General features: G+C 40.4%; 7 protein-coding genes across 9 annotated transcripts; 3 read left to right on the top strand and 4 right to left on the bottom strand.

Moving 5' to 3' along the window:
• Positions 1-16944: 16944 nt before the first annotated feature.
• On the top strand, positions 16945-21279 carry RB195_015762 (uncharacterized protein; the record flags this gene model as incomplete). The annotated part of the gene is made up of 13 exons (XM_064206628.1): positions 16945-16962; positions 17942-17996; positions 18157-18305; positions 18704-18819; positions 18873-19002; positions 19054-19142; positions 19206-19324; positions 19863-19965; positions 20038-20110; positions 20185-20325; positions 20609-20695; positions 20757-20854; positions 21168-21279. 13 exons carry the CDS (start codon positions 16945-16947, stop codon positions 21277-21279), a joined length of 1290 nt encoding a protein of 429 aa, XP_064062509.1.
• A 4513-nt stretch (positions 21280-25792) lies between these two features.
• On the top strand, positions 25793-30477 carry RB195_015761 (uncharacterized protein; the record flags this gene model as incomplete). Its single annotated transcript, XM_064206627.1, has 12 exons — positions 25793-25856; positions 26750-26898; positions 27727-27851; positions 27914-28040; positions 28099-28184; positions 28241-28344; positions 29107-29197; positions 29255-29327; positions 29405-29545; positions 29835-29921; positions 29984-30072; positions 30366-30477. 12 exons carry the CDS (start codon positions 25793-25795, stop codon positions 30475-30477), a joined length of 1248 nt encoding a protein of 415 aa, XP_064062508.1.
• A 9412-nt stretch (positions 30478-39889) lies between these two features.
• On the bottom strand, positions 39890-44023 carry RB195_015760 (uncharacterized protein; the record flags this gene model as incomplete). The annotated part of the gene is made up of 13 exons (XM_064206626.1): positions 39890-40001; positions 40316-40413; positions 40475-40561; positions 40849-40989; positions 41067-41139; positions 41207-41309; positions 41563-41669; positions 41732-41820; positions 41872-42001; positions 42054-42178; positions 42598-42746; positions 42904-42958; positions 44006-44023. The coding sequence occupies 13 exons, from the start codon at positions 44021-44023 to the stop codon at positions 39890-39892; spliced, it is 1287 nt and encodes a 428-aa protein (XP_064062507.1).
• Positions 44024-54634: 10611 nt separating this feature from the next.
• On the bottom strand, positions 54635-61337 carry RB195_015759 (uncharacterized protein; the record flags this gene model as incomplete). 2 transcript variants are annotated; one of them, XM_064206625.1, is made up of 6 exons in its annotated part: positions 54635-54755; positions 54936-55018; positions 55451-55591; positions 55670-55742; positions 59416-59488; positions 61142-61337. In XM_064206625.1, 6 exons carry the CDS (start codon positions 61335-61337, stop codon positions 54635-54637), a joined length of 687 nt encoding a protein of 228 aa, XP_064062505.1. The 2 variants fall into 2 exon arrangements, with proteins under 2 accessions (XP_064062505.1, XP_064062506.1); XM_064206624.1 differs by lacking the exons at positions 59416-59488; positions 61142-61337 and adding exons at positions 55081-55168; positions 55266-55312 and having other exon boundaries at positions 54921-55018; positions 55385-55591; positions 55670-55762.
• Positions 61338-61444: 107 nt separating this feature from the next.
• On the bottom strand, positions 61445-61714 carry RB195_015758 (uncharacterized protein; the record flags this gene model as incomplete). Its single annotated transcript, XM_064206623.1, has 1 exon — positions 61445-61714. The coding sequence occupies one exon, from the start codon at positions 61712-61714 to the stop codon at positions 61445-61447; it is 270 nt and encodes an 89-aa protein (XP_064062504.1).
• A 659-nt stretch (positions 61715-62373) lies between these two features.
• Positions 62374-63045, bottom strand: RB195_015757 (uncharacterized protein; the record flags this gene model as incomplete). Its single annotated transcript, XM_064206622.1, has 1 exon — positions 62374-63045. One exon carries the CDS (start codon positions 63043-63045, stop codon positions 62374-62376), a length of 672 nt encoding a protein of 223 aa, XP_064062503.1.
• A 2233-nt stretch (positions 63046-65278) lies between these two features.
• On the top strand, positions 65279-69456 carry RB195_015756 (uncharacterized protein; the record flags this gene model as incomplete). 2 transcript variants are annotated; one of them, XM_064206620.1, is made up of 13 exons in its annotated part: positions 65279-65296; positions 66117-66171; positions 66329-66477; positions 66873-66997; positions 67050-67179; positions 67233-67278; positions 67358-67486; positions 68019-68118; positions 68186-68258; positions 68335-68475; positions 68769-68855; positions 68917-69014; positions 69336-69456. In XM_064206620.1, 13 exons carry the CDS (start codon positions 65279-65281, stop codon positions 69454-69456), a joined length of 1272 nt encoding a protein of 423 aa, XP_064062501.1. The 2 variants fall into 2 exon arrangements, with proteins under 2 accessions (XP_064062501.1, XP_064062502.1); XM_064206621.1 differs by lacking the exon at positions 65279-65296 and having other exon boundaries at positions 66081-66171.
• Between the last annotated feature and the right edge of the window lie 2254 nt (positions 69457-71710).

Here is a 71710-nt window from a genome sequence, read left to right as displayed (position 1 = left end):
GACCATGCCGCGCTAGCAAGGGTCCCACCTCACTCGCAACGGGCAGCTCAACTGCGCTATTTCGACCGCAGCCGTCCTCGCAAGTGGACCAAGCTTCAGGTCATTTTGATTCGACTTTAGTCGATCGACGAGATGGTCACCTTCAACACTTCTTCACAGTCAGATCGCGGCATTACGCCGTGAAACCATATATGCTTCGTGAGCTCTTTGTCAATTTGCTGAAACTGACTTATCTTTTTTTTGGATGCGGTGATGTGCAGAACTTATGTAATAAAAACCTTGGACAGTTTATCTGTTGCAGAATCTATAGCCTCAGTGCTTTTTTGCAACCTGGTCCTTGATGTTGACTGAAATAAAAGGATCTCCGTATTTGTAACTAGCTTAGAGCACCCCAACTGATAAGTATTGAAGAGTTTAGTCAGGTCAAAACATTGCTGCAGTTGCGTAACCAATTGCTTTCAAAGCGGAACGGTGTAACTGGTGGTTCCGAGGCAACTTTCTCATCTCCGCGGTCCGATTGCAGCAAGCGTGGGTCCCGCCTCAGTCGCAGCCTCTATAGTCGGGTCAAAACGGCATGAAGCACTGTGTAGTTGTACGAGCGGTCGATCTAGAGCAACGCGGTTTTTCACCGCTCGCAGACACTCTTCGAGCGGTATTCTTGTTTCGAACTTCTCTTTTGTCGCATTTTTGTTGTGCTTGCTTATTTGCTTTGGATCCTCAAGGAAGACTAATCGTCTAGGCAGAGGCAAAACTATCCATATTTCAATTTTATTCTCTATCTTATTTATTTTGACTTTTTTGTTACAGAGGTCTACATTGTACCTATGATGTTTTTTTAAGTTATTGTATTGCTTTTGTTGATGTATTTATTTTCAAATTAACTCCTTTTTGTTTGTAAGTGAGAAAAGTCTAAGAAACAAAAAAAAAAAGAACTTTAACATAGAAATAAATGCAATTTTGAAGCGAACTTCAAAAGCAAAACATGAACAAAAGCAATACAATAACTTAGGAACAATACGGATATTATATAGATCTCTATAACAAAAGCAAGTACAGCACACATATACGTATATATCAAAAATACGAAAAAAGAAACATAAAAGACGAAAAAATCAGAAAGAAAAACAAAAAAAGAAAACGAACGGCAAATTGTGACCAGTATCGATTCGGCTGACTTCACCTGGCCCAATTTGGCAAATTGCCGAGCCGGGCCGTGTACGAGCGGTCAAAAACCGTGTTGCTTCAGCGCGACCGCTAGTGGAACTAGACCGCGCACTTCACATCGTTCTGACCCGACTATAGTTCCGCCGCGCCACTTCGAACGTAGCCGCGCACGCCATTTCACAGGTCTTCATATCATTTTGAGCCAACTAGGATTTGTATAGGTAAGGCTGTCATAGGAGGTGCACGGAAATTTTCTCCGTGGTGTTGTGACCTGGGCAAAGCAGAGACGCGTGAAGAACTGACCAAGAACAAGAAGTTGAGCAAATTCTCCGCAGTCAATAGCTTGTATGTCGGCGCGGGCTGTACATGACATACTTTCGTTGGTGATTACTACCAACCGTGACTGCGTTTGCTTAATTTTCGACTTATTGATTTCTGAATGACATGGATCACCATTCCACAGTCAACACTTACCAAAAATGGAGCTGGTATCACCAATGACAATGGAACATTTAGTATCAAAGGGTAACCTGCTCGCAGGGCTTATGGAAGTTATGATAAATCAGGAGCAGTTGGTTATTGATCGAACTCCACTGCGTCATAGCGCTTGGTCGATAATTACCATCAATTGGTGACCGCACGCAATCGCTTGACGCCTTCGGTTCTACAAATTTTCCGTTCAGGCGTATGGATTTAGTAGTTTTGATCGACTGACAATATTGCAACCTAAAAAACTTCTGAAGCGGCAATCAGGAGATTTTTTTGCCAAAAAGAAGCAGAGTACATATGGGGGAGATTGGGAAACGATAAAGGTGTTGAACATCAGGAATTATCCAACAGTTTTTTTAAGAATGTATCCAGAAGAATAGCGCAAATAGCGAAAATTTAATTCTCCTGAACGCACAGATGCACTTTTCTTGTGTCTCCGATCTGTGGATCCGGAATTCCGCCGAACTGTTGATTTTCTCCTGAAAATTGCTCGGTTATAAAGTAAAGTAACATTATAAAAGTAGATGGAATCACTTTGTAGCTTTCACTTTACTCATAAATACTGCTGACAGCAACTATTCTTTTTTTAAAGGTTTTTTTGTTTGTCCTGAAACAAAAACATTCAGATGTTCACAAAAGCTGTCATAGATATTTCGGTGTCTAATACAATGCATTGTTAAGGTTCCTACCTTCTTGTGGGCCTGTTATATTGGTTCCTGGACACCTCGTGGCTAGGAATGGAGTCCAGAGAAGACCTGAATCTGTGTAAACCGACTGAACTGGTTTCAAGTGAGTAGAATGACCATAAATGAAGGCGCAACCACTTATATATCCATCTCCATTTAGTATCGCAGTGATAGCATTTGTTTTTATCCACTGTCCCGCTTTCGTGCAGACAACGTCAGTGCACAATCCGTAGCGACCATTCGTTTTTGTTCGCTACTTAATAGGAAGAGTTCAGATCATTTATCTGGAAACCTTTTGAAGTGAATATTCAGTGGAATTATTCCCACAGAACTCGTCTAAAATAGCTTTCAGACTTTGGCGTCGCAATCGGGCGCAGTAAACTCGCCAGCGACAACTAAAAGAGACCCTTTCAATGGCAATTGAGCTACTGAATAATGAACAGGTTTTGTTGGCCCGTAAAAAGGCTTGTAAGTGACTTTGAGGGAAATTCGCATGGAGTGATGGTGAATATGAGCTAGAATTCCACTCCTTAGCGTTGGCGCCCATTTATTACTCAAATGATGCATTGAAGCACGACTAGAAGACTCTAAGAACAGCTAAATAACGTCAAGATTTGAGCATGGGTAAAAACGACGTAACATGAAAACGAAAAACAACTTCAAAACGGAACGTTAGTGCTTCTTCTTAAAATCTTCAAACGCTTGCAGATTACGAGCGTATGGCAGAGCAGGTAGAAGGTTGTGTCTCTACAAGGCAAAATCCAGCAAAAATTGAAGAACTGAACTGTAGAAAGAAAATTCTCGAGGAATTATTTCGCGCACTCTGTAATGAATTGGCACTCGATTCTTCTGGGATTGTGTAAGCATTGCTCTTAAGGTAAATATTCTAAATAAATAAAAAAAAAACTTTTGCGAATATGTGGTCGTGACCTTTCAGGACACAAAGAAGACAGAGCTTCAATTGGGACTTGTTTGCAATTTAAACGGAGAATTTCATTGTGGAAGTCACAAAAGAGATATACATACCTTTGATGAAGTGGTTCTGATCCACTTCACCGAACCAATTCTTCCAGAACGAATTATACTTGACTTCACTGTCAAAATCTGAGCAACTGTGAGGACGCTCCAACAGAACTTCTGCCTTTGATAGATCACGAATCTAACAGATTCACCCGCGGAAGACGTCCCGCTACGGTTGCGGATAGGATGCGGTATATCCAAGCAGAAAAAATGAAAGAAGCGTTGCAGAATCATGAAAGTGAAGTTATCTACACCGAACAAAACATGAATTTTTCAGTATAATTACAGTTACTAATACTTAGTTGAAAAATATAATTTGAAAAAACTCAAAAATGTATAAACACATATAAAAAATATACATAAAGTATATTTATATAATAATATAATCAAGGTGATTCATCATCCATCATTCATATTATTATCCAATATATAATAACATAACTATAACCCAAAATCCGTTGCCGACGGATTAATCCGTCGCAAACCGTCGGAATTATTGGAAATGGTCAAAATTAAATTTTGCAGTCACCATTCGAAAGTAAATGAGCTGCTGATTTCAAATATACTAGAATTTACTTTTGACAAATGTGGGCCTGAAAACGAGCAAAGTTCCTCAAGCCCCGTTAATTACTTTCACACCTCCGCAATCCTTCCATTGGCATATCCCGCAGATACATCTCCATGAAGGGAAGGCGTGTTCATAGGATTTCCGCTTATTTCTCGAAATTGGACAAAATGTTTATTACACCTGTAATCAGAAGGTTATTTAGAGCATTTTGGTACACACTCATATGTTGGTTCGAAATTTCCAATAATTTTCTTCAGAAATTCACGAAAGTGCTCCATCGAAGATCAATAAAACGTCATGCTTTCAAAAGCTGTGAAAAATCTCCTCGGAAATTTTTCAGCAAACAACTTGTACTTGACAATAGTCCATACTGTAAGTTCCCTAGCTTTGAAAATGTCTAGTTTTTCCAGTGTCAAACTTACAACATTACTCTATTTCGTTAATTGGCCCTATTTTTGAACAGCTGTCAACAGCTTAGAATGAACGCTTAAGTCTCGCGATTCGGTACTTGCCTAGAACTCTCCTTCCTTTACGAGAAGTGAATTAGGCGCTAACATTGGATGACAGCTGGTCATGGTTTTCGAGTGACAAATTGAGAAAATTTCGTTTGTTTTCGCAGAACAGAAATTTTTGCAGCCTCTGTGAATTCTTTCAGTACCTCAAATAGCTAGTTCTTTTCACAAAGAGACGCTCTTTCGAATGATGTTGAATTCACTTTTATTTACAAGCTTCAAAATTTCAACACTGACTCCGCCCTCTTATAGAGCAGGCGATATTCTATAGCTGGAATGGTTATCGCGGCCCAGGCATGACGCCAGGGATCTCACACCTTCGATAGGTGACTCCTCTGGCGATTCGGCGTCACAGAGAGACAATGATGTTCGAACATAAATGAACAGTGACAACAATCTTACACAGTTCTTATTCACAAAAACAGCAGTGATAATTTGAAACGGCTAGGAAGGAAAATGACTGACGAAACTAAACCAAGAAATAAAAAGAAGAGGAGAGGAAAAGGAAGAAGTGAATATTATTCTAATTAAACTGCAAGACACGAAAAATTCAAAAATTTAAGATGTTCCTTTTTTTCTTTTTTTTTTTCATCCATAAGACGTCTTAATTTGTTACATGTCTGTCTTTTTCAGGAGGTTTGTTTCGTTTGCTTGTATTTCTTTCCGAAAGCCTTGTGAAATTAAGTCTGTATGTTCTGATGACTGAGAACTGTGTAAGATTGTTGTCACTGTTCATTTATGTTCGAACATCATTGTCTCTCTGTGACGCCGAATCGCCAGAGGAGTCACCTATCGAAGGTGTGAGATCCCTGGCGTCATGCCTGGGCCGCGATAACCATTCCAGCTATAGAATATCGCCTGCTCTATAAGAGGGCGGAGTCAGTGTTGAAATTTTGAAGCTTGTAAATAAAAGTGAATTCAACATCATTCGAAAGAGCGTCTCTTTGTGAAAAGAACTAGCTTTTTGAGGTACTGAAAGAATTCACAGAGGCTGCAAAAATTTCTGTTTTGTGAAAACAAACGAAATTTTCTCCAATTTGGTCACTCGAAAAACCATGACCAGCTGTCATCCAATGTTAGCGCCTAATTCACTTCTCGTAAAGGAAGGAGAGTTCTAGGCAAGTACCGAATCGCGAGACTTAAGCGTTCATTCTAAGCTGTTGACAGCTGTTCAAAAATAGGGCCAATTAACGAAATAGAGTAATGTTGTAAGTTTGACACTGGAAAAACTAGACATTTTCAAAGCTAGGAACTTACAGTATGGACTATTGTCAAGTACAAGTTGTTTGCTGAAAAATTTCCGAGGAGATTTTTCACAGCTTTGAAAGCATGACGTTTTATTAATCTTCGATGGAGCACTTTCGTGAATTTCTGAAGAGAATGGAAATTTCGAACCAACATATGATGTGGGGTACCAAAATGCTCTAAATAACCTTCTGATTACAGGTGTAATAAACATTTTGTCCAATTTCGAGAAATAAGCGGAAATCCTATGAACACGCCTTCCCTTCATGGAGATGTATCTGCGGGATATGCCAATGGAAGGATTGCGGAGGTGTGAAAGTAATTAACGGGGCTTGAGGAAACTTTGCTCGTTTTCAGGCCACACATTTGTCAAAAGTAAATTCTCGAAGTATATTTGAAATCAGCAGCTCATTTACTTTCGAATGGTACTTGCAAAATTTAATTTTGACCATTTTCAAGAATTCCGACGGTTTGCGACGGATTAATCCGTCGGCGACGGATTTTGGGACACAAGTTAGTAGCGGTATTGTATAATAATATAATATAACATAATGTATGTATAGAAATATAGAAATTTAGGATAGAAAATTATAAAGCATATAAGGTATAACAATAAAAGGTGCATAGTTAGTTGGAGAGGGCCAGTACGAGTTCTTCATTTTTTTTAAAAATTTTCGAGCCGAACAAAATTACTTTCGGGTTTATTTCACACGTTGAGAACAAATATGAAGTGCACTCAACATATGAATAAAATCGGGGTACAATTCTAAAAAATTGAAATCAGCCAAAACTACTTTTCTTGGCTAACCGTAGCCTTCCTGAATGAGAAAGCCGCTGGAATTCGGATGGCACAACAGTAACGTATCGCAATACTGGGATTTGAATGCAGCTTTTGTCGAAAAAAGTCAGACAACTCTCGGGAATGTTTGAAATTGAGTAGGGGGTCACACAAAAAGCATTCTCGAAAATGACATCAGGAAATAGCTTCCAGAACCTTCCGCAAAATTGATTTCGAATAGTTTCAGAAATAGGTGTACGTGAGAGAAGCGATGAGCAAGCATCGTATTCAAGATCTTTTCAAGAAATGCATTTTTTGCTGGGTATCTTAACTTCAGAGCGCTTAGCTGCGACGAGAAAGGCAAAATTGGACGGCTTGCCGCACCGGGCTCCTGTTCGAAGACCGCTCGTTTCGTAGGGTACGGAAATCCCAGACATATATACAAGCAAGTGTGTCTTAGTGGTAGTGATGGAAGATGGAAATTCGAATGGAACTTTCGCACTTTCCAAAAACCTGGAATCAATAAGAAAACCGATTATCTGAAGTGCACATTTTTCGTTTTTCGGGCCCTCGCTGACATTAAAGAGTTTTTTATTTGCCTGTTTCCTTACGACCTTGCAACGGTGAAGAAACTGGCTCGAACTCTCGAAGAGAAGAAGAAATCTATCGCACATCAGTAACAAGATGTGCTTGTCGAGTTCTAACCAGACACCACTGCGGAGCTGGCTGAACGGAATACTATCGCGCAGATCGACGAACATCGTGCGTCGCAACTTTGCCCGTGTCGTTAGCAAAGATTGGGTCGTGGGTAGAATACATGACGGAACGAAGCCGACGGTTGCCGAAATCATCGGCAAGCTTGATGGCGCACTTCTGAAAGAGATTTTTAAAAAGTATGTCGTTTCTGGAGGAACCTTTCAAACCGATATATGGTTATAACAAGCTCAGCCCTCTTTAGTGCCACAAAAACGTACTTCTGGTGGTTAAACCTTAATTTTGACCGCAGTGTTAATGAATAAATAAAATTCTAGTTCTTCCATGATTTATTTGTTGCGAAAATTGCGTTCAGATTTCAGTTTTACCATATTGTCCTGTTATAACGTTTTTATGGTGAGTGTCAGTAAAATTTTAAAATTTACTACAAGCACAGGGGATAGTAGTTATATCTAAATTGTATATTTTAGTGGATATAGGTTTGGGAGATTCGTATATTGATCTAATTGAGAGGATTTCTTTTTTGCTACTATTTCGAATAATGTTAGTGATGGATTTATTATTAGGCATTTTGGATAAATTGTGGTTGTCCAGTTTAGTAGTGTAATATGTAATCTTAATTGAGCTATGATTATTATTAAAGGCATCACCCCACTAATCTGAGGTGGTACGAATTTCAGGCGGAGTATTCGTATACGAGAGAGTAGATTATGGAGAGGGGTGTGATTCCGTCCATTTGTTCCTAATTGCCGTAAAAAACGGCCCGGAAGATGCGGAGCGGCACAGGGCTGGCGCGCTCCAATCGAGCTTTTTGCAGAAAATAGTACGCTCGAAGCCGTATCTTCCAGGCCGTTTTGTACGGTAATTAGGAAGAAATGAACGGATTTACCCTCCTCTCCATAATCTACGACCCCGTATACGAATACTCCACCGGAAATCCGTACCACACCAGATTCGTGGGGTGATGCCTTTCAATGCGTGGTTGTGGTTAAGTATCTGTAGGGTTTCGTAAATTGGTAAAAACATGAAGTGGAGAGTAGAAGTGTTTTTTGTAAGTTGAATATTCTGAAGGAATGGGTTCATTCGTAGATAGGTAGATGAGTTTTTGATTAAATGAATTGTTCTTGGATTTGAGATATTTGTAGATGTAATCGAAGTGAGGATTGGATGTAAATAATTCTGTTATTTCTTTTTTTAATTTCTTCGAAATCCTTAACCTTTTTTTTGCATTTGTTTTTGTGATTATTACCTCTACTGTTTCGATATTTCATAATTTTAAGGTTGTAGTAAGGATGATTTTTATTATAAGTTGAAGGATTATTCATATGAGAAATGTTCCCGTCTCCTTTGATGTTGTCATTAAAACTGAAAGGGTATGGAGTAAGAAGAAAAATTTATTATCTTTCAATATATTAGTGTTTTTGTTTTTGTGGTGATTTTTTGATTAAGATTCAACGGAGTGAACATACATATCAGCGCCTCTACGTTCAACAACTTGGGTCTATAACATTTGCTCCGAAAAAAAAAAACTTGGGTCTATAACATTTGCTCACGTCAAATACACAAGTAAGGCCTTCCATTCATAAAACCGTGAATGTGTGGCTACTTTCTTGTCTTACATATTTATATTTTTTATTTACATTTTTTAAAGGTACCAGTAATGGTGAAAATTATTTCATTGATTAAATAGAAACTGTTAGACAGCTAAAGTCATATTTTCAACTTGATCCAGGCATCGGAAAGGGATTAGTGTGTAAAAGAAAAAAAATTGACCCCTTTCTCTCTTTTCCTGCTTTTTATTTTAATCAGTTTCCGGACTATAACAGAGACTTCTTTTTGAGCGGTGTAGATGTAGAAGCACTGATTAATCACTCTAATATTATTTACTGCACTATTATTTACTAACTACATTTTCGTTCCTAGATTTGTTTATATATGAGTTAAAACTGAGGTTTCAAGAGTTTTGATAAGCTTCAAGTTGAGAACAGAAAAAAAAGATGATTCAGGGAAGTCGAATTACCTCACAATATCTTCCCTATTCGATCTCTTACTTACTTTCCAAGGACCTTCTACTCCTCCAAGCACTCATAGAAGCGACATAACAACTACGATAACCCATGCTAATTTTCGTTTGGGATCTTTAGAGAAGTTTGCAAAAGAAGTTGCATAAAAGCGGTTAATAAAATGATTTTAATAAAGTTAATGAATTCTTTTCAAAGAATTATTTCATGCGTATTCATTACTGTTTTCTACTTTTCCAACTTCACAAACATTATAGATCCAATCAAACAATAAAGGATAAAAGTCACGTTGTACAATCCCTCTTTGTACGTAACTCAGAAATAACACACATGAATGAGTGGGGTTAGCCGATGTCTCGAGTTCGTCCTTTCATCTCAAGATAAGTCTGGTGTCAGTTTATGAACTTTGGAAGTAGAAAGTTTGGTTGACACCAGAGCGTTTCGATCATCGACTCTGCAAAAGTTTTAGTTTTTCACACGAATGAGTGGTAGCGTGTCAGAGAGTTCTTCAGATGTGCAGCTGACATAAAAGCTGCTGGTCAAACAAGCTACAGTCTGATAAAAAAAGTTTTATGCTGGTGACTGGATAGAGAGGGACATCGAAGCTCACGTTCGCGATTTAGAAAGACAACTTAGACAGCTTTAGGAACTGTCAGGAAGTTTCAGGTTCCCATCACGTAAAATTAGAACGACGTGAAAGTGCAAGAGAAGCTGTTAGAGTTGAGTTGCAATTCAAGCCGTTTATCAAAAGTGACACCTCGAATAGTCAAAGAGGTGCAGGCATATACTTTAGGTAGTTATAGGTTTTTGGCAATACAGAAATGTTCATTGTGTCACCGGCAAATAAAGCCAGCAGCACCGAATTGATATAATTTCGTTATATTCCATTATATTCATTGCATAACATTTGCGTTGCACATTCGCTTCATCCCACTACAAAAGTGAGTTACGAAATACGCATGCTGGAAGGCACCGTTCGTGCTAGATATCGACCTCTTTCCACCAACAGGAAGGGAGACTATTTTAAACCTACATAGTTCTCAATAGGTGAGACTGGAACGGAAACCACCATCTGCAAATCCAGTAATCAAGGAATTCAGAAGTTCAAGCCGCCTCAGTTCATACAAAGAGACACATTTTCTGCTTAAAGAAGGATGGAGCGAATCAAACTGTTTAACGTAAGCATTGGTGACATTGTCCAACAAAGTAATTTCTACAACCACACAAATTATGAAATCTATTTCATGCCCTTTTATTTCTTCAGTCTTATAGGTGCAAAGAGTTGCTTTGTTGGGCAATCTGGTGGCAGGTTGGACGAAAACGTGGCACCGCTTGATATAGAGCATATACAGGACGCACAAAAAGAAAACGCGTTCCTGTAAAAAGAAAGGTGCAGAAAACAAAGGTGTTGACGTTGATACACAAGACTATCACCTTCCTGGTTTCACTTCGAATATATGTCAGATTTATTTTGTTTGCACGAAACACCATGGTGTTTCGCTGGTGTTGTGAACGCCCGCAAGTTGTCGCGCATGCATGAGATTGCATCATATCCATTGTAAGGGCTTTTAACTGTAGAGCTCCTAATGTTCGTATTTCTCAGTATCGTTCAAAGCGTTCGAAGAACTGAACTAAGATACACTTGTTACTAGCTTTGCCATGTCATTTAGTTCCGAAATTAATCGTTCAAGGTCCCAATCTAACAGACTACAAGCTTCTCCTCACCCAAACTTTCCATCATTATAGCATCACTTGTAGATAGCATGAATAAAAGTGAAAGGAACGAATGTAGGCTTATACGATGAATTGCGGGGTTCAGTCGAAGATGGATGACATGAATTGTCTAGAAATACTCTTGAATCTCAAACCGCTTTAATGTTCTTATTTTGTGGGGGTTATGTTAGACCTGGTCACTTATCTTCTGTTGTTATGAAGCTAACATTATCTCCAAAGATACGGAAGTTCATGTGCACACCTAATTTTTCGTCTCGGTATTTAAAGAACACACATGAAAGACTTGCTCTTATTCAGACCGAATTAAGTCTAAATCCTCCAAACAGGGTCAATCGAAAAATGTCTGATGAAATTTAACGTTGGCATAAGACTCGCGTTCACTTCTAAGAAGAAGTAGAAATGACATTGTGGTTTTGCGGTGCCGCTTTGTGGTCAACTCAGAAGGCAATCGAGTTTCTTCTGCAGTGTTATCTTGAAATTGAATACACATATATACAAATACAATATACATAGAATTGCGAATCAAAGTCAATCCATTCATTAATTTCTTCTCGTGACGATATACCTAGTAATAAACAAAATAGTACTGCTTTGACGTTCATATATTCGAATCTTAACGTATATGTGATCTCAACACAACACATCCTTCAACACACTGCGGAGGAGACCCTATTGAATCACCTTTAATGGCATATTTTCCTCATAAAAAACACCTACTTTTACGAAGTCGTCAGTAATAAATTTTTGTGACCTGCAAGACCTAGGAAATACAGCTTAGACATCAGGTCTCCATTTCTAATACAAGCAAATTCCTAAGAAAAGAGTAATCAAAAATAGTATATATTATAATAGTCTAAGTCAACATAATGAAGAAGACGAAAGCAAGTGACTTTGGTCTAGTAAGATATAAGAGGTCACAATAGCAGACGAAGACAGAAGAGCAGAATATCATGGAATTGGCCTGTCAATGTTCTCTAACATAGGATCACTGACACAAATCTTTTTTGGTAAGGCATAAATTGGTCAAGACTGCAGAATTGTTAGGAGAAGGAAGTAGAGTAAGGGTTGTCCGCAGAGCATTATTTATAAATAAAATTTTATAATAACTAGATAATCTAGATGAGACAGCAACGCACCGGAGCACAAGAACTGTGTAGCAAGAGTGTTGGGGAACAGTGCTATCCTCCCGCCTCATCCCTAGCCTATATCATCGATTGCTCTCCTCTTTTACTCGAAAGCTATATGTAATCGTTTTATGTGTAGAACCAAACCGTTTATCCTTCCTTTTTCTGTGCAACACTTTTCGGCTCTTTGTATTTCTTATTCTGGGGTTTTCTGCTATTTGCTACATATTTAACGGGAAGCATGAGGAGCCTTTGCGCTGTACGAGTGGTGATCCGGTTCATAGACCAGTACCATTTCGATTTAGTGGGATGTGACCTTCTTTGTAGTGTCTCGAATAAACTCATAACGTAGAATCTCATTAACACTTTCTACGGCAGTAAGTTGGATACTTAGATGCCTTAATGGATGTGCGGGTTGCAATATTTTTGGGTCCTCGCCGATACTCCAGCTACCTTTCGACAAAGAGTCTTCAAGTATGCACCTTTCATCTTCGTTCCCAATGTCAGATGTTCTTTTTCAATTTGCGACTGAGTCGTATTCTAGTTCGAAGGAGACGGTGGTCCGAACCATTTAAAAATTATTGTGCTCTCGAGACATCATCAGTCACTGCTACTGATGGTTGAGAATATGGTAGATCTTCATGGGAGTCGTGCCATTCACCAATTCCCATGTCCGCCAACGCTGCTCTTCCTCCATGAAAAGGAAATTCTTATTGCGAGCCACCTGCTTCAAATCTTCAAAAATCCTGTCTAGCTTGGATTAATCCGCTTTCAATGTTAATGTGTGTTCTCTCAGCTGCTGATGTTAATGAGTAGCACTTAATGATTCGTACGGATTTTTCGTTTAAAGGGCGGAGGCAAAAAATGGCCGAACGAGATATCAAGATCTGGTGAGAATGGACAAGATGTCTGTCGCAGTACCGTTCGAAGTCTGTGGAAGCAAGACCCAGTGTACCGCGTGTATGGAGAGCTGCAAGTATACTTTTCCCCATGACATGTAACCTTCCAATGGCAAGATTAGCTTTCACAATAGTTTGTCGACCTCAACCTTTATGGGTCGGTGAGTCACTTTATGCTTTTTTGTCTAGATGCCGGTTGTTTACTCTCAGGGTAAATTTCCAATCCCGACGAGTGGGAAGGTCGGAGGTGTCAAGGTCCTCCTTAACTGGGGAGACACCGCCAGAGCACAGCCAGAATCACTTCCACGCCGCCATGGTGCAGCATACCGTGGTAGAATTGAGATTGAGGCAATGGTTTAGCACCAATAGTGAATTGTGGTGCACTTCCATGTTGTCCACATGACTTGAGATTCCTAACATGTGACTTTTTTTTTATTTTGCCACTCCGTAAAAACGTCCTCATCGCCTCAATGGAATGAAATAGGAAGGGAGTGAAAAATAATGGCCGAATACTAAACTAATATTGATCTCGTTGACAAAATTGTTTTGATAGCATAGAACTACAAGAGAGAACTTGACGAAGAACCTTAGGGTCTCTCTGATCCCTCTACATCTTTAGCAGCAGGAAGTAATTTAAGCGCATCAAGTATTTCTATTCAGGTCAGGAAAGATACATGTATAATAGAACGACCTAAACTGAGTAAGAGGAAACAACCGGCAAGCATATAAAAGGTGTCGAGGATGTAATGAAGAAGACCATCCACCCCCAGTTTCGTGTTGTTTAACACCACAGTACTTTGATCATCTTTGACCTGTCTTTCAAAAAATCTGGACAATTCGCATGCACTAGGAAAATGCGCCCAGCATCACCGTACCCTACTCACCCTAATCAGAAGTGTTAGTAGAAGAATCCCGCCGCACGCAAATGGGAGATGAATTGAGAAGTTCTGTGCTACGAAGCCAACTGGTGATATGCATTTACTAAGGAAGGTAAAATAAGTCGGGCTGGACATTTGATGCATTTCAACGACAACCGTTTTACTAAAGTGAGCGAGTTTGTTCCGCACGCAAAGCTAATCGTACCGCAGAAAAAAAAATTGGTGTTTCTGGATCCGTCGCGAAAGGAGAAATCACTGATCTACTCATGCACGCCATCGGAACCAACGAAGGAATTAGTGACGCTCGTTCGATCAATTTGAAGAATATCTGGAATTAGTGTGATTAAGGTGCAATTGGGATGAGAGGAGACCTAATAAGAACAGATACCGAATGCAGAATAAGAGTGCATGGTGTTTAAATCAATGACTTCAGTTATATACATGCGATGTGAGATGAAAGAACAAAACGAAGATTTCCTATTGACAAGACTTATTCCACTCCATGCGCAATGCAAACTTGTGCAAGCTATAGACTAGTTGAAATGGATTTGCGCCACCTTTTTGATGATAGTGCATTGGCCGGGAGTTTCGGAAATGCTTCTGACACCTAATAATACAGTAATGCAATTGTTATAGGTCTAAAAAACGTTCTTTTCTAAAGCTGCATTAATTTCGGCGATAATATAGCAGTATTTGTCGATCCCATCGAAATCAAACTGAATAGTTCTTCTGTGATACAGAAAGCTTGTTCTTTTTCATTCATTTCGTTGCACGGTCAAAATGAACAATGAAATCTGTGCATTGAAATTCAGTGTTCGGAGGATTCTTCGGAAGACTTTCTTCCCGCCAGCGAGAGACGGATCCGGACATGCTTCTCATGTAGTGTCAGAAAAACGCAAACCACTCTCCAAGAGTATAGGTATCAGGGGTCTTAGAAATATCGAAGGATTAGAGGACTGACAAAATGAAACCGCTTAAGGTGATGCAGAAATTATCCTATTAAACATTTTTTACAATTACAACCGTAGAAGTGATGAAATCCAATTTCACGTAGTTTCGCTTCTCCAATCTTATGGGTGTAGTGTGTTATGGTGCGTTGCCTCGTTCGATAAACTAAGCATATATGAGTATTGTGGCGGAGAGAATGTGTAAAAGCGTGGTAACATTGAATGAGAATACGACTTTTCTTTGCAGGGATGCGTTAAAAACGGTATCAAAACCAAAGTAATGATAGTTGTACTACCACAAACTACTTAAGATGGACTTTTTTCGACCTTCTTTGATTGTATGTCAAATTTGTTTTTTGTTGATTAGAGTTATCACAATGTTTGCTTAATTTTGAGAATTGCATTACCTTGTCACAGATGCGCGAACAGAACGTTCTGGGACGGGTTTATAGACAAAATCACTCTACTATATGTATAATACGCGCATATAATTTCAGTGAACAAACTGCACAACTCGCTTTAGAACAGGAGTGTTCATGGAAACTTGGAGGAAGAGAGAAAATGCAGTGGAGAAAATTTAGAGAGTTCTGGTTTCATGCTCACCTGTTCCACGCCACATAGCACTACCTGCTTTTACCAACACTCCATGAAATGAATATCGCAAGTTCTAAGTAGATACGATCGTCATCAACACTTACTCGAAATATCAGTGCTAGGAGCATGTGGTTTCACATAAATGGAACTGGAGATCATAGTTAAGGTATACGCTACGATTTGTCACTGAAACAAAGACAACCCAATGACTGTAAAGTGACATATAAATGGCAACCGTAAGACATGTGAATGAGTGCATCAGTTACAAAATTTACAAAATTAAGACCTTATAGTCAAATTTGCTTCCAATATTATTAAAAAGTGTGGTCCTTCTCGTACCACACCTAACAGTGGGGACAAGTGTAGTTAAAATACCCCTTCTGGTGATCAAAGCCTAACCTAAAGGTAGCGTATCACGAATCTGACGTGGTGAGTGAATCAGTGGGAAAAGCTAGAGATGGCGTTGTAGAGTGCGGTTTCTGGGGTGGTTCCGCTCACCTATCCGCAACCGTAGTAATAAAAGGGAGTGGAAACCGCTGAAGTTCCTACGAGGTACGTTAGAACGCTCCTCTATGTGCACTATCCGGTCCCTCAGCAGCCTATTCATTAGTTTCACTTGAATAGGCTGTTGAAAAGAGATCACTGATCTTTTGCCTTTGCGAACCCATGCGTCGCGTGTTCAAGGGTGGCGAGTTGCAACTGAAGTTGTAGAAAAAAATTGTGTTTTCCAATGCCTTTTCAATTACTATTATGGAGAGATGAACGGAATCACCCGATATCCCGCCACTACAATCTTATCTCTACATTTTCCTGCGGATTCTCTCATTACTTCAGATTCCTACTACGTTGCCGTTAATTCCTCAAAGTACTCTGCGATTTCCTATCAGATCATCACTTTCGACACCATAGTCGCCCACACTCCTTTTCTACCGAAAACACGAAGAAGTGAAGTTCAAATGAAAGAAAAGGCGAGTAAACCACAATCCAGTCAAGTCGGAACATACCAGAATAAGAAAATCATAACTCTGTAAAGAGCCGTCTCTGATAAAAGATGAGGAAGATCAAACCAGTAGCGCAAAGAAAAAGAAACGTAGCTGCTGTAAGCAGGGACATGACACACATGATCAAGTGGAAATGAAGATCTCTTGTAACAACGACGGAAGAAATACTACTGGAACTCAATTTTCTTTCAACTGGGGTAAGGCGATGAGGTTTTATCCTTTCCAACTGAATAACTAGAATCGCAGCAGAAAACTCTGAAAATGTCAGTTCGCATGCATTTGTTTTTGCATTCCATACCGTAGGCACAACAAAAGGCAACTACCTATATTAAATTAATTCTGTGAGCGTTGGTGGACATCCTTTCACAACACATTAAAATACATACCTTTAATTCACGATATGTCACGTGTGACAGTCGGTATGGATTGGAAGTCATCACCAGTCTTTTGTTAAATTTCCGTTTGGGTTTTGATTTTGGTCCGACGGACCAGTGACATTTAAAATTAGCTGCGTATAAATAGGGTGGCCAACATTCTCCACATCACAACATCAGTCTTCATCGTGCAGCGATGAATCCGCTTCTTCTGGTGAGTCCCCTTGTACCTAACTCTAAAATTGACAACCTGAACGCATTTCAATATAACTGTCCTCGAGCATTGTTATATTCGAGAATAACGATACCTCACAGAGATCTAAAATTCCCCGCAGGTCTAAACCAAGGTTCGGAGCTCTTTCTTACTCTTCATCGCAGTGAGGATCTCTACACGAAACCCACTCTTTGAACACAGATCTTCGTCGATAGCGCCCTGTCATCCCATGACAAAGAACTACCTCGACAAATCCTTGCATGAAAAGACTGGCTGTAACTCTTCAAGCGCTGCTCCTTGTGAAAGAGAGTGCATTGAACGATTTCCTCAGGTTCCGCAATAACAGACCAACTGTTCAACACTGCGTATTCGAACTTGATGACCATACCCGACGGTAGTCTCGCACATGAAAATTTGCTCTCATAAATGCTGCATCATTGTTAGAAAGACTCTGTATTGACAAAATTTATCACCTTAAGATGACCACGTTAAGATAAAGTCGTAGAAACAATCACGTGACCTATAGTTCTCTACACCGCTATGGATGCGGACTCCGCTAGGAGTCTAATGTATTACACGCACTTTTGCAACTTTACGAACTTGGTGACTATCGACCATGAGAGAACTAGCCGAAGTGTAAGCAATCACCAATTCGTGTATCTGCAAGAATATGAACTCTTCTGGCATCCTCATATAGGACGGTTAGGGTCACTCTCTTAATCTTAAACACAATAACGGCACGTGGAAGATTCGGTCCAGTATCATCTCTTTTTTCTTTTCTTAGAGCGTATTACATTTAATATTAACTGCAACTTTGGTGTCTGTGTATTAAAAAACTGCGTTGCTGATTTGCTCGTACAGACATTACCTATTTCTTTTTGCAGCTACAGATGTCACAAAAACCATCAATGCGTTCGAAAGTTCAGAAAAATTCTAGGAAAGGAATTGTACTTCTTGAAGTAATGCTTCTTTTTTTAAGACTCTTTTCCTTGCAAGTCTGCAGCTCTACAACGGCGCAGTCACTTCAGCTGCAGGTAAGACAACAAAAATTGTAGTGTCCAGGTTATATTCACCTAGTGGATCCAAAAGATTTGTTACTTTTCCGATAATTCCGTGTGGCATCACACTCTAGTAATGAACATAATAATATAATTTTCTTTTCGTGCACTTCTTATCTTTGTACACAATTTTGAGGTTTTAAATGTCATAACTCGCTAATTTCTGACAAATGGAGGAAAGAAATCCAGGATCTTGTCAATGGTTTCCGTCGAAAAGTAGCGAAAGGACAGCAACTAGGTAAAGACGACGCGAAACTGCCAACGGCTCAGTATATGAATCAATTGGTAAGTGGATTAGAAGATTCTAAACAACATACAGGCTCTGTTATCATTTTCAAATTGAATTCGTTTGATCATCATTTCATAGTTCATGCTTTGCAGAAAGTGAACGAGAGCAAAAGTAAGGAAAACTCCGTCTATTGAATGCGAAAACTACGCAGAATAGTATAGTCTTCAAGTAACTGCAAATATTACATGCGTTGATCTCTATCTCAACTTTCCTACAAGGAGGTTCACAGAATTCGCAGTCTTAGTCCCATCATCTTTCATTCTCTCCGATATTAGTTTCTACTGTATTGTTGCAGGTTAAAACTCTCTTTTTCATGCGCTGACTACAAACATAATGTGTGAATGGGTATTTATAGTTACAGTCCTTTTCCTGCTGCACAAAATAGATTCTTCAGACATGGGATTGCAATATAGAAGCAGAAGCTCAGGCTGCTGCTGAGAACTGCCTTTCTTCACCTAAATTGCCCACGTTCCAAGACAGCAACTATAAACTCGGCTCTATAATTCTGAAGTAAGAGAATTATCAATCGATTATAAAGTAAATGATAAAAAATATCCTTGTAGGGACACAGTTAAAGCTAACAACTGTGACGCTACCAGAAAAGCAAAAGAATTGCTGACTAAAGAATGGGAAGCCGCAGTTGCAAACCAGGCGGATGAGAAAGTAGCGAACGATGCTAAAGCGTTTGCTCAGGTTCGCATTCTAGAAGCCATCGATTCACAAGAAAAATGAATGCATGTTAAGCTTGCCCACGACGAAGTGAGTGCATTCGCATGCACATACCAAATTTGCCAATCCACAAACTACAATCTCCTATGCTTCTTCAACCAGAAGTAAGCAGTTCGTTTTGTGGTCTGATGAACGCCCAGTTCCCATGTCTATTTTAATTATTTCAGTCCACCCGCTGTAGGTAGTGATGTCTATACAAAGGACCCTTTGTCTCCTTCCTTCTGCAGTAATAGGACCGCCTGCCCCAATTGCGTAGATGGACTTTGCGAAAGAAGTGTCAAACCAGGTCGTCCCGGTTTTTCACAAAAGGTGTTACTGGTAAACGAAAAATATCCTAGTAGTTGAAGCTCTTCTGGTCTTACCTATCGATCATTCGATGATTTCTGCAAAATGTTGATTTCTGAAATCAATGGCCAAAGCATGAGTCAATATCCATTTATTTAAAACCGTCTGCAGAAAAAGACGCCGTTCCTCTTTTATTATGGAATCTGTGAATATTTCAGTAATTTTCGTACACTCGATATATCGAAGAAAAACTTTTTTCTTTTTACTTTTCTGAAATTCTTTTCAAAACAGGAGAAATAATTAGTACACTTTGTTAATATGGCCAACACTGTGTTAGGCCTGTTTTGAGGATCATCAAATAAGAAATAATGCAAAAGAAAAAGGTTCTTTTTGTAAAACTGGGTGGCTAGGAACTTACGTATTAATAAGACAGTATCTAACGTATACAAATGAAAATGTTGCATAAACGAGTACTTGAATACTTGCAACACTTTTGAGAAGTATTTGATTTACCGCTCATTTTTTTCTCATTGTTACAGCACTCTTCAAGAGCACATTTTGCGGTACCGGTACGAAAGCCTGCAAAGGTGTGTTTTCGGACAATTTTAGGCGTACTGCACTGGAAATGCACAACTACTACAGGCAATGCTTTTTTGAGTAAAGCTACAAAAATACTGTTTTTTCTTCTTCTCTAATGATGATTTTATGTTATAGACGCCTCCTTGCTACAGGATGGGCGAAGTCTGGTGAAAGCTATGCAAAACCAGCAACAAAAATGATTGAATTGGTGAGAATTGGAGAGCAATTCAGGATCCATCGAGCGGTTGTGGAAAAGTTTGTGTAAACTATTTGATTATTTAGCAATATGATAAAGCCCTTGAAGCCGATGCTGTGAAGAAGATTAAAGACTGCAAAGCTAGTTTAAGCACTGCTGTCAAAGAAAACTTCTGGAGCACAGATGTCAGCACATCCAACAATATTGGTGAAGACGCCATTAAGAAGGTTCGTTTCAGAATTTTAAGCCCTTTCGAGTGGAAATGTACTTTTCAGTGGCCTAATTCTAGAGGAGATCTAAGCAAACTAAAGTTTGTTTCAAAATGGTTAAGAGCTTCAGCTGAAACACAGTCTTGGTTTCTTGTAGATGTAATCTTCTCGTTTTGAAAAAAAGCGACCGATTTGTATTTACACATTTTAGGGGGTTTTAAATAGGTACGTAGTGACGAGCATCACTGGCGAGAAGAAAACCGTACAGATGCTTTAAAAAGCAAAATGGTTATGTATTCAGGCAGTGGCTAAATGGTGGAAGCCTTCTGGAAACAAAGCTTTTGGAGAGAACCGCAAAAATACCAAAGGTCTCATGTCTGCCGCAAACGTGAGTGACGCGTGATTACTGAACGTGCTAGTAAATGTTTACCTATCCACTGGTTTTCCAGATAGCATATGATGAAGCCACCAAGGTCGGCTGCGCTATAGATGCTGGAGAAGCTTGTCTGAAACTCGGAAAACTATATATTCTGTGCAAATATGACAAGTACGTTCCTTTTTCTTCTGAGAGTTCCAATTGTAGAAAGCGTAGTGATATTCCGGTGAGCTCAGTGATTGTCAAATATAGCAAATATTGTTTCTAGATTTCTAGGAGCAAGTTCTATGCTCTACGTCCAATTATTACAAAAAAAAGTCCACGATAAAAGTATACTTTAGTAGATTACAAACTTGCTTAGCATTGATTCGTTGCTTTTTCATCCAACAACTACAGGCTCACACAAGCTCTCATCAGGATTTCCAGACTTCGTTTACATCTTATAAGATCTTTCGTTTTCCTGGTTCAACTCACACTCTTTCAGTTCACCTGCTATAGGTGATGAGATCTACGGAGCTGGAAATAAGGCGTGTTCGAAGTGCGTTACTACCGGTACCCACCGGTCGTGCTCTCCGTTGGGTGGATTGTGCGTTTAATCAACGTGAGGCAGAATCACAACGAAGAAAAAATGGTTTCTCACTGACACCATTACTCAATAAATATTTCACAGCATCGATCCACAGCGTTCGTAATGCTGCAGGATGCTATACACAACTGTACGATCCAAATGCTTCTCACTTTTCAATATTTTATCACGCGATTCCTTCTTTTTGTCGTCAGCAGCTTCGTTGTAAACAAAGGGAGAAGGCATCCAAAGTGATCCTTCTCTGACCAAGATAATTTTCTTGTAAGGTGAGATTTCTCTACAAAAATCTCTGGTATCCTATGCAGGTTATAGAGGATGATTGAGGAGATAGATTCGTTTATTGCCGTTCCTCTCATTTATGTGCCTCTTCCACGAAAATAACGTAAGAAGTACTTCGAGAGGAAGGATATTCTGGAATTTACTAAAAAGATTCAATCCAAGTAATCCAATTAATTCAAGTAATTCACGTTTCCAGTCATGTTCTATGCTTTCGAGAAATGCTAATAAATCATCAAAGAGATAAAAATCCGTTTGGAGGCAGCCATTCCCGATATACATACTTTTAAGCAAGCAAGAAGCATTTCATTTTTCATTTCGTTCTTTTTATGAATGAGAACAAACATAAAGTCGCAAATGTCTTCGATAACAGTATCATTTCGACTTTTTAGACTCTTAACTTTTATTTTGGACTTGTTTGCGATTTGAAGAAAGAATTTCATTTGAGAAGTGACAAAAAGAATTAAATATCTTTGATGAAGTGGTTCTGATCGACTTCACCGAACCAGTGCTTCCAAAATGAATCATACTTGAATTCACTGTCAAAGTCTGAGCAACTGTGAGGACGCTCCAGCAGATCTTCTGTGGATGCCTTTGACAGACGACGAATCCAGCAGATACGCCCGCGGAAGTGGCCCGCTACGGTTGCAGGATGCGGTATATCCAAGCAGAAGAAATGAAAGGAGCGTTGCAAAATCACGAAAGTGAAGTCATCTTCACTGAACCAAACATGAATTTTTCAGTATAATTACAGCTAAATAACACTCAATTGAAAAATATAAATATAATATATTTTTTATATGATAGTATAACAATACATATAATAATACAACATAATATATGTATAAAAATATAAGAAATATAAAGCATGTAGGGCATAGCAATAAATGGTACAAAGACACTTGGAGACTACTAGTACGAGTTCTTCTTTTTTTTTAAATTCTCGATCCGAGAAAATTACTTTCGGGTTTATTTCACACGTTGAGAGCAAATATGAGATCCACTCAAAACATGAATTAAATCGGTAGACAATTCTAAAAAAATCGAAATCAGCCAAAACTGCTTTTCCTGGCTAACCGTAGCCTTCTTGAAATAGAAGGCCGCTGGAATTCGCATTGCACAACAGTAACGTACCGCAACACACGAATTCGAAGGCAACTTTTGTCGAAAAAGTCAGACAACTCTCGGAAATGCTTGATATTAAGCAAGGGTCTCACAAAAAGCATTCTCAAAACTGACACTAGGAAATATCTTCCAGGACCTTCCGCAAAATTGATCTCGAATAGTTTCAGAAATAAGTGTACCTGAGAGAAGCGAAGAGCAAACATCGGATTCGAGGGCTTTTCAAGAAAGGTGTCTTTTGCTGCGAATAAGCTACCTCTGCGCGATTTTGCGTTAACTTCGTTATAGCCGCAGTTAGCTGCGATGAGAAAGGAAAAATTTGACGCCTTGCCACACCGGGCTGCTGTCGACGGAAATCCAGGCATGTATCTAAGCAAGTGTCTCTTAGCGGCAGTGATGGAAGATGGAAATTTGAACGCAACCTCAAAGGTGTCCCAGCAACCTGGAAGCGAAAACAAGATCACTTGACTGAATTGCACATTCTTCGAGTCCTTACATCGTGGCCGAAGGATTTTTCAGTTATTTTTTCATTTATGACCTTGAAACGGTGAAGAAATTGGCTCGAACTCTCAAATAGAAGAAGAAAACGATCGCACATCAGTTGCAAGATGTGCTAGTCGAATTTTACACAAACACTACTGTGGATCTCTCGCATCTCGCATATCGACAAACATCGCGACCTTGGCCATGTCGTTGGCAGGGGTTGGCTCGAGGGTAGAATCCATGACGAAACAAAACCGATGTTTGTTGAAATTATCGACAACCGTAAATCCACCCTCTCCCTCTGGAATAGATTAATGAAAAGTACGTTGTTTCTGGAAGGACCATTTGAAGCGGTGTACGGGGTGGCTACAGTAATCTCGGCCATCTCTCAGCTACAAAAAATCGGCTTTGGTAGTTGGAAGCTTGATTCTAACTTTAATTTCATTGAACGAATAAAGTTTCAGTTCTTTCACAGATTTGTTTTGCGATAACTGTATTCAGGTTCAAAGTTTCTAACACATTATTGGATTCGTGTTTTACTGTGGCTTAAACGAGCCCTCATGGACCTCAACATTGCGTCGTACTAACTGGCTCCTCCTGCAACCTCAGAGTTCCGGTCAGAGGGTACGTCGCCTCTAAATCTGGATGATAAAAGGATGAAGACACTGGCGTATCAATCCGCTTGTGATGCGCCAACGGGTTTTCACTGCAATTCATGAAAATTGAGGTTTTGGAGGGCGTGTTGGCCTGCGGAACGAATTGCGGGGCCTGCCGATGAGTGAGTGTTCATATCCTCCCGGACAGGTCTGCTATGAATTTATCGACCCTGGAGGGGTAAAAGGCTCAGTCAAAGGCACTCGTCGGCTTCGAACGATCGACCATGTTGCCACAACGGACCTCTAACCGACTGCGTCACATCCACCGTTTTCCACGCGGAATTTCGTTTTTAAACTAATATACAATGCCTAGACATCAATTTTCCACCTCCTCTGTTCTAAGCAGAACACAGACCCAAGCAGACAATTTACATCTTGATAGAAAAAAGTTTTGTACCAAAGGTCGGATGATAGGGAGCATTCCGCCTTACTTTCACCATTTAGATACTTTTAAGCGTCAGGTCTTCATAAGATAAAAAATCAAAACCAGAAGAAAATGCGATAGAAATTCGATGTTACAAATACTTAGTTCACCGCTTGTAATACGTAACGTGCGGATTTGTCGAAATAATGTTGACACTCACTCTGTACTACAGTCACATACATATTTTTCTGGATGATTTTTTAGATTCTAACAAAAGTTCTTTTTTGTACGGTTAGTAATAATATCGACAACAATATTGGACAAAGTTGTCGTCCCGCTACCATATTGAAGTTAAGAAGTGAATAGCTTCATTGAAAAGCAGTGCACTTGCCTTTCAATTCATTTTTTTTTCATTGCCAACATGAGTTACGAAATCTGTACACCTGAATGAGGGAATTTTCCGAAGTTTTTTTCTGTATTGGCTGGCATCCTTGTGGTGAAGGTACAGGGTAACGTTTTCTTTTTAATAGATTAGAACTGAATTTCAGCCTCCTTCCACTGTTCTGCGCATGCAACTTGTGGCACTTTTTTAATTTGACATCCCACGTTTGCTAGTCGGTATGAAATGGAAATCATCAACAATTTTTTTCGTTGCACTTTCGTTTTGCTTTTAATTTTTGTCAGATAGAGATCTGACATTTAGAGTTGGCTGCGTTTAAATAGCGCGACCAGCTTCTGTCTACAACATAACATTAGTCTTCATCGTGCAGCGATGGATACGCTTGTTCTGGTGAGTCTTTGCTACCTTTCGTCCAACGAGGCCTCTGCTGGCAGCCCGTTCGGCTGTCCAGGACCCTCTTTGGAATGCTGTAGGAATCTAGTGCTTCTTTTCTGCAGAAGTCTGAACAAAGGCTGTCCCCGATCCCCCATTCTTTTTTATGTACCTGTAAACGAAATAAACAGAATTGGACGCTTGGACACTACTCTTCGATGATGTCCCAAAACAAAGTGTGTCCCAAAGTCAAAAAGTCCCAAAACAAAAACTATTGCGAACTTAAAAGACTTAAAAAGATCGACTATCACGGTTTCCCCTCCATCTCGCCGTGGAACACAGTTTGCACGCGACTGAGAGAGGCGCGTAAATGCTGCTTCGTTCTTGAAATAGCAAATGCCATACATGACCTACAATATTATTTCCTGACCTATAACCATCTACGAAACTGGATTTCACTACCAAAAATTTCGTACCTGAATCATGAGGGTGGTAATGTTGTGAAGGATTGTTAGCGTCAGTGGCCAAACACATTTAGTCCGAAAGCACTACTCTATCCTTGATGATACTTCTCTGTCATCGCAACAGTAACGAAACTGTTAGTAAGATCTTCAAACTCTCTCTACTCGAAGCTTTGGCATTAGCGCTGAATTTATGTCCCCTTGTTTTGCTAACGAGGCTTTAGCGACATTTTATTCCTGACCTGACCTTGCGAAAATCTCGTCACTACCGTCGTCAAAAGGCCTGAAACGGTTTCAAGTTTCTGATAACGTGAGTGTCAAATTTCTCCTCTTTCCTTTCCAAGCCTCGAATTCGCTGCAACAACAGTACGCAAAACCCGGAACAGGGAATGTTAAGGATGATCAAGCTTGTTATCGCCGACAACGAAGAAGATGCATTAAACAACGCTAACGGTAGCTATGATTAGCATTCCCTTTGAACAGAGAAGTAATTACGTGAAATAGGATTAAATAATACTAAAGCGGTGTATATCAACCAGACAAACATTACTTGAAGATTGATTTACATTTGAGTTTTCACTCCCAATTCCCATAAAGGAAAGTGAACCGGAGTGTTATTCAATTAAGATTTTTTTGCCAGTGTAGGTTGTTGGTCATCTTTTACGAATTTATTGTGTACGGTAGCCATATAGGTCCACATAATGTTCTCTAAATAATCTCGAAGAATAAAAGTTAATTTTAAAAAAGTGTTCAACTCTCCTACAGAGTTATACATAAGAAAAAAATTGCTCAAGCGCAAGTTTTGTGTTTTTTTTTTCTAATAAGTAAAAAATTAAGTGCATAGAACTGATTAGTTCCCATAAGTGTGCACCTACGCGTTTGACATCAATTCAGGACCGTCTTAAGATTAGTGAACGCGTGTTGGCCTATGCAATGACTTGAGGGGGCCTGCCCACATATCATCTCAGTGTTTTCACCCTCCGAGACAAGTCTGGAACCAATATAGGGCCCTCGCAGGATTTGGTTGACCTTAGGGCAATTTCAAACCACCAATCGTATGGCCACAGCCAAATCTTCTGCTGATCGTTCTGTAAATGCATAATTATTTCTAGTTTTTTATAGACTCTTCTTCTTGCATGTCTACAACTCCAGAATAATGCAGTTACATCAGCTAGTGGTAAGACATTAATGATATACTGTTGAAGCCATGCTCACTTATCACAAAGTAAGAACTTTCCTGTCTCTCAGCAACTTTGAGCGCGAAAAGGTCGTAACAATGAACGGTCCTCGCAATTTGATTTTTTGCTGTTTCCGCCTATTTCCTCTTCATTCGCACTTATTTTAAGATTTCAATTGCCAAAATTCATTGATTTCTGAGAGCTGGAGGGAGGTAGTTTTGAAAACCATCAATGATTTGCGGCGAACAGTATCGAAAGGAGAACAGAAAGGTCAAGGAAATGCGGATTTGCCGAAAGCTAAGGAAATGAACGAACTGGTGAGTAGATTTGCGCATTCTTGGCATCGAAAATGTTATCTCTTCTCAAATTTGGTTGAACATCATTTTATAGGAAGTAAAAAGGAACTGTCATGGAAAAAATTCCACTTGCCGGATTGGCATTGAGAACAAAATGGTAGACTCCCTGTTGCATTGTAAGGATCTGCTGCTACCTCTATTGCCTGCGCATAGTTGAGTCAAAAGTTACCAGAAGATCGGTGCGGTTGCAGAAGCCGATGAGCTCGAAGTGGAGCGGTGAATTTAGCAGCTTCTATCGAGATGTGAAACCCTTAGTCGCGCCGTTTACGCAGCTGCATCAGGATTAGGGTGGTTTTGACCCGACTATAACTACAGTAGTTCGTGGGGTCAAGGATACAACAGTGTCATGGAAGTGCATTCACTGCTGTGGCAACAAACCAATTACTGAAGAGAAGAAGAAGATAACATGCATGCGTTAATCAAAGTGCTTGAGATTCGCCAACGCGATCACTTTACTTCTGCATCGTTTGGGGTTACGAGTCTAACCGATACGATTGTTGAATGATTCGTGGGAGATTGCTGACGTTTTTAGCTTTCCGGACAGGTCTGCCACCGGTTCACCGATCCCGGAAGGATAAAGGGTGTGATTAGCGCTGGACTTCGATCAATGGCTTCGATTCACAGATTGATCAATCGTGCCCTCACAGCATAACCTCTCACCGATTTCGCTATACCCTCGCGCTTCGTATATGACTTTAAAATATTACGTCCGATCCCATCCAGGCTTATCAAATAACAATTAGCGCGCAGAAATTTTCTCTATGCTAGCACTTAAAATAAATTTTCTAGAATTGGGATTGCAATATAGAAGCAGCAGCTCAGACCGCCGCTGCGGAGTGTCCTGCTAATCCTCAACTGCCCACATACACTGCTGCAGGAGCTGCCACCTATAAAATCGGATCTCTGAAGGCAACGTAAGTACATGGGAAGGCTCTCAAAAAGCAGCGAACACCGATGAAGAAGGGTACTGCTTTAGAGCTACTGTGAAAGCCAGTTGCGATGCCACATCAACAACAAAAGATCTTCTGAATACAGCGTGGAAAACTGCAGTTGAGAAGCAGGCAGATGAGAAGGCAGTTGCAGACAACACAGCGTTCAGTCTGGTGATGATTCGTCAGCATTTTTTGTTTATTTCTTCGAAAATAGCTTTCTTTTCCTAAGATTGCTCGCGACAAAGCTGATGCATTCGCATGCACATATCAAGTCTGCAAGTCAGAATTCTACTTGCTCTGTTTCTTCAACCAAGAGTAAGCTTTACAATCAAAAGGATACTGTACTTTTTAACTCCATTTGAATATTTCAGAGCTCCAGCACAAGGTGACGTGTACACCAAAGAAGCTGCTGACTACTGCACTGGGCAGAACTGCAATTGTGTGAACGCACTTTGTCAAACAACTTTACAGCCAGGTGGGTTGTTCTATTCTTCGTTTTTTTTCAGGAAGAATAAAATGTGTCAAGTGTCCGGGGATAATCAATGCGCCTGAGATGCTCCAGCGCGTCCACTCCAATTCAGAGTCGTTTGAGGTTTACGAACGCGTGGCTAGCCTAAAGAAGGACTTGCGGAGGCTAGCCGATGATCAAGTTCTCATTCTCCCAGACAACTCTGAAACCAATCAGATCGGACGATGAAGAAAGAGCTTGGTTGATACAGTTTTGAATAAACGATCAATCGTGCAGAAACAGCTGAACCTCTTACCGACTGCGCTGCATACGCTCATCAGGAAGTATATCAACTTTAAACGAGACGAATTCAAGTTTTTCTTCCTATTTGTTCAATCTGCGTTTGATTTGACGCGCTGTAACCTATGGTGGCCTGCGTACGCTGACGACCGATCGGAGAAGGTAATGCGACGAGTTCTCGCGCGAAAAAAGTGTAGAAGTAGTCTTTTTGCGGTGCTTGTTTTTGAAAGATTGCACCCGCCAATTCCTTCTTTATTCTACATAACGTTACTGTTTGACGACTTTTGTGGTCTCGTTACTTTTCATCACAAATTTTATTTGCGGAATATTTGCACTGATCGGTAACCTTTTAGCGGTTTAGAATATTTTTAGACGGTCTGGGGAAAATATGTATGAGTGGATGCTATCTGAACGAATTTGTGTACACATATAACAGCTCTAAGAAACTCATCATCAACATGGATCCGTCTATTCTTTAAAATATTACAGCAATTTTCACAAGCACAATCTGTAGTACGTGCGATGGAGAGTTCTCAGACAATGTTAGGCTTACTGCATTAGACAAGCACAACTACTACAGGTAAAAGCTTTTGAATGAGAATAAGAATGTCTCCAAATTCGAAAATGGCTTACACAGGCGTCTTCTCGCTACAGGATGGGCGAAATATGGCACAAACTATGCGAAACCAGCTACAAAAATGATTGAATTGGTGAGAATTGGAGAGTAATTCGACACCCGTCGGATATTCATGAAGATGCAGTTTGGTTGAACTCTTCGGCTCTTCAGCAATACGAAAAGACGCTTGAGGATGACGCGAAACAAAAAATTGCAAACTGCCCCGACGGATTAGCTGCTGCAGATCAAGAAAACCTTTGGATGAAAGATGGCACCGGATTCGACACACCATTTGAAGACGCTATGAAAATGGTTTGTTTCAGAATTTTTGGCCTCTTCGACTGCATAGATACTTTTCAGTGATCTAGTCCTGAAGATCTAAGTGAAACAAAATTTATTTCAAAATAACTGACAGTTTTGGATTGACTCCTGCCTTGTATTCTTCCAACTGTAGTTCTCCAATTTTGGAAAGAAAAACAGCGATCGATTCCTTTCGACATATATAGGTGTTTTCATGTAATTACTCGAGGACAGAGGAAAGACTAGCTTGCTGGAAACAACTGCACAGGTACATTTAGGAGTGAACTCAGTATTGTTCCAGGCTGTGGATGAATGGTGGGCACCTTTTGAGAGCACAGGTTTCGGAGACGACCTCAAGAACACAGCAGCCCTCAAGACCGCCGCATACGTGAGTGATCCGCGAGAACTTAACGTCCTAATTAGTGATTTCTCAATAACTTCTTTTTACAGATAGCATATGATGAAGCCACCAAGATTGGTTGTGCTGTGGAGTCCTGTGTGAAAAAAGGTCGCCTATATATCCTCTGCAAATATGACCCGTATGTCTACTTTTTTCTTTGAAATTTCTCATTTGCGGTAAGCGCAGTGACAACCCGGTGACCTCTGTGATTGCTGGGTGTAAAAAGCGTTATTAGCCAAATTCCAGTGAAAATTTCTCTAATTACCACAAGAGATTTTACAGGAGAAGTACACCTTTTTGGATCTTATGGCTACTTAGGCTTTTAATAAATTTGTCCCCTCATAGCCTGATTCCAACGCATGATTCTCTCGTGAATTGAAGAGTATGCCTTGTATGATCCTTCTTCTCTTGCTTTAACGCGCACTCTTTCAGGGCACCAGCTATAAATGCTGTTATCTACGCATCTGGCAATACCTGTTCAAAATGCAGTGCTACCGCGAGCACTAAGAAGTGTTCTACACTCGGCGGATTGTGCGTGGCGTGAACTCAGAACACAAAAAATGGTGTTTAGCCGTGCCATTTCTCAATGAATAGTTTGCAGCATCGATTTGCAGCGATTACAACATATTCAAATGTTACGCACCTTATTAATTGTAAACTTGTTGGTCCTTCATCCCACCTATCGCCATCACCTTTACTGCAAACTCATGGAGAAGTTATTAGGAGTGTTACTTCTTTAACAGAGATTATTTTCGTTTATAACTAGCTTCCACCCAAAAGAGCCTTTCATCTGTGAAACCTCAAAGTAGATGAGGATTCTGAACTGCTCAGAGAAGAACAATCTGTTCATTCCTCATTCAAGCTGTTTCTTAAGGTTTTGACCAACACATACAAAGAAGTAATTTGGAGAAGGATAAGAAAAAAATTGCGGTAAAATCTATATCTTTCAGATGTAATTTAAGATTGGGTTTCAGAGCAATGATAATGAATAGCTAACGCATGTCACTAAAGATAATCCATAAAAAACAGCCTGGAAGCTTAGAAATGTAAACCGTGGCCAAGGAAATGCGCATAGGGGTTAACCAGAAAAGGAATTGCGGGGAAATGATCTTTAGTAAATTTTACGGTGACCAACACGTACGATGACTCTTTGTTGTAAAGAATTTTAAGAAACAAGAAAAAATAACGAAGACTTAGAAGATGCCGCATTTTCTCCTTTTACAGCATTTAGTAGAAGAATTAATTCTTCTTCCAATATTGTTAAAATTCACTAACCGCGCCGAGGACAACCAGTTAGATAACCCCGCCAGGGAAAAAAACTGCACACTTCTAGGTATATGAATAGTAGTGACGAATTTTTTCTTCGAAGTTGTAGGGATCGCAAACTACAACGTCGTCTTTGAAATGAATTTTTCTGAGGTTTCCGATTAGTCCCCAGTGAGATGAGGATGAAGTCCAGTGAGAGTTGATTCTTATAATAAAGCGAACAAAAACACAAACATACACATACACATACACATACGAATACACATACAGATACACACCACCCACAACACACACACACACGCGAAAAAGAATTTTGTTGTAGAGGGGGATCTACAACAAAATACCTAATCTACAGTATTTTTTGTCGTACCGAAGGAAAATTCTACATTACACTGCTTGGACGGACATCGGATGGATATCGACGAAAAGGTTAGGCTTCCTAGCAGAGTTTGCAGCCGTAATGGCATGATGCTTTTGGAAACTTGATGACTATCGACCGACGAATTATCCAGCAGAAGCGTGATTGCCAATTCCTAGAGATGCAAGAGTACGAGGTCATTCCGACAGTGAACTCTTCTTGCAGGCTTACGTAGAACAACTAGCGTCACTTTTCCAAACATATCCGCAATTATTGCACCCGGAAGAGACCAGGGATAGTCAGCGGATAAATTACCCGAACACCCATTGCGAGGAGATTCCAGTTCCATTGGAGTGACAATAAAGCTTTGTCTGTAAGTTTGGCCTCGATATCGTTCTTAGGTACCAAAGGAACGCTTCAAACAGCGCTCGGACAAAGTGAACGGCGTCCTCCACGAGCAAGGGAGAAACCGTGCAAAGTGATGTCGACTAATCCGTCAAATGTCTGTGAAATAGACAAATGCCTGCGAACAAGAAGATAGGGGCTCAAAAGTTGACGAGAGCCATTACACATTTGAACATAGCTTCTTATGAAAAAATTTATTTACGCGTTTATTTCCCTTGGAATTTGGTGGAATCAAATTAAGCCTTGCTAAAGTCAAATTCTCTGCTAGAGTTCAGTTGTGTAATCGCATACCGTGCATAATCATTGACGAGAAGAACGACTTTAAAAACCCTGTTTTTTAAAATCTAAGGAACACGACCAACATTTTATAAGTAAGTTTTCGCTGAAGTTTATCACCTCTTATCCCTTTTTTTTCGTCTCCTTGCATTGTGGAAACGTATTGGACTTACCATTTACTGCGGCGTTGCTGCTCAAACTGTACTCCGAGTCTAACCCTCGCACAGATATCACCGAGAGCAAATCAACACAGCAGTTCATAAAAGATATATCGAAAAATGAACACCTCAACACACGCCTGTAACTGGAACAAGTAGTACTAAAGAAAAAGCATTTAAAGCATGTGAATGGATCTTGCACATTTAAATATTTAAATATTTGCATCAGCTTTTGAGGGAATATTTAAATTTCCAATATTTTCTAAATGTTACAGCACTTTTTACGAGCACAATTTGCGGTAACCCAGCCTGCGAAAGAAAATTTTCAGACAACTTCAGGATAGCTTTGCTGGACCTGCACAATTACTACAAGCAAAGCCTCTTGAGTTGAGAGAGAAAAGTACTGTTTTTTTCTGTAAGGATGACTTTCTACACTTTATTGACGACTCCTCGCAACAGGATGTGCGAAATATGGTACGGAATGTGCGAAACCAGCTACCAAAATGATAGAACTGGTCAGTGATTCGTACAATTGAGCTCGTACAAATAGATGGGGTGCAAGAGAAGAAATGAGGTCTGAGACTCATTGAGTACCCAGAAATGCGACAAAGATGTTGAAGATACAGCCAGAGCAAGAGTTCAAGACTGTAACAACGATTTCACTGCTGACGGTGGACAAAGCTTGTGGACGGCACTGGATTCAATGTACCGTACGAAGATACTACTAAGAGAGTCAGCATCGAGCAAACGTTCCTTAGATGTCAATGATGAGTGCGCTAATTCTACTGGCCAACGGGAAAGACGCTCTGGGTGCTTAAAGGCAGCATGCCACTGAGCTGGTGCGGATTACAGGTGACGTATCCGTATACGGGGTCGTAGATTATGGAGACGGGAGTGGTTGCTCTCATCTCTCCCTGCATCACTGAAGACAGCCGCCTCCAGAATGTTGTTTTGTACGACGCCATCCATTGCAGCGCTCCACCCGTTGCGCCGCCTCCGCCCTGCGACTCGTCGAAGATCAATTCGGACTACCCCGATAGGCAGTAAGGGACGCTAAGCGTGCAAGTGTGGCGCGCTGCAATAGAAGGCATCGTACGAAACAGCATTCAGGGGCCGGCTGCTTGCAGTGATTGAGGGAGAAGTGAGGGGAACCACCCCGGTCTCCATTACCTCCGACCCTGTATACGAATACTCTACCTGAAATCCGTACCACCTCAGATTCGTGGTATGCTGCCTTTAAGACACGCGGCACTAACTGCTTCCGCGAAACGTTCGGTTCTGTTCGGGACCCTTTATGCTAAGGTTCCGCCGCGGATTTGGTACTTTCTTTTCGCCTGCCGATTTTAGAGAGCTATGCTTATTTGAGATTTATTGTGCTGATTGTCACCCTCTCATTTTCCCTCTTTTTTTCGGCTAACATAGTCCCTAACTGTATAAGGTCCTCTAATTCTTGGAACATTGTTGTACAAATGTGTACACAACATTAAAAACATCTATAACTGAAAGAAAGTGTGAAGGTGTCTTTAGAAAAAAATACGCTGTCTAGGCTGTGGAGGAATGGTGGGCAAATTTTGAGAGCAACAATGGATTCGGAGACAACCTCAAATAAAGTGCAGCAATTAAAAATGGTGATCTTAAATACGCCGTAAATGTGAGTTTGATTCAAATCCCGTAAAACTGTTCAATGAGCACTTTGTCTTTCAGATAGCACATGACCGAGCGACTGAAATTGGTTGTGCTGTAGAATCGTGCGCAAAACGTGGTCGGCTATATATTTTCCGCGCATACCGACAAGCAACTCTTCTTTTTGATTTGTTATCCGTAAGAAAGCATCATGATGAGCGAAATTCGGAACTACAAACTGCAAAATATTATTCCCATTGATTATCATCTAACGCTCCACATTTCGCACCCACTCACCACAGTAGATGTGGAACCTGAAAGTACATTTTATAAGAAAAAATTACGTTTGCTTTTCTTTTTTGGCAAGAAAAGTGACACAGGGTTTTTAAGTTTCGAAGTTTGTGACCAAAATACAACTCCAAATCCTTTAGTGCTGCGTAGCGTAAAACTTGATTATGTCATGTGAAATTTGGGTGGATTGTGCGTGAAGTGAAAGTTTGGTTTTTAAATGATAACATTACTCAATGGATATTTTGCATGAAGCTACATGAAGTCGTGAAGTTTCATGTTCAAAATAATGTGTAGCCTTCCGTTTTCTATTTCTTCGTCTCCAAGCACTGAACAGGCTACTTCCTCAAACCATAGACTTTCAAAAAAAAGAACGTGTACCACTAGTCGGATGAAGGGGATCATTGCGCTTCAATTTCACTTCCATTTCAAATAATTTTATGTTTCATGAAAATAAAAACAAAACGAAAGTGCATCAGGAAAAAAATGGGGATAATTTTCTGTTCATACTTTTTCTGTCGTGGTATTCCTAATTTCAAAATGGTGTAGACAGTTACTAGCAGTAGTACAGTAATAATAGGTTTTTAATTCCTGAAAAACTCTCTTCTAAAGCTTGTTTTATTTTTGACGATAATATAGGAATGTTTGTCGCCCCGCTAACATCGAATTGAAAAGTTTTTTGCAATGAAGTGCACTCGTTTTTTTTTCCATTCATTTCGTTCCACTACCACTACCGGATTGAAAAATGTGCAGTGGAATTCATTCGAGGTTCGATATTGAGCCTTTTCACCAGCAAGCAATGGAAGATTCCGAACATAGCCAACAACAACTCTGGAAGCACGGAACCCACTACGTTGGAGCCTAGGTATCGATAACCTCAGCAACACCGAAAACCTACAGGATTGACAAAGTGAGACTGCTTAAAGTGAACTGGTGGCGAAATTATCGTATAAAGGAATTTGTTACAAGCATAAAAATAGTTAAATACGCTTTCTGCAGTTTCGTTTCCACAGCCCTACGGGGTGCAAAGGGCTGTATCGTTCGATAAAATATGTGCTATTTCGGCAGACTGAGTAGATAAGTGACAAGTGACGAATATGATTCTGGGAAGTGCATCACTGTAGGAAAAAATGCAGAGAATTTATGAAACAAAAGAAGCGACTGTTGTACCACGGAGTGCTTAGGATGGCCTCCTTCTTCAATCCCCTTTGAATGTTTGTGAAATTCGTTTATTGTTTATTCGACCGATCATGGTGTTTCCATAATGTTGCAAATTGCACTAAACTGATGCGCGAAGAAAAACACGTTCTGGAACGGGTTTGTAGTCAAAATAGTTCTACTATATACTGGATACAGACCTACAGCTTCAGCGAAGAAACCATTTACCAACTTCAGAACTGTGGTCAGTTTGGAAACATGCGACAGGGAGGAGGATGTAGAAGAGATATTTAAGAATGTCCTGGTTCCATACTGACTTATTTGAGGCGTTATAGTTGTTTTTGCTTTGACCAACACTTTAACATGAAAGCTTCAAAAGCTTGACGAAAGGATGACCACCGTCAATCTTCTGTTGAAATACTGTTACTAGGAGTATCCACAAAAGTGAAAAGGATGATCAAAAATCGAGGCACTTGCCATAATTTGCCACTAAAAAATCACGCAATGCGATCATGGACTGACAATTTAATGACAGTCCTAAGGCATGTGACTGAGCTAAACGGCTATTGAATAAACAAAAGCTCATGAGCGACCTGTAATCAAATTTCTTCCCGACATCGGAGAGAGAGCATGTGAGTAAGACATACGGTTACTTATGCGGGCACCATAGTGACATGGAAAGTAGTGAAATGAATGGAACGTGTCTTATGTGCAGAGACCAGCACAGGTTCTTATTCTCCATGTGGTCTTTCCGAATCATGATCTTTGATAGTTTTGCACTGTTGCGTGATCTCGCGTAAGCTTATTCAACTTGAATTCCAAACATCGCTGTGTTATGGGATTCTATGAAAAGTGAACCTATCTGCTGCAAACTAAGTCATGATACACAGGATCAGGTGGGAACTGACGGTCTCTTGCCAGCTACGCAGGATTTAAATCTCTTTGAAAAGGATTAAGACGGTGATTGAGGTTTTGAGTTTTTACATGAATAACTGGAATTAAGAACTTAAAGGCATCACCCCACGAATCTGAGGTGGTGCACATTTCAGGTGGAGTATTCGTATACGAGATGGGAGACTACGGAGATGGGAGGGATTCCGTCCATTTCTTCCTAATTGCCGTAAAAAACGGCCCGGAAAATGCAGCACCGCACAAGGCTTCCGCGCTCCAGTCAAACTTCCTGTAAAAAATAGTGCGCCAAAACGCCTGAAGCCGTACCTTCCGGGCCGTTTTTTACGGCAATTAGGAAGAAATGGACGGAATCACCCCCCTCTCCGTAGTCTCCCATCCCGTATACGAATACTCCACTTGAAATCAGCACCACCTCAGATTCGTGGGGTGATGCCTTTAAGGCGTGAGCATTTAAATTCCATACCGTAAGCGCAGCGAAAGACTGAACAAATCCATTCAATTTTGCGTGCGTTGGCAGAACGAATTCCTTCACAGTACATCAAAAACATTTAAAATTCGATATGTGACGTTTGATAGTCGCTGTGAATCGGAAATCCTTTGTTGTGCTCTCATTTCCTTTTAGCTTTCGTCCGACAGAGGATTGACATTCAAAGTTAGCTGCGCATGAATAAGGTGACCAGCTTCCTCTGCATCATACCGTTAAATTCATCGTGCAGCGGAGAATACGCTTGTTCCGGCAAGTCTGTTCCAGCTATCATCTAACACTGAGGTGCAGACGTTAGGGCTTAGGGCTCGTGCAAAGCGTTTTCCTGAGAACTGAGAGCAACCCAAGGTTCTCCATCTGTGCACACTTGATTAATGCTTTCTCCGTTCCACTTTGTCTAGTCATGGGCCAAAACGTACAAAACCATTTGCTCGGAACCACGTCTTTTCGCTGATACCGTAACACTCATGACAAATAGCTACTGCGACAAATACTAGACTAGAGAGAACGAAGGCTCATCCTACACAATGACGCCAAAAAGAGTGCAGTGACGGATGCAATGAACGATATCTTCTCAGTCAGGACCGACAGGCGGTTTTATGTTACCGATAGTTTTATGTTAAGATTGGCAGAAGAAGATGCACTAAGTCGGTGCCAAGCCGAGATCTTGGATTCTGAATCTCAATAACTTTGGCCCAGACCTCTGCTGCTAAAACTGATTGTTACGCCTATGGCGGGTGTAGAGCAGTCGGTTAGAGGTTTCGCTGCCTGCACGATCGGCTGATGGTTTTCATGCTGTTCAAAAAAACCTTGGAAATATTAAATAAACAGTATTAGAGAGAAGGTTGAGATCCACGTATAAGGAGATCTTTTGTAAATAATCTTTTCAGATGACTGGACTTTGGCTACTCTACGGATTCGTTATAATCGGACTACTGTACTATGTAAGCTACGATGTGTTTATTCAGGAAGCCTGAAAGGAATGAAAAAAATAACATTTAATAATTCAAGAGTAACAAGTGAGTTCCTCGGGAGTTTCTTCACGTTTCATTTCTATTTAAGAGTTACGAAAAATTATTCAATGATTCACTATGTTATAGGACTGACTCGAGTAATTATGAATGTATCAGGAACAACAAAGCCCACTTACAACGGTATCCACTCTTTTTTTCTGAATCTTGCCTAGAGATCCAGCCTAGAGCCCACCAACCGTTTCATCCTTCCAGGGTGGATAAATTAGCACCAGACTTGTCTGGGAGGATAAAAACACTGGCTTAATACATCGGCTATTCCCCGCAAGTCATTGTATAGCCCAGTTACACACTTGACAAGAACCTGAAATTGATACCGAATTCATGAAATCCGCTTAAATATGGCAGTAACCTGCTTGTACTGTTCTAGACCTTCGGCGCAGTGACTACAAAACGGAAACTGCTCCCTATTTTTGATAGAAGTTAGCAATAACAAGTGCGAAAACCCGATTCCTACCTATATAGCAAAACCACAGTCTCAGAAACGGGCTTGAAAGAAATAGCGGTGAAAAGAAACTCTACCGATAGCAATGCATAGGCACAAAAAGGGCTGTGTAGCATACATAATCAAAGATGTGAAGCGCACAACCAGCCAACTGCGCTTGTTTCGGCTATGCTCTTCTCGCTCTTCTCGTGCTCAAATTATCCATTCCTTCTTACGAGCATTGTCTGATCATCAGTATGTTGCATCTCTGAATTGCTGTCTTATCTGTATTTCTCACACTGCTTCTCCCTCCTAGAGAATGCGTACATTTTAAAAAACTTCAGTGTGACTGAGAGAAAGATTTGTGCCACTGGCCGACAGAGGACATCAGCCCAGGCCCACAATTTTCTGCTTGGCTGTTCTCGGTAGCACAGGTCGAGCTCTGACACATAAGAGAGTTGTGATATTCTTCGTACAAATGGGCTATAAAGGACTGATCCTGACCGGACAGTATCTGAAATGCGTGAAAATTTGCCACAGTCATTCTGCAGCACACTGGACTATCCCCTCACATTCTACAGCACAAAAGACCCCGTCTTCAGTTCTTTCCGTAGAGGTCTGATACTACTGTTACGTTTTTAAGATTTATTTAACTACTCATTTGTTTTTTCTAATTTGCATGAACTGTCAAGGGAAGTCTAATGCCCAAGCTGTCTATGAATCGCAGTTCTAATTTCTCACCTTACGGAGGTGTTTGTTACTGACGAACTCGGAAAGGTAAGAAATCGTTTTTCAATAAGAAACTGTACCACTGACAACGAAATGAGTCTGTAATCATAAGAAGTTGCGACTTTGTGTCTATTACTTATTGAAGAGAAGACTTCAACATAATTTTAAGATGAATAGATTTTCGTGCGAAGAATTATAAGAAGCCCAACTGCTGACTGCTGTTTTAATTTTTCGTTATTTATTCCTCTTTTTTTCGGATAAAATGCTTCTTGTGAACTAAGAAGTATGTCGGTTATGCGCCGAAGTGGGTTTTTATCACTTTGATGATTTATTACAATTTCTCAAATTTCTTAACTGTGAAATTCAGGTTACAGAACATGACTCGAACGTTGAATTCCGTTCTTTTCTGAATTTTAGAGTATTCTCCCTTAGATCTCTTCTTGGAGTACTTCTATCGTTTGTATCCGTTGAATTGGTTCAGAAATGAATGGAAGGGAAAAAACGAAACTATGTCTTCGTTAGTGTGCAGCTTTAATCATCGCCCATAGCCTAGTTTCGGATATTAGAGACTTTTTTTAACAAAGTTCACTCTACAAGCAAACTTATCTTGATCAGAGAAGGATAATATTTTGTGCCTTCTCCCTTTGTTTATAACGAGATTGCTGATCATGGAAAGAACAAATTCCGTGTTTACAAATTGAAAGATGAGAAGATCTGGATCGTACAGTTATGTATAGTGTCTTGTAGCATTTCAAACGCAATGAGCCAAAGCTGCAAAATGTTTATTGAGTAATGGTGTCAGTTAGAAACCATGTTTTTTCGTTGTGATTCCAGCTCACGTTGATTAAACGCACAATCCACCCAACGGGGAGCACGACGGGTTCGTACCGGTAGTACCGCACTTCGAACACGCCTTATTTCCAGCTTCGTAGATCTCTTCACCTATAGCAGGTGACCTGAAAGAGTGTGAGTTGAACCAGGAAAACGAAAGATCTCATAAAATGTAAACGAAGTCTGGAAGTTCTGATGAGAGCTCGTGTGAGCCTGTAGTTGTTGGATGAAAAGGCAACGAATCAATGCTAAGCAAGTTTGTAATCTACTAGAGTATACTTTTATCGTGGAGTTTTTTTTTGTAATAATTGGATCTAGAGCATGAAACATGGTCCTAGAAGTCTAGCAACAGTATTTGCTATTTTTGACAAACACTAGGTTCACCGGAATGTCACTACGCTTTCAACACATGGAACTTTCAGAAGAAAAAGAAACGTACTTGTCATATTTGCACATAATATATAACTTTCCGAGTTTCAGGCAAGCTGCTCCAGCATCTATAGCACAGCCGACCTTGGTGGCTTCATCATATGCTATCTGCAGAACAAATGGATGAGAAAACATTCACTAACACGTTTAGCGCTCACGCGTCACTCACGTTTGCGGCAGACATGAGACCGTTGGTATTTTTGCGGTTGCCTCCAAAAGCTTGGTTTCCAGAAGGCTTCCACCATTTAGCCACTGCCTGAATACATAACTATTTTGCTTTTTAAAGCACCTGGGTGTAAAGTTTTTTTTTTCGCCAATGGTGCTTGTCACTACGTACCTATCTAAAACCCCCTAAAATGTGTAAATACAAATCGGTAGCTTTTTTCAAAACGAGAAGATTTCATCTGCAAGAAACCGAGACTACGATTTGGCTCAAGCTGTCACCCATTTTGAAACAAACTTTAGTTTTTTTAGACCTCTTCCAGAATTACCCCACTGGAAAGTACGTGTCCAGTCGAATGTGCTTATATTTCTGAAACGAACCTTTTTTATGGCGTCTTCACCAATATTCTTGGATGTGGTGACATCCAAGCTCCAGAAGTTTTTTTCGACTGCATTGTTTAGATTAGCTTTGCAGTCTTTAATCTCCTTTATAGCAGCGTCTTCGAGAGTCTTGTCATATTGCTGAATAATCATAAGATTCACTCAAACAGCTTTTCCACGACCTCTTGACGAATTCCGGAATGCCCTCCAATTCTCACCAATTCAATCATTTTTGTAGCTGGTTTTGCATAGTTGTCGCCAGATTTCGCCCATCCTGTAGCAAGAAGACGTCTATAACATAAGATCATCATTACATATGAGAAACAGTGGTTTTCTAGCTCTATTCAAAAAACTTTGCCTGTAGTAGTTGTGCATTTCCAGTGCAGTACGTCTAAAATTGTCCGAAAACTTGCCTGTACAGGCATCCTTACCAGTACCGCAAAATGTGCTCTTGAAGAGTGCTGTAACATTGAGAAAAAATGAGCGGTAAATCTAATACTTCTTAAAAGTGTTGCAAGTATTCAGGTTTTCATTTATGCAACATTTCCATTCGTGTACTTTAAACCCTCTCTCATTAATACGTAAGAATCTAGCATCCAGCAATCAACATATTGCAGTATTCATCAAATAATCGAAGCACATCTAAGACCAGAAGAGCTTCAACTGGTATGAGTTTTTTCTCCAGTAACATCATATGCGAAAAACAGGGACAACCTGGTTTAGGAGTTCTTTCGCAAAGTCCATCCACGCAAGTGCAGGTCGCATTACTGCAGTATTTACCCTTCGCATCTGCCGTATAGACATCGTCTTTGGTGGGAGCTCTGAAATAATTAAAATAGACATGAGAAACGAGGTTCATCAGGTCCTAAAAAGAACTGCTTACTTCTGGTTGAAGAAACATAGGAGATAGTAGCTTGTCGGTTGGCAAATTTGGTATGTGCATGCGAATGCACTCACTTCGTCGTGGGCAAGCTTAACATGCATTCATTTTTCTTGTGAATCGATGGCTTCTAGAATGCGAACCTGAGCAAACGCTTTAGCATCCCTCGCTACTTTCTCATCCTCCTGGTTTGCAACTGCGGTGTTCCATTGTTGAGTCAACAAATCTTTTGCTGTTTTGGTAGCGTCACAACTGTTAGCTTTAATTGTGCCCCTACAAGAGTACTTCCATCACCGACTTCATTTTTGATTGATAATTCTCTTACGTCGCAGTTATATAGCCGAGTTTATAGGCGGTGTCTTGGAACGCGGGTAATTGTGCAGTTGTCAATGAAGTAGGGCAAGTCTTAGCAGCAGCCTGTGCTTCTGCTTCTATATTGCAATCCCATGACTGGAACAGTTATTTTAAGCAGGAGAAAAAGGACTGTTACTATGAACACCCATTCACACATTATGTTTTGTTGTCACCTCTTATCGAAAGGAGAGTCTTAACACGCAGCGATAGAGTAAAAACTAATATTGGAAGCAATGAAAGATGACGGGATTAAGACTGCGAGTTCTGCGATCTTTCTTGTTCTAAAGTTGAGATAAAAACAAGCGAATGTAATATTTTCAGATACTTGCAAACCATATTATTCGCCATGAAAATATAATAGAATTGATGGAGTTTTCCTTACTTTTGCTTCCTAGAAATCATAATTAGGGAACACTATGAGGTGATATTCAAATAAGTCTAACAAATGGTAACAGAACCTAGACGCTGTTTGGAATCTACTAATAACGCTTTTTGGGATCTACTAATCTACTTACCAGTTGATTCATTTTCTTAGCCGTTGGCAATTTCTTGTCGTCTTTACCTAGTTGTTCTCCTTTCGCTACTGTTCGACGAAAACCATTGATAAGTTCCAGGATTCCCTTCCTCCATTGGTCAGAAATTAGCGAGTTTTGACATTTAAAGCCTTAAAAATATGCAGAAAGACAAGAAGTACACGAGAGGAAAGTTATAATAGTAGTTTATCACTAGAGTCTAGGGCCACGCGGAATTTTCGGAACAAAAACAATCTTTTGTATTGAACAGGTGAACAAAACCTGGGCAATATATTGTTGTTCTCTTACCTGCAGCTGAAGTGACTGCGTTGTTGTAGAGCTGCAGGCTTGCAAGAAAAAGAGTCTAAAAAAAGGAATCAATATTAAAAAACCATCTGTTTCCTAGAATTTTTCTTTGAAGTATCGTACGCAGTAATGGTATTGTGTGCCACTCGTAACTGCATAGATGGGTGATGTCTATATGAGTGTCCAATTCAGAATGCAGTTTTTATTACGTAGACACGAAATTCGTAGCGAATTCTATGTGGAATGTTTCGAGAATAGAAATAAGACATGATTTTGACTCCGAATTTCCTCATGTCGTTATTGTGAACGTGTTCGAGAGAGTGACGCTCACAGTCCTATATGAGGATGCCAGAAGGGTTCACAGCCGAAACAATGCCATGTACTTGCAGCTCTACGAATTAGCGATTGTTTGCACTATGGGTAGTTCTCTCATGGCCTATAAGCAGCAAATTCGTAGAGTTCCAAAAGTTTGTGCATATATTATACTCTTAGCATAGTTCGCATTAGTCGCGGTGTAGAGAACACTAGGTCAAGTGATTGTTTCTGCGCCTTTGGCTGAAAGGGTCATTTTAAGGTGGCGAGTTTCGTGAAAACAGACCCGTTCTAACAACGAAGCAGCATTTATAAGAGACAATTTATATGTGCAAGACTACCGTCGTATATAATAAACAAATAATAACAATAATAAATAATAATAATAATATTATTATTATAACAATAATATAACGAGTTCAAGTACATAATATTGAACTGTCGGTCACGTTCATTATTGCGTAATCTGAGGGTATCGTTAAATGCACCCTCTTTGACAAGGGAGAGCGTTGAACATTTCCACCCGATATTTTCATGTTTGCTATTGTCGAAGTAGTTCTTTGTCGTGAGATGTTAGGACGTTATCGACGAACAGCTGTGTTTAGAGAGTAGGTTTCGTGTGGTGATGCCCACAGCCTACGATGAAGAGGAAGGAAGAGCTTCGAACCTTGGTTTCGGCCTACGTTTAATTTGAGATTCTTGTGAGATATTGTTGTTCTTGAACATAACTCTGCTCAAGAAGACAAACTCTCTACAAGTTGTCAGTTTTAGACGCTAGCTACAAAGGACTCACCAGAAGAAGCGGATTCATCGCTGTGCGATGAAGATTGATGTTGTGATGTAGAGAATGTTGGCCACCCTATTTATACGCAGCAAATTTGAAATGTCACTGGTCCGTCGGACGAAAATCAAAAGCCAAACCAAAATTTAACAAAGGACTGGTGACGATTTCCAATCCATACCGACTGTCACACGTGACATATCGTGAATTAAGGGAATGTATTTTGATGTGTTGTTAAAGGATGTCCACCAACGCTCACAGAATTAAAGTAATATAGGTAGTTGTCTTTTGTTGTGCATACGGTATGGAGTGCAAAAACAAATGCATACGAGCTGACATTTTCAGAGCTTTCCGCTGCGATTCTGTTCATTCAGTTCGAAAGGATCAAACCTTATCGCCTAACCCCAGTCAAAAGAAAATTAAGTTCCATATAATATTCCTTCTGTCGTTGTTACAAGAGATCTTCATTTCCACTTGATCATGTGTATCACGTCCCTGCTTACAGCAGCTATGTTTGTTTTTCTTTGTGGTTTTGTCTTCCTCGTCCTTCATCAGAGACTGCGCTTCACAGAGTGATGATTTTCTCGCTGTGGAATGTTTCATCTTGACTGGTTTGTGGTTTATTCGATATCTCTTCCATTTGAACTTCACTTCTTCTACAAGAAGTGGTATTTTAACTACATCCTGTCCCAACTGTTGGAAGTGGAAGATAGAAGGACCACACTTTTTAATAACATTGGAAAAAATTTGACAAATCGTTGACAAATCACTGACAAATGACAAATCAATGACAAATCGTAGCGGATACCTTAATTATAATATCTTCTTCCATTTATGTGAAACTACATGTTTCTAGCAGGAATATTTCAACTAAGCGCTGATGACAATCGTATCTTCTTAGAACTTGCGAGATACTTAGAACTTACGAGGTAGAGAGTGATTTTGTCTATAAACCCGTCCCAGAAAGTTCTGTTCGCGTATCTGTGACAAGGTAATGCAGTTCTCAAAATTAAGCAAGCATTGTGAATTCAAAGCAACAACAAAAAAAGAAATTTTACAAATAATCAAAATAGATTGAGAAAAGTTTCTATCTTAAGCAGTTTGTGGTACAACTATCATTACTTTGGTTTTGATACCGTTTCTAACGCATCCTTGTAAGAAAAGTCGTATTCCCATTCGATGAAGCTACACATTCTCCCCGTCACAATACTCATATATGCTTAGTTTAGCGAACAAGAAAACGCTCTACACCCATAAGATTAAAGAAGTGAAACCACATAAATTGGATTTCATCACTTCTACGGTTTTAAAGAAATGCTTAACAGGGTAACTTCAGCATCACTATAAGCGGTTTCACTTTGTTAGTCCTCTAATTCTTCGGTGCTTCTAAGACCCCTGATACCTATAATTGGTTTTCGTTTTTCTGACACTTCATGAGGAGCATGTCCGGATCCGTCTCTCGCTGGTGGATGGGAAGTGTTCTGAAGAATCCTCTGAACACTTAATTTCAATGCACGGATTTCATTGTTCATTTTGAGTGTGCAACGAAATAAATGAAAAGAAAAACAAGCTTTCTATATTACAGAAGAAATGTTTAGTTTGATTTCGATGGGATCGATAAATATTTCTATATTATCGTCGACATTAATTCAGCTTTAGAAAAGAACGTTTTTTAGACCTGTAGCAATTGTATTACTGCGTAGGCGTCAAAAGCATTCAAAAAATTCCCGGCCAATGCACCATCATCGAAAAAGTGACGCAAATCCATTCCACACTGATTCCCGATGTTCTTCGATTTGATCGAACGAGCGTGACTAATTCCTTCCTTGGTTCCGATGGCGTGCATGAATAGTTCAGCGATTTCTCCTTTCGCGACGGATGCAAAAAGCACCAAATGTTTCCTTTTTTCTGCGGTATGGTTAGTATTGCGTGGAACAAGGTGGGCGACGAACTATTGTGAAAGCTAACCTCTCCTTGCCAAGGCTACATATTATGGGGAAAAGTCTACTTGCAGCTCCCATTACACGCAGTACAATGGCTCTTGCTTCCATAGACTTTGAACGGTAATGCGACAGACATCTTGTCCATTCTCACCAGATCTTGATACCTCGTTCGGCCATTTTTTGCCTCCGCCCTTTAAACGAAAAATCCGTACGAATCATTAAGTGCTACTCATTAACATCAGCAGCTGAGAGAACACACATTAACATCGAAAGCTGATGAATCCGGGCTAGACAGGTTTTTTTTTGAAGATTTGAAGCAGGTGACTCACAAGAATAAGAAGAGAATTAAGAATTTTCTCTCTATGGAGAAAGATCAGCGTTAGCGGGCACAGGTATCGGCGAATGAGACTACCCGCATGAAGATCTATCGCAGACCATATTCTCAACCATCAGGCGCAGTGACTGATTGTGTCTCGAGAGCACAATAATCTTTGAATGGTTCTGAACATAGTCTCCTTCGAGCTAGAATTCGACTTAGGTGCAAATTGAAAAAGAACATCTGACATTGGCAACGAAGAAGGAAGGAAGCCGAATACGAAGATTCCATTACGATTACGAAGACTCCTTGTCCAGAGGTAACTGGAATATCAATGAGGATCTAAACGACTTTGACCAGCTGCTCAGAGGGCTGCGAGCCTGTACCAAATGTGTAAGACGCGCCCTGCAAACTTGGACCTAATTTGGAAAACTGCCATGAAAATGTGAAGAAGTAAAAGGTTTTAGAGGCTTGATTCGAATGCACTGCACATTGATCGGATAGGGGCGATCACTATCTGCAGAAAAGCGTTGTGTGAGTATCTGTTGAACTAAATTTATACGAAAGTTCAAATAAGAACAGTTCTAAAGAAACGTCGAAAGAACCCTAGCGAATATTTTCCTCATAAAAGCCTCGTTGATCGAAGGCGGGATTCTCGTTATGAGCTGAAAATGATTACGAGATTTTCCGACTCTAGTCTTCTCAGTTCAGATACTCTTGTGTCATGGCCAATTTTTCCCGCTGATAAAGCCGAGCCCAAACAATCTTTAAAGAAGTGGGGTTTGCATTAAGAGCGTTAACTTTGCCACAGCCCCCGCACCTGCAGATTTTTCTGAGAAGGTGGTCATCCACTCCACGTGATTTTAGCGGCGCGCATAAAGCCTTATCTTCAGAAAGAAAGGATTCCTTACCAGTGGAAAACGTAGCAAATATGGTACAAAGCCTATTCGTATACGGTACAATGTGATACTACATCGCCGAAACTGTTCACAGCTCCCATGTAGTATCACATGTGTCACAATAAAATCACTTGCTTTGGAAGGAAGAGACATACCTGCGTTGGAAGATCCTTGTGATACCTTCGTTTTGCGGACGACATCGAAAGGAAAAAATTCTACTGCGAGGACGGAAGAGCAGGACTCGAAGGCTTCCAAATTGTAGAATATTCGTTAGCATGTACCTCAGGCATCTTGTGAACATGAATATGCTCGAAAGAAGGAGATAACATCTTCGAAGAAAGAACTGAATAGAAAAAAAGAGCAGCACGGGAGCATTTATACCCATCAGAGAAGCTAGGGACCAACTGACGGACTAATAGCTCTTTCCCTCTTCGACTCGATATTTCCTAAGGCGTCCACTTACGCAAAGGAGACGTGGGCAGACACCGATGGAGGCTACTTACTTGCTCATCACAGCCGTTTAGAGATGTTTTTTGAAGTGTATCCGTCACTCACAAAACGTAGTGTGGTTTTGCAACTCCGAAGTGAGAGAATTGTCTTATTTTTGCTACCCAGCGGGTTATGTATCAGAGCATAAGCATAGATGATGGTCACGTAATGAATAGAACCGACGATAGGTGGACTAAAACATTAGAACGAGGGAGGCCGCCAGCGAGATGAAGTAATGTCTTTGCTGCACGGATAGACCAGCTGAGAACCCAGCTAAATGCGGTTGAAAGACCTCATCAACGTTGCTAACAAAACAGGGCTACCTCTCGGGCGACGAGCGAGGGAACAAAACGGCTGGAAAAAATATTACGGCCCCGCACAGCCATTTAGGTATCTAAGTAAGTATCCAACTTACTGCCTCAGAAAGTGTTAATGAGATTCTGCAGTATGAGTTTATTCAAGACGTTACATAGAAGGACACATCCCGTTAGTGCGAAATGGTACTAGTCTATGAACTGGATCACCACTCGTAAAGGGCAAAAGCTCGTCATGCTTTCTGTATTAGCAGGAATTCCAACAATGACAAATTAAAGAACCTTAAAAGGATTGCACAGAAGGATAAACGGTTTGGTTCTACACATAAATCGATGACATAAGCGTTCGACTAAAAGGATACAGTATTCTATGTAATGTAGGCTAGGCAGGAGCAGGATGTGGGGGTGGCACTGACCCCAACATTCTGTCTGCGCAGTTCTCGCGCTAGTATGCAATGCTTTCGTGTGCGCCTTATCTAATTATCACTGAGTTTCCTCACTTCGTCACTCCATTTCCTTCTTCTAGGGATTCTGCAGTATTGAAAAAGCTTTGCCTAAAAGGAAGAAATTTGTGCATCTGATACTACATTAGAGGACATCGACTGCCCAAGTCCACGATATTCTGCTTGTTTTGTCGGGATATAATTACTTTTCGTACAGCCAGACTGTAATGACTATAGAGTGACTAGTCTTCGATCTGCTGTTTCTAAAATGTTATGCATGAAGATTCTGCTCCGATCGACCGACTAGTCTGCAGTACCATGTCCGTCCTTGTCTGTCCATAGACTATGCCCTCTCATATCTTAGTAGGAAGAAGTCTTTTTTTTTTCGTGGTATCCATTACGCTAACCTATGCTACTAAACTTTGATTACTCTTTTTTTCGGAATTCATGTGAATAGAAATAGAGGTCTGAATACACCGAATTATATTTCCCAGTCCTTAGAGGTCAGAAAAATTTGTTACTGAAGACTTCGAGAAGGATTCTGATAGGAGTGAACGTGAATCTTGTGGCAATGTTAAATTTCCTTGAACGATTTTCGAGTGAGTGCGTTAGGAGGATTTAGACTTCCTGAAGATGAAGGACCAGTTCCGAAGTTCTTAGATCTTAGATCAACCCAACTGTGGTCCTGAGCACTTCCGCTCCGCAAACGTTCAAACTGGGACCAGCAATGAAGACGATCTGAACTATACGAAAGACCACCAAAGATCATAGAAAGATAGTCTGTCGATACATTTCATGTGTGTTCATTAGATACCGAGACAAAAACTTAGGTTTACGCACAAACTTCTGCACCTTTTGAGACGATGTCTATAAAACGTTAGTTTCATACCAATGGAAGGAAAGGACGTGTTCTAACATTTTCCCTACAAAACCAGGACATTAGGGCGTTTTGAGATTCTACATTATTTCTGGACAATTCGTCGGTTGACTCCCGCAAGTCATTATATAGGCCAACATACGTTCCTTTTACCTTTTTACATGGATCGCTAACTCTGGTTTGCGACATCACTGTTTCTAATAGTTTCGATATTCGAACTTCTTGAACAATTCTGAGAAGTACGAACACTGAGAGGCCTACACTGAAAAGCGTTTACAGTGGATATGATGCGCTCTTGGTTCCCTTACACATTCGACAAAACAAGAACCTTCATTAGGAGGTGGCAACTAAGGACAGCAGACTTAGGTAGCTCTGCTTCAATTGTAGAACTGACACCGGAAAATTTAAAATTTCAACTAGCTTGGAACCGCTTGTGCAACACCATTAGCTCTCAGTGATTTGCTTGAATATGCTTATGGTCAAGACTGCTATCGATGTTTAATATAGGTTCACCCTGCAGAAACGCTTCATACTGTTTTCATACTCAGTGAAAAACACTTTTATGTATCACCAGCTCTACACAACCCCTAGCTATGGGGAACCCCAGTTCGGCAGACTGCATAACATCAAGAGTGGTTTATCATACGACGTGTATGTCTAATGGTGAAAATAATGTAGCAGAAGAGGGACGATAACCGTATCTGAGGGTAAAGGAGCATCAAAATTCACTCAGAAAATCAAAACTTTCTACCCCTCTCGGAGTTCACTGCAAAATGCGCTCTAAAAACTCTGAAATAGTGGTTGAGGTTACAATATCGCTCTTGGCGTCCGGTATCATACTACTAAAAAGTTTTTTTTTTGTTTCACAACTGCCCAAAATTGAAAATTGGAGAAAAAGTGAGGATTCATTGCAGTTACAAACGAACTAATCTCATAACAAGAACTCTGCGGATTAGTATCTAAGGAGCGCGCAACAGAAGTTTCCCACAAAACTTTTGTGATTGTGATAATTATGGTATGAGGTAGTCTACTCCTTCCCCTATTGGCGGATAAAATAAAAATGCGCTACCGCTCACTGAACCTGATTTTCCAGCCGTTCAGCAAGATAATAGCTCCAAAATGTTAGCTGTTATTACTAATAACAATAATTTTGGACTTTAGCAAATCAGTAAGTGCCACGCGTTTACTATGCCAAGATTCAGTTTAGCAAGGGCAGAGCTAAGTGCTCACATGATAACGGGTTTTCTCACTGTAATTATGTGTTCCGTTTATGTTTCTAGAACAATCTCAATTATATACTGGGATAGTTTGCAGTCTGATTCCCTAATCTAGATACACACAGTTGAGGCTTTCATTACTGTTTTACTGAGCATTTATATTTCCTTCTGTTCTGGATACCTATCCTTTCTGAAACCATCTCAGTTATCTCGTGAGCGGCGCCTTCATGGCGCCTTCTTAAGAATCAGCTGGCCACACTCGCCGCATGATCGATTTGTCCAATAAATGGAACAGAATATGTATTACTACAATGTTTTCAAATAGTACTAGGTAATTCAATTGCACTCGGTGAGATTGCTAACCCTTCCTTAACTCATGCATGGCCGACGGACTGTCTGTAAACCCTCTCCATAATTTTTTTGGCCTCGCAAGCGCGACAATCTTGCCGACGTTCACAACATCAGGGAAAATCATGGTGCTTTGAATAAACAAAATAAACCTGACATAAATTCGAAGTGAAACCAGGAAGGTGGTCGCCGTTTGCATCAACATCAGCTCTTTTGCTTCCTGTACTTTGGACTTTTTTTAAAGGAATACGTTATCTTTGCGTTCTGTATATTCTACTTTCAAACAGTGCCACTTTTTTACCCAACCTGCTACCATGCCGATGGCCTAACTAAGCAAATCTCCACACCTATAAGAGTGAAAAATTGAAAAAAAAAACGTGAAAGTGCACGAAAAAAAATGAAGCAGATTCCTTAATTCCTGCGGTTGTGGAAACTACTTTGTTTGATAATCTAACGACTAACTCGTTCAAACATTTTGATTCGCTCCTTCATTTTGTTAAACATAAACCGTGTCTTTGTATAAAACGCGGCTGGTTGTGATTTTGAGATCCTTTACTACTAGACTGGCAGGTAGTGGCTTGCGTTTCAGTTTCCTCTACTGAGAACTACGTAGGTCTAAAATAATCTTCCTTATGGTGGAAAAGCCTCAATATCGAGCACGAGCAGTATCTTTCAGCATATCTATTTCGTAACTTACTCACGCAATGGGACGAAGCGAATATACAGTGCAAATTTCATACAATGAATATAATGGAATATAACGAAATTATTCTGTTTGGTGCTATCGCTGAGAGAAAAATGTTCTATATTGTTGCTGGCATTAATTGCCGCTAACACAATGAATATTTCTATGTAGCCAAAATCCTATAACTACCTACCGTAGATGTCCACCCTTTTTCGACTATTCGATATGTCACTTTTGATAGACGGCATGAATTGGAAATCAACTCTAGTTTTTCTTTCACTTCTGTGTCCTTCTAATTTGTATGTGGTGGATACCTGACACTTCTTGACAGTTACCTAGATAGGGAACGTAAACTGCGACGTCCCCTTCCATCTAGTCCGCTATCACAAAACTTTTTTTCGAATGAGACTGTAGCCTGCTTTACCGAGGCGCAATGCTGCACAGTCGATGGTGGTGGGTACCAAACTCTTCATACTTCCGGAGCTGACAGACTGGTACCTATCTTGAGATAAAAGAGTGAACTTGATACATCGACCAGTCCGCATACTGGTGTTTAGGCTGTACACGCGTTCATGAACCACAGTTCGGAACTGTGCACCCAAGGGAGTTGAACGACACGCTCTTTATCCTTCATGGTTTGCTTGGATCGACGATGTGTGTGAAGTTGGAAAAGTAGAACAAAGTAAGAAATACGCATAGAATACTACTATGAAACTTCCTAATCAAGTTTTCATTTTTTTCAATTCCATAACCCCGTACTCGGATTCTCCAATGTAGCTGGTCATTCACATGCTCTGCGTGCTTATGAAGCACATCTAAATGGATTGATGAGCAAGAATTTTATCGTAGCTTATGGATATAGCCCTAGTGGTTAGAGAAAGAGACTACTCTATTTGAAGGCGGCTTCTCTGAAAATCGTCTCCGAATGCTAATTTCCCAATTTTAGTAATCTCACCACAGTCATCTCTCACTTCAGAATCTCGCCGAATCTTTCCGCAGAGGTATATCTTCGCGAATAAATAAATGCTTCTTTTTTTTACCTTGGATCGGAAAGCATTTACTTTTAAATATTGTGTAGTGAAGTAAGCTAGTGATTTTTTGCTTTGCAGAGAATAGCAAACATATTCTCTTTTCAGAAGAAGGCCACCTCTCAGACAGTATGCTTTTGTCTCCATTAAGCAAAGTTAAGGCAATCAGGAAAAGCTAATCACCGGAGAGAAAATTCGATCTGTTTGAAAAGAAATTGTTGAGGAAATTCTCTGTATACCCAGCGAATATTTAGCACTTCGTGGAATGTGAAAGCATCACTCCTAATACTCACTCACATCAGTCCTCCTAATAAAACATTGCTTCCCATGCCTGGTAGCATCGTCTTCTCTCGTTAGGAAAATCAAATCATTCACGAAAACAACTTGAAATCACACCCAAATTCTTGAATTCTGCTAAAATATGGCAGCAACTTGCTGATACTGATCTAGGCCATTGGAACAGTGACTGCAGAGCAGGAATTGCTCCTTATTTCTAGTTCCGCTGTTAAAATCTAGATAATTGAAAAAAAAAATAAGAAATGCAAGTACACAAATCCTACCTATCTAAGCGAAACCACAGACATAGAAATGGACCTGGAAGAAATAGCGAGGAAAGAAATTCCTCCCACAGGAATGGAATGCATAGGCGGAAATGTAAACAGGAATGCATACGCGGATATGATGTTCTTCGTACAACTAGGCTATGCGGGACTGGTCCTGACAGGACTGTGATCTACAGTGTCTGCTTATATCAATCGATTTGCAGCACCGTAGACTATCTATCTCACATTCTTCAGCACAAAAATCTATCTCACATTCTCGGTAGAGGTCTGATATTACTTTTAAGTTATGTTCCTAACGGGCGGGTGTAGTGTAGCGGCTAGAGATTCCGCTTCCTGCACGATCGATCGAATGTTTGAAACCGTCTTAGTGCTCACCAAGCCTTTCATCCCTCCGAAGGTCGATAAATTGGTACCAGACTTGTCTGGGAGGATAAAAACACTGACTTTACACATCGGCTAGTCGCAAGTCATTGTATAGGCCAGATACACGTTCGTAAACCTCAAACGATTCTGAATTGAAGTGAATGCGAGGGCGCGTCCCAGGTGGATTGATTAACTCCAGAAACTTTAAACTTTAACTTTATGTTCTTAAGGTTAAGACTTGTTTAACTACCCTCTTTTCCCGAATTTGCATGAACTGTCAAGGGAAGTCTAATGTCCAAGCGGTAACTGAATCGCAATTCTCAAAATGCAGAGAAATTTGCTGCTGACGAACTCGGAAAGGTAAGAATTCGTTTTTTTTGGTAATGAAAAAGTATACCACTGACAACGAAATGAATCTATAATCACAAAAAGTTGCGACTTTGTGTCTGCTACTTATTGACGAGGAGATTTCAACACAGTTTGAAGATGAACAAATTTTCATTTAAAGACTTATAAGAGAAAGACTAACTGCTAACTTCTTTTTTAACTTTTTGATATTCGTTCCTTTTTTTTTGATGAAATGCTTCTTGTGAACTAGGTAGTATGTCGGTAATCAGTTTGATGATTTGTTACAATTTCTCGTATTTCTCAACTGTAATTCAGAAGAAAACGTAATTCAACGTTCCAGTCACAAAACAGGACTGGAACGTTGAATTCCGTCCTCTTCTAAATCTCAGGATATTCACCCTCAGATTTCCTCCTGAAGTACTTCTTCCGTTTGTGTCCGTTGATTTGGTTCAGAAATGAGAGGGACGGAAAAAACGAAACTATATCTTTGTTAGGATGCAGCTTTAATCATCCCCTATAGCCTAGTATCGGATATCAGAGACTTTTCCTGGCAAAACCTATCTTACAGGAAAATTATCTTGGTCAGAGAAAGATAACATTCGATGCCTTCTCGCTTTGTTTGCAAAGGAACTGCTGACGGTAAAAAGAAAGAACCCCATGTTTACAGATTGAAAGGTGAGAAGAATCTGGATCGTGCAGTTATGTGTAACATCTTATAGCATTATGAACGCTGTGAATGGATGCTGCAAAATATTTATTGAGTAATGGTATCCGTTAGAAACCATTTTTTCTGCATTGTGGTTCCAGTTTACGATGCTGCGACGCACAATCCACCTATCGGGGAGCACACCGGAGTGGTACCGGTGCTAGCGCACTTCGCACATGCTTCATTCCCAGCTTCGTAGATGACATCATCAATTGCAGGTGACCTGAAAGAGTTTGAGTTGAGGCAAAAAAAATCTTCGAAACTTTGTCCCTGGAAGTCTAACAACAACGCTTGCTAAATTTGATAATCAGTGACTTTACTGGAATGTCACTGCACGTTCTACACATGGAAACATTTAGAAGAAAAAAACAAAAAAAAGGGAAAAAACTCGTCGTAAATGCACATAATATATAGTTTTCCGAGTTTCGGGCAAGCTGCTCCAAAATCTATAGCACAACCAACCTTGGTGGCTCCATCATAAGCTATCTGGAAAACGAAGTTGATGAGAAAACGTTTGCTAGCGTATTCAGTGTTCTCGCATGACTCACGTTTGCGGCGGATATGACACTCTTTTTATTCTTGCGGTCGTCTCCGAAGCCAGTTGTTTTCAAAAGACTTCCACCAACTAGCCACCGCCTGGATAGATAAGCATTTTGCTTTTAAAGTACCTTCTTATGCAGTTTTTTTTCGCCTGTGGTCTTTGTCACTACGTAGTTATCCCTTTAAAATGGACGAATGCGAATATATCGCTTTTTTCAAAACGAGAAGATCACCCAACATCTAGAAGAAACCGAGACTACGATTCGGCTCAAGCTGTCACCCATTTTGAAATGAATTTTAGTTTGCTTACACCTCTTCCAGAATTACACCACTGGAAGTACATATGCTGTCGAAAGGGCTTAAAATTCTGAAACGAACCTTTTCAATGCCGTCTTCACCAATATTGTTGGTTGCGGTGACTTCTTTGCTCCAGAAGTTTTCTCCGATTGCACTGCTTGAACTTGAGGCGCAGTTCTTAATCTTCGTTACAGTTTTGTCTTCAAGAGCCTTGTCATATTGCTGAAAAATCAAAAAGTTTACAAAAACTGCTTTTTTCACAAGCGGCTGACGGATTCTGAATTGCTCTCCACTTCTCACCAGTTCAATCATTTTTGTAGCTGGTTTTGCATAGTTTTCGCCAGATTTCCCCCATCCTGTAGCAAGGAGGCGCCTGTAACATAAAAGCATCATTACAGAAGAAAAACAGTATTTTTGAAGCTTTACTCAAAAAGCCTTGCTTGTAGTAGTTGTGCATTTCCAGTGCAGTACGTCTGAAAGCGTCCGAAAATTTACCTGTACAGGCCTTGGTACCGCAAAATGAGGTGCTCTTGAAAAGTGCTGTAACATTGAGAAGAAATGAGCGCTGAGTTAAATATTTCTCAGAACTGCTGCAAGCATTCAACTATTCATGTATGCAACATTTCCATTCGTTTACTTTGGACACTGTTTCATTCATACGTAAGATTCCGGGCATCCAGTTTTTTAAGCGAAGACCTTAGCATTATTTCTTATTAGAGGGTCTTTAAAACAGTCCTAACACAGTGTTAGGAATATTAACGAAGTATTCTAAAATATTTCTCTTGTTTTCAAAAGACTCGTACGATTCGCATGTAAACTACGATAAAATCCTCGCTCACCAATCCATTCAGATGTGCTCCATAAGCATGCGGAGCATGTGAATGACCAGCTACATTGGAGAATCAGGGTAGTCTTAATTAGGAAGAGAGTTCACGCACTGTTTCGACTGCGAAAGTTTTGTAATGAATGTCGGTGTCAAAATTAATGCGCTGCTGCAGGAAATTGCAAACCTCCCGTATCCCGGATACATTGCACACGTCCTGAAAGTAACAGTGCTTGTACTCATACCAGGATGTTATCCAGTTTTACTATTTTTATCATTAAGATATATGAATTTTACCATTTGATTAAAATCAAATGATTTTCATCTGCGAAATTCTGATTACTGTAACTATTACTTAATTACTAATCACTGATTACTTAAAAAATACAGTTTTGAATGCCTCAAGCCGAAATCCCAAGATAAAGATGTTTACTTCTGTCCACGAAGAAGGAAAAAACTAAGTAGATGAAATCCACCGTTAACTGCATGGCTCTCAAAGATTAATTTAGGTTTTAGTGTAAAAAAGTACAAGCCTCCATATCCATCTTATGGATAGGTTGCATGTGTCCTAAAGGAGCAGTTCTTGTAGCCAGAACAGTGTGTTATCCAGTTTGGCCACTTCTTTTATTATGGCAATCGAATTTTTCGTTCAACCTGAGATTCATGCCAAAATTTTTACGAATTCAAAATGCGATGTTCCCGAATCACTATGCCCTCCAAGCCAAGAGAATCCAAGAAAAACATGTTTACCTTTTAGCGACGATCGCGTGGAGGGCGAGAAGGAAGTCAGTCAAAAGAGTGACATGACGTTGACTGTAAGGCTCTAACAATGCATAGCCCGTATTTGTAAGAGTGCTTCATGGTTTTTGTTCTACCATCATGACAACAAAACTACAAGAGGAGAAGTAGGTGCTCTTAGATGTGAGTTTTTCCTTAATTGAATACCTAGGCACAATATATAGGCTCAGGGTAAGCTCGGCGCAGTCCGTCAGAGTCCCGCTGTAGCAGGCTAGATGGTTTGAAACCGCTCTCAACGCAAACCAGGCCTTCCCTCCCTACAAGGTCGATAAATAGGCATCACACCTGCCTGGGGGATAAAAACACTAACTGATTATCGACTGGCTCCCGCATTGTATAGCCACGTATAACACGCTTTCCAAAATGTCAACGATTGCGAATTGCATTAAAACACACTGGCGCATCTGAAGCGGATTGAAACCAGTGCTAGTGACCTTACACGTTACTTTTACTTTTAATATAGAGGTTTTGTGAAATTTTCTTCTTTTCATTCTTATGTTCTCAAAAATGAAGCGGAAAAAGAATACTAATCAGTGTCGTTGCAGCACCCCAACTAAAAGCTTACCACTTTTAGCCTCCTGGTAATTCAACTCCTACTAACTACATCGTTGAAGTTTTGGTAGCTTCCGCGGGAAGCTAAAATTTGAGGAAGGTTCACTTGTATTGATGCATTCACATTTATTTGTCTGAAAAGCATTTGTAAAGAAGGAGAAGGAAGAAAATCATAGCACCATGGTCTTTGAAGTTCTAAACAAACCTAAAAATTGGAAAAAATTTCAAAAAATTGTTCAATGTTTGGTGGAAACAGTGGTTGTTTCACTTTTTCTGGATTTTATAGGAATTAATAATGCGTAAAAAAACTTTTGGGTTATACATGATGTAGTTGGGATTTCTGGAACAGATGGAAATGTCACTGGAGATGATGTGATAGGTCAAAACAAGCACAAGTGACTCATGGTGGTTTTTTTCTCAGCAGCAAGTCTTAGAGTTACTAACTGCACTTGCTTCAAAGACCGTGGAGAGCATTTTCTTTTGAAAAAAATGTAGTAATGCCAATGAAAACCAAGCTATAAAGGTGTTACTACAATGCACGAATGACATAGGAAATCCTTCAGTACCACAGGAGTACAGGGTTACCGAGTTCAAAATTTTCCTACGCTGTTCTGTCCATCCTTTTTTTCGGTTAAACTACATACATATTATATGATAAGGAACCAGGTGTTTAATCCCATCCTTACAATAGAAGGGGATGTGATATTATCATAGTACATAGTACTGAGGAATTTCTATGGATTCAGCAATTCGAAACTCTCCGATTTCTTCCCCAGCAGAGAATAGATTTCATGTGGCCTAGTAGTCAGAATTGCGTTTACACGCAGAGGGACCGTGTGACGATTTTTTTCTTAATAGAACAGGTCCCAACTGCGTTATAGCAAGTGAAATGTTCCCTTTTAATGTTGAGCTTTCACTACCCAATAAGTGTATTGGACGAGTTCTTAGGCAAAAAAACTCATATTGGAGTTTTCTGTTTTCGAGTTTCTGAGTTTTCGTATGTTGGGCAAATTCGTTAGGATTTATCTTCATTCTTCCATTAAAAAAACCCATGTCCTAATAAAGTATGGGCTGTACTATTCCACCACAGTGGTCATAATCCTATAAAAATCGTTTCATTCTCACTCTATTTCATATAAAACAGGTAAAGGTATTTCCGCTTTTCCGGAATACTGAAAGCACTTTTGATTAATACTGAGTTTAAGTCACATTTCCAACTTGATCCAAACACCGAAAAGGGATTAACGTGAAAAATATAGAAAAAAATTGACCAGCTCTCTTTTTTCCTTTCCTACCTTTTATTTTAATTTTCACTTCCTGGACTACACCCACTTATTCTTTCACATCGTACGCAACAATTCACGTATTCCACACACAGACACACTGGCGCACACACATTTGTGATCTCTTCATCTCTCTCGGTTTTTTTGTACGCGCTTACGGCTGCTTCTCCTCCAATCAAACGCTATGGTTACAATGAACTCAGTAGCTCTGAGCGCTCACGAACCGTGTACGCTGTGTGCAGCGGTAAGGAGGGGATAGAGATTTGAATAATGAAGCGTTTGAAAGAATTTTGTTGTTACTTCGTGGGAAACAACAGCGATCCCTTAACTCATCCAACACGAGACATGTCTGTTTGAGTCGGTATCCTCAGCCTACTGCACATATTTCTGGTAACAATGTCGGCGCGCAACGTCTACGCCCAGTTACAAACATTAGTGTTGAAAAAGGTAGAAATATCCTAAAGGGATCTTCCGGCATGTCTCAATCCGATCGTTTCACCATCGGGCAGCTATACGCGTGATCAGCGTCGCCTAAAACCCCCACTGCCCTGTCTAAGCATCGTAATTCGGAAACAACAAGGTACACGCACTTATACTCACCCGGTCGCATACAACTGTGATCAGCGTCATCAGCAACCCCATTGTCCCAGTTTTCACCGCATTCTTAACGCTTCGAATTCGGAAACAACATGGTGCCCTGCGGGCATCCTCCATCCGCCTCCCCATGCACCCATACTCAACCGGTCGCATGCAAGTGTGATCAGCGTCATAGAAAACCCCCCACTGAACAAACTTCGTCAAAATGCGACCATTCCGAGTGATACCAATAAGCTATAGCCTCAAAGGATAATGCAAATCCCTTTATCCGACCTTCAATATCCATTACCCGTCACTCTGTCCAACTCCAAATTTTTCCGCGACGGCCCCTTGGCCGTCTCGAAAAATAGGTTGTGGGCAATTCCAGTGGAGAGAAGCAGTTCGCGGTTCGCGCTTATTTTTTTCCTTCAAGAAACTCATAAACGGAGTCGATTCCCTCACACTATGTAAGTCGAGCACGCCGAAGCGAATGGCGTCGGTACCGTCTCGATAGTTGCGCTCGTCCCGTGAGACCCACAAAAGTGCAGCAACTGGGCGGAAACAGAAAGTCAACGCAAATTTTCACGAAACATCAGTACTCTTGTGAGAAACATCCACGAGAAATTTCACCTCGAAATCCTAACTCACAACTGAGATATGAATTTTCGAATATTTTCGCTAACAAAAAAAAATTCAAAAAAAAATCGAAAATAAAAAAAATAGAAGACGCAATCTCTCCGCTACGAGTTTTTTCATTAATAATACTTTATTGCCGTTCTCTTTCGAGTGGCGACGGTATCGAAACAGTTCATACCTGAACAGCGGCCTGTGCGGCCGGCTACACAAATTGTGCGCCACTGCGCTTACCACCGATCTTCGACAATCGGAATCAGCGCTTTTGCACGCCCACTCCTCCGCGAAGAAACGAAGAAATGGGACCAAATTTTGCACAATGCCTAACCAGGCCACGCCGAATCCAATGGCACCGGTACTGACTCGCTAGCTCCGATCCTTAAGGTAGATCCGCAAAAGCGCAGCAATTCGGTGGAAACAAAAACTCAGCAGATTTGGGTGAAATTTTCACCACATGTCAGTATTCATGTACGAAACACACACAAAAAATTTCAGCCTGGAATATTAATCCACAACTGAATTACGAAAGTTTAAAAAATATTTCAGTAGTAAAAAAAATTAAAAATTTCCTGAACAGATAACTAAATGGTTATCAGCTCCATTCCTTCCCTACATATGACTCCACTATGCATGTTCTTGTTTTTGGTCACAAATCTGACAGCCATTGATGAGCCAGAGAGCTGAGTCATCCAGTCAAATGCCGAGATAGGCTCAGGAAAATTTAATAGTAAAAAAGTCGAAAATTCAGAAGTATAGCAAAAATTATCTGAATATCTTTTGCTTTCCATAAACAGAAGTCAGTTCTCTATCAAATGAATATGATCTCGCCCGCATGTGTTCACTTGCGAAAAACGCTGCGCGTACTATTGCATAAACGCCATCTTGTGTCCTTGATTGGGTTGTGAAGATGGTTTATTGGACCGCATACCTGCGCACAAACTAAGCCAAAATCGGGTAAGTGTACCAAACATTGCCACGTACATTGAGCTGGTGAATACGAACCTCTCAGCACATGGAAATTACATACAATGGCAATGACACAATATACACGACTACAAGAACTAACATAGTTCGAATACGCATCAACTACCACAAGGTTCATCCTACCATTCAGTGGTCCTGCATAGTCGATATGAATTCTGTCTAACGGTTTCTTCTCAGAGGTCCAAGAAATGAGAACTGTCTTCTTTGGCATCTTCGCAGCTTCCTGACAGTTGCGGCAGTGGCGTACAGTTTCTTCGATGTCCCTGTGGATGTTCGTCCAGTACACATATCCTCGGGCGAGCATCGTCATTCTTGTCATTCCTGGATGTCCTTCATGCAGTTGCTTCAAGACTGCTTCTTGAAGTGAGGTTGACACGATCCTGTGGCCAAAATACAGGCATCCGTTCTGCACTTACAATGCGTGGCTCAGAGCCTTCCAGCTGTTGATTTGTCCTTCAGGCTTGCTTGGCCATGTCTAGAGCATCTATAAGATAACTTTTCATCCTTCCTAGACTCTTCTTCAGTAGTTTTCTTGGTCACGGGAAGTGCTTTCACAGCAGCACTCTGAACAGCAAGAATGTCCTGTACAATTTTGGCTATCACAATATCTTCTCTCTGAGTCGGTCTTGGAGGGATCAGGTGTGACAAGACGTCAGCTTGTCCAAACTCTGCCGTCCTATGTCGTGTCTTAAGCATATGCGTATTGCTTCTTCAATTCTGCGATGATTTCCTCTCGGCTTGCTTCTTCTTTAGTCACCATTCGGCAGTGGTATTTGTCTTTCAACTTCTTGTACGCTGGAAGTTGAATACACCACTCCAGTCCTAGCAGATTCGTGCCTTCGGTGACGTAACAAGTTCCATTACCTAGGATTTTTTCCCTGCTGCGCGGTCTCTGACAAAGAAGTCTGTGGAGAATCTTCCATCAATCGTCATCGGTGATCCATCTGCCCTCTTGATTGACATGATACAGGGTGCCAAAGTTGGAGATTTGAGTTTTTTCCACGTTCGACGTGATACCAACGTGATATCTGCACCTGTGTCGAGCTGGAAACGTAGAGAACTTCCCCTGATATTGACATCGAGCTAGGTTCGAACGTTCTCAGCGGCGAAGGTGACAACGTTCTTGCACTGGCTTCTCTTGCGAAGGTTGCATCTTCTTCTTGGTTTCTGTCGCATCCTCTGTCCAGTGTTGGAGGAGAGAAGCGGACATGTCCTTATGTAGTGCGGTCCTGCACAATTGAAGCACTTCCCATTCTTCTTCTGTACGACATGGACATCATGACTTCCTTCCATGTCTGTATTGTCCATTTTCAATGCGTTGAAGTTCTCACATTCAGCAACGAGGCCTTCTATCGTCAATGGCGCATGTTCTGTGTGCGTATCCAGTCGACGGAGCATTCTGAGACGAACTTCACGAAACGACGGAAGTCCCTAAGTCCTACTGCGAACTGTAGCGTTTTCAGTGCTGTGTGGTGCAGCTCCTTCAGTCGAGCGTCTTCGTCCATCCACTCGATCATGTTAGCGCAGTCGCGGAATGGTACATAACTGGCAGTCAGCGGCGGGCAGTTTATCCTGAGACACTCGTACCGTCGTCGAATCAGCGTCTTCTTTGACGCAGGAAGCTTTTCCAGATTTGCGACCGTCGTCTCGAAATCGATCTCGTGTGGTTGTGTCGATAGTATGTCATCGGCATATTTGCGATATGCATCCTCGTCCAGCTTCATGAGGATGAAGTCGCGCTTCTTGCTATCCAGTAAGACCGAATCCCTGATGACCGCGCCGTACTTCTTGTACCAATAAGCGAAAGTGTGACCCACCTCTTCGTAGGTCACGAACATTTGCACGTCCTTACTCAGCTGGTCGTATTGATCCTTGCTAACGTCCTGGATGGTGGTTCTCTGCGTGGGTGCCAAGGCGGTGAGCAGCGTTTTCATTTCTTCATGTTGAATCCGCATTTGTTCAACCATTGCTGAAAGAAAGTTACCGAGCTGTGACTCCGAAGCTTTACCTTCGGTTCCTCGTGGCATCTTGAGGGGTTCCGATGGACTCGTTTGCGCTGCTTCTGCCTCTTCTTTCCTTGAGCTCCTTGATCATCCTTGATCGGGCTTCTGCTTGGTCTTTTTTATTCTTGTTCCTTGATCGGGCTTCTGTGCCAAACATTGCTACGTACATTGAGCTGGTGAATAACAACCTCTTAACACATGGAAATTACATACAATGGCAATAACACAATATAAACGACTACATGAACTAACACAGTTAACATCTCTACGGCTCTAACACGCTAAAAGTCCAAAAATGAATAAAAAGGACGAATGCGTAGCCGTAACCAACGAGCTGACTCTGTATCAAGACCTTTGCGGGTTTTGATCTACGGGGTCATATGCGGGTCGCATCCTTAATAGTATTAGCGGACCGATTTTATCACGCGGAGGACCGCTAATATCACGTCAAAGCTGCTACCTGGGTAAGCACAACGATTAGGACTCTTTTGAATTCCATTTTGGATGTAGCATCTTAGGGAATGATGAGGCATTTGAGAGGATAAATCACAAATGATCTAACTTTCCGTCCTCTGACGAAAGCGACGACGCCGAAACGTTAGCCGTAATAAAGTTTGTTAACAATCTTGGCTGTTGCTAAATTGGACTATCGACAAGTTGCAATCTCTATGCCAAGATTCAAGGAAAGTCGAACTTTCGCATTCTCGCATCTCGCAAGTTCTAAGAATGCGATCGTCATCAGCGCTTTGTCGAAATACTAGTGCTAGGAACATATAGTTTCACGTAAATGGAACGGGAGATCATAATTAAGGTATACGCAACGATTTGTCACTGAAACAAAGATTACCCAATTACCGTAAAATGAACATTTAAATGGCAAGACAAGTGAATGAGTTCATCAGCTACAAAATATATAAAATTAAGAACATATAGTCGAATTTCCTTCCAATGTTATTAGAAAGTGTGGTCCTTCCCGTACCACTTTCAGCAGGGGGGACAGAAGGTAGTTAAAATTGCTCTCCTTCTGAACAAAGCCTAACATAAAGGTAGCACATCACGAATCTGACGTGGTGAGTGAATCAGTGGGAAAAGCTAGAGATGACGTTGCAGAGTGCGGTTTCTAGGGTGGTTCCGCTCACCTATCCGCAACCGTAGTAGTGAAAGGGCGTGGGAACTGCTGAAGTTCCTACGAGGTACGTTAGAACGCTCCTCTATGCACACGATCCGCTCCCTCAGCAGCCTATCCATTAGTTTCACTTGAATAGGCTGTTGAGAAGAGATCACTGATCTTTTACCTTTGCAAACCCATGCGTCGATAGCGTTCAAGGGTTGCGCGTTGTAACTGAAGTTGTAGCAAAAACACTGTGTTCTTCAACGCCTTTTCAACTACGATTATGGAGAGATGAATGGAATCACCGGCGATCCCGCCACTACAATCTTATCTCTACCTTTTCCTGCGGATTCTCTCACTACTTCAGATTCCTAGTACGTTGCCGTTAATTCCACAAAGTACTCGGGGGTTTTATTTATGATATCATCACTTTCGACAGTTTCGCACCATAGCGTAGTCGCCCACACTCCTGTTCTAGCGAAAATACGAACATCAATATGGCGTGGTATTCCAACATGGAGTGATTCAGCAGTGAAAGAAGTGAAGTTCAAATGAAAGAAAAGGCGAGTAAACCACAATCCAGTCAAGTCGGAACATACCACAAAAAGAAAATCATAACTCTGTGAAGCGCCGTCTCTGTTGAAGGAAAGAAACAAAACCAGTAACGCAAAGAAAAACAAACATAGCTGCTTTAAGCATGATACACATGATTAATTGGAAAATGAAGATCTCTTGTAACAACGACAGAAGAAATAACACCTGGAACTTAATTTTCTTTCAACTGGGGTAAGGCGATGAGGTTTTATCGTTTCGAACTGAATAACTAGAATCGCAGCAGAAAACTCTGAAAATGTCAGTTCGCATGCATTTATTTTTGCATTCCATACCGTAGGCACAACAAAAGGCAACTACCTATATTAAATTAATTCTGTGAGCGTTGGTGGACATCCTTTCACAACACATTAAAATACATACCTTTAATTCACGATATGTCACGTGTGACAGTCGGTATGGATTGGACTTTTGCTAAATTTCTCTTTGGGTTTTGATTTTTGTCTGACGGACCAGTGACATTTAAAATTTGCTGCGTATAAATAGGGTGGCCAACAGTCTCTACATCACAACATCAATCTTCATCGTGCAGCGATGAATCCGCTTCTTCTTGTAAGTCCCCTTGTACCTAACTCTAAAATCAAGCGCATTTGAATATAACCGTCCTCGAGCATAGTTATACTAGAGAATAACGAGACCTCACACGGATCTAAAATTCCCTGCAAGTCTAAACCAAGGTTCGGAGCTCTTTCTTCCTCTTCATCGTAGGCAGTGGTCATCACTGCACGGAAGAGACTCTCTGAACACAAATCTTCGTCGATAGCGTCCTATCTCACCACAGAGAACTACTTCGACAATAGCATACAAGAAAAGATCGGCTGGAAAAGTTCAACGCTCTCCCTTGTCAAAGAGGGTGCATTGAATCAATGTTACAAAGGGTCCGTTTGACAAAATTCGCCACCTTAAAATGACCTTTTCAGCTAAAGGCGTACAAACATTTGTCTGAGCTACACTTTTCTACACCGCAACGGATGCGAACCCCACTAAGAGCCTAGTATATACACCCACTTTTCACCATTACGAATTTCGTGACTATCGGCCGTAAGAGAACAAGCCAGAATGCAAACAATCATCAATTCATAGAGCATGAGAAGCGTGGAGTAATTTCGTCTTTTAACCATTCTGACATCTTTATAGAGGAAGGTTAGCACCATTTTCTTGAACGCATTCACTATCGCATCTGGAAATTTTGGGTCAATGCCATGTCTTATTTCTATTCTGGAAACATAATGTGTTGACTACGATTTTGGTGTCTACGTAAAAAAAACTGAAAACCGCATTCCGAATTGATGGCTTCGTGTAGGCATCACCTATTTATGCAAAAAAAAAATGAAAAATGGTACTTTTAGAAATACTGATTCCTGTTTTTAAGACTCTTTTCCTTGCAAGTCTGCAGCTCTACAACAACGCAGTCACTTCAGCTGCAGGTAAGACAACAACAATATAGTGTCTAGGTTATGTTCACCTGTTCAATACAAAAGATTGTTTTTATTCCGAAAATTCTGCGTGGCCCTAGACTCTAGTGATAAACTACTATTATAACTTTCCTCTCGTGCACTTCTTGTCTTTCTACATATTTTTAAGGCTTTAAATGTCAAAACTCGCTAATTTCTGACCAATGGAGGAAAGGAATTCTGGAACTTATCAATGGTTTTCGTCGAACAGTAGCGAAAGGACAGCAACTAGGTAAAGATGGCGCGAAACTGCCGAGCGCTAAAAAAATGAATCAACTGGTAAGTAGATTAGTAGATCCCAAAAAGCGTTCAGGTTCTGTTACCATTTCTTAGACTTATTTGAATATCACTTTATAGTGTTCCCAAATTATGATTTCTAAGAAGCAAAAGTAAGGAAAACTCCATCAATTCTATTGTATTTTCATGGCGAGTAATATGGTTTGCAAGTATCTGGAAATATTACATTCGCTTGTTTTTATCTCAACTTTAGAACAAGAAAGATCGCAGAACTCGCAGTCTTAATCCCGTCATCTTTCATTCCTTCCAATATTAGTTTTTACTCTATCGCTGCGTGTTAAAACTCTCCTTTCGATAAGAGGTGACAACAAAACATAATGTGTGAATGTGTGTTTATAGTAGCAGTCCTTCTTTGCTGCTTAATGTAGTTGTTCCAGACATGGGATTGCAATATAGAAGCAGAAGCACAGGCTGCTGCTGCGACTTGCCCTACTTCATTGACAACTGCACAATTACCCACGTTCCAAGACACCGCCTATAAACTCGGATATATAACTGCGACGTAAGAGAATTATCAATCAAAAATGAAGTCGATGATGGAAGTACTCTTGTAGGAAAACAATTAAAGCTAACAGCTGTGACGCTACCAAAACAGCAAAAGATTTGCTGACTGAACAATGGAACACCGCAGTTGCAAACCAGCCGGATGAGAACGTAATAAAGGGCGAGAAAGTGTTTTCTCAGGTTAGCACTTTAAAACTCTTCAATTCATGGGAAAACAAAGTATCCATGTTAAGCTTGCCAACGAGGAAATGGATGCATTCGCATGCACATACCAAATTTGTCAGACGACGAGTTACTATCTGCTGTGCTTCTTTAACAAGAAGTAAGCAGTTCCTTCACTGATCTTCCGCTACTCAAGGCCATTTTAATCATTTTCGGCCAGCCGCTGCAGGTGCCCCAGTTTATGAGAAGGAAACCGGCACTAAATACTGCACTGATCGAGACTGCAAGTGCGTAGATGCTCTTTGCCAAAAAAGAGTCAAACCAGGTTGTCTCTTTTCTTCACATAAGCAAACTAAAAACATGTTACTAGTTGGAGCCCATCTGGTCTTACATGTGCTTCGAATATTCGATGAATACTGCAAAATGTTGGTTTTTGGAAGTCGCAGGCAAAGCATGAGTGAATATCATTTATTTAGAGCGAACTGCAGAAAAAGATGCCCTTTCTCTTGTATTACGGGGATCTGTGAATGTTTCAGGGATTCTTGTACACTAGATATATCGAAGAACCATGTGAATGACACAACTCTTTTCCAAACAGGAGAAATATTTTAGAACACTTGAACACTTCATTAATATTGCTAACACTGCGTTAGACCTGTTTTAAAGATCGTCAAGTAAGAAATACTGCGAAAGAAAAAGGTTTCCTTTGTCAAAACTGGGTGCCTAGGACTTTAAGTATTAATAAGAGAGTATCTAACGTATACGTAAATGGGCATGTTGCATAAACAAATAGTTGAGTACTTGCAACAGTCTTGAGAAACATCTAATTCACCGCTCATTTTTTCTCAATGTTGCAGCAGTTTTCAAGAGCACATCATTTTGCGGTACCAAGGCCTGTACAGGTAAATTTTCGGACACTTTCAGACGTACTGCACTGGAAATGCACAACTACTACAGGCAAGGCTTTTTTAGTAAAGCTACAAAAATACTGTTTTTCTTCTGTAATGATGATTTTGTGCTGCAGACGCCTCCTTGCTACAGGATGGGCGAAATCTGGAGAAAACTATGCAAAACCAGCCACAAAAATGATTGAACTGGTGAGAAGTGAAGAGCAATTCAAAACCCGTCAAGAACTTGTGTAAAAACGGTTTTTGTATACATTTGATTATTCAGCAATATGACAAGGCTCTTGAAGACAAGGCTATAGCGAAGATTAAGAACTGCGCCTCAAGTTTAAACAGTGATGTCGGAGCAAACTTCTGGAGCAAAGATGTCACCGCAACCAGCAATATTGGTGAAGACGGCATTGAAAAAGTTCGTTTCAAGATTTTAAGCCCTTTCGACAGTGTAGTGTAGTATATGTACTTAGAGGGGTGTAATTCTGGAAGAGGTGTAAGTAAACTAAAATTCATTTCAAAATGGGTGACAGCTTGAAGCGAATAGTAGCCTTGGTTTTTTCTGGTTGTTGTATGATCCTCTCGTTTTGAAAGAAGCGATATATTCGCACTTGCCCATTTTAAAGGGATAATTACGTAGTGACAAAGACCATAGGCGAAAAAAAAACTGCGCAAGGAGGTACTTTAAAAGCAGAATTCTTATGCATTCAGGCGGTGGCTAGTTGGTGGAAGTCTTTTGAAAACAAGGGCTTCGGAGACGACCGCAAGAATAAAAAGAGTGTCATATCCGCAGCAAACGTGAGTGACCCGTGAGTACCGTATGCCCTAGCAAATGTTTTCTCATCCATTTGTTTTCCAGATAGCATATGATGGAGCCACCAAGGTTGGTTGTGCTATAGATGTTGGAGATGCTTGTCTGAAACTCGGAAAACTATACATTATGTGCATGTACGACAAGTACGTTTTTTTTTCTTCTGAAAGTTCCGTGTGTAAAAAGTGTAGTAACATTTCAGTGAACTCAGTGTTTGTCAAATATAGCAAACAATATTTAATACTTGCTAGACTTCTAGGAACAACTTTTTGCTCCAGGTCCAATCATTAGAAAAAAAAACTCCATGGTAAAAGTATACGTTAGTGGATCTCACAATTGTTCAGCGTTTATTCATAACTTTGTCATCTAACAACTTCAGGCTCACGCAAGTTTTTGCCGGGCTTTCTAGACCTCGTGTTTATCTTATAAGATTCCTCCTTTTTTTGCTTCAACCCACTCCTTTTCAGTTCACCTGATGTTGGTGATGTCATCTACGAAGCTGGGAATAAAGCGTGTGCGAAGTGCGGTAGCACCGGTACCACTCCGGTGTGCTCCCCGATAGGTGGATTGTGCGTCGCAGCATCCTGAACTGGAATCAGAATGCAGAAAAAAATGGTTTCTAACGGATACCATTACTCAATAAATATTTTGCAGCATCCATTCACTGCGTTCATAATGCTACAAGATGCTGTACATAAAGGCAACGAAGGGAGGAAGGAGACGGGGAGTCCATTCCAATACCGTAAAAACCCGAGTGGCATCGTTTGCCACCATCTACAAGATCGATCGCGCCAGTCTGCGGCGCCGCATCTTCCGGGCCGTTTTTACGGCAATTACAACGGCCCCCCAGTCCATAACCCACCAATGCACCACCCAATCGGGGGTGATGCCTATAACTGTGCGATCCACATGCTTCTCACCTTTCAATTTGCAAACACGCGATTCGTTCTTTCTGTTGTCAGCAACTAACAAAGGGGTAAGATTTCAAAAGTGAGCTTTCTCTGAGCAAGATAATTTTCTTGTAAAGTGAGCTTTATCAACAAAATCTGATATCCGTAACTATGTACAAGTGATAATTGTTTTTCCCGTTTCTATCATTTCTGTTCCAGTACAATGAATGCAGACAGAAGAAAGAGAAAATTTTGAGTGAGTACACTGTAAAACTTAGAAAAGAACAAAATCCAAGGTTCCAGTCATGTTCTGCGCTTTCCAGAAGTCGGATTAAATCATCGATGAGATAAACATCCGCTTGGGGCAGGCATATCCGACGTAAATATAATACTTCGTTGCTCCCAACAAGCATTTCATCAAAGAAAGACTGCGTTATAACAAGTGAAAGGTTCCCTTTTAATGTTGAGCTTTCCCTACCAAATAAATGTACTGGACGAATTGTTAAGAAAAAAACTCATGTTGGAGTTTTCTATTCTCGAGTTTCTTAGTTTTCGTATGTTGGGCAAATTCGTTAGGATCTGGACGAAACTTGATTCCCACGGGTAATGATGCTGCTGGTAACGGATACATGTATTCTGTAGATGGCATGTTCCAACAGTGATTGCTTTCTCAAATTTTTGCCTCTTTCGCTGCAAACCTATCATCTATGTTTAGTAGAATGTAACAAAGACTGTAGGAATATTTGATTGCGGACACCGGTATGTCGCAGAAAGTACCTTCAATAAATTATCGTCATTACGCGTAGTGACGTATTTCTGCTATGCGGACTATGGGAACGCAACAACTAATGTTTCTTTACAAACTTTTTTTACATATGCCAAGAAACTTTAGTACTTTCAATGATAATCTATAGGAAGACTTCCCTTCGATTTGATATTTGAAAATTTTTGAGCACATTTGCCTTCTCAAATAAGTATCTATGTATGAAAACAGTGTTACCAGTGCGACACGCCGACGGACCCACCATCTCGCGGGTGTATAGGATATGTTCAATCTCATAGATGGGCATGCACGTTCAAGTTCTGTTCAGTTCAGAATAGGTCGGCGGTTATGAACCTGTGTACAGACCGAACAATGAATTGCGGGGCTAACCGATGTATCAAAGCATTTCTTTAATGCTCCAAGATACCAGTTAGTCTGGTACAAGTTTATCGAATTTTCAAGGAAGGAAGACGTTGGTGGCACTAGGGCAGTTTCGAACCATCGACTATTTTTTTCGAAACTAACTCTGAAACTTGGGCTTTGGTGGAGTTAACTACAGTCTTATAAAAAAGTTTTCTGCAAATAGTTAGATAAAATGAAAACTAGCGGCTCACGTCCACGATGAAATGCTAGGTTTTCATGCTTTCAAACTTTTTAGGTTTCCATCATATGAAAATTGATAACGAAACGAAAGTGCAACATAAAATATTACTTACAGTTTTCAATTCATACCGTCTATCGGACGTGACCAAACTTGAATCCTCGGAATAGCGTTGACGATTACGGCTAGTAGTACGACAACAGTTCTAGGTTTTTAGCTACAGAGTAACGTCCTTTTTTTTTACCTAACATCAACTCCATCAACAACAGATTCTAGTCGCATTGGGATCAAATTAATACAGTTTCATTGTATTACACTGCATTCGTTGCATAACATTTGTGTTAACCATTAACTTCATTTTGTTGCAAAAATGCATAAGGAGATGCCAGGATTTCCTACAAGTACCATTATTTTCCGAGACACTTTTTTAGACCGTTAGAGTGATTCAGGGGCAAATGTAGCGCATTCGGTAAGAGGTCGTGGAAGCATCACAAACGGAATGATTAACGCCAAACACGTTATCTTTCATCCTCCAGAGTGAAGTGGTGGTGAGAGATAATGCTATGATAATATGAGACAATATAAATA

Source organism: Necator americanus, chromosome V (assembly GCF_031761385.1).
Source record: "Necator americanus strain Aroian chromosome V, whole genome shotgun sequence".
NCBI classification, from domain to species: domain Eukaryota; kingdom Metazoa; phylum Nematoda; class Chromadorea; order Rhabditida; family Ancylostomatidae; genus Necator; species Necator americanus.
This window is presented reverse-complemented; position numbering and strand designations above follow the sequence as displayed.